The sequence below is a fragment of the Oryzias latipes genome, chromosome 10 (assembly GCF_002234675.1).
Source record: "Oryzias latipes chromosome 10, ASM223467v1".
NCBI classification, from domain to species: Eukaryota; Metazoa; Chordata; class Actinopteri; order Beloniformes; family Adrianichthyidae; genus Oryzias; species Oryzias latipes.
In genome coordinates this window covers 5,625,034-5,695,827 of record NC_019868.2, presented here as the reverse complement: position 1 = coordinate 5,695,827, position 70,794 = coordinate 5,625,034, and the positions used below count along the sequence as shown (strand labels likewise).

Here is a 70,794-nt window from a genome sequence, read left to right as displayed (position 1 = left end):
AACTTTATTGTAATTGTTAAGTTTAATTTAAAAACAATAGCAGTAAGTTAAATAATCTCTGAATACTAGCTAGTCTGACAATAAGCCTGTCTAAAGAGGAACGTTTTCAGTCTAACTTTGAATGTAGAAACTGAGTCGGCCTCTCTTACATGAGCTGGGAGTTTATTCCATAAGACAGGGCCTTGGTGGCTAAACGCTCTACCTCCAACCGTACTTTTACTAATTCTAGGAACCACAAGCAGTCCTGCATTTTGCGAGCAAAGTGTTCTCATTGGATAGTAAGGGACTATGAGGTCCTTAATATAGGACGGGGCCATACCATGTGAGGCCTTATAGGTTAGCAGGAGGATTTTGAACTTGATTCTTGAATCAACTGGGAACACAGGAGTGATGTGATCTCTTTTGCTAGTTCCTGCTAACAATTTAGCTGCTGCATTTTGGACAAGCTAAAGACTTCTTAAGGAACTCTTAGGACACGTTGCTAACAAAGAGTTTTTAGGGTGATGAATCATCACCACGGTGATGCGGTTATCGTCACACCCCTAACTACAACCTGTCGCCTATAAATACAATGTGCATGAACATTTTGATGCTATGGGCTCACAGAGTGGTCTATGCCCTTGATATTTTGTATTGGCCACCTGTGTTGCCTATTTTACGCCACAGACACCTTTAAGGGCAGTTGTGACTCAGGCTGCTGGTGAAGCTGGGATTGTTGTGGGAGTATTTTGAACACTTATCCACGTCACAATGTGAGAACCAGCTCGTTTTCATGAATTGGGAGGGGCTGGTGCTTAGAATGAAGGTTTTTATTGGAATACTCAGAAATGCACGAATGGATCAAAATACTGCTTTGGGGTTGCTTTATAGAGAAGAATCAGAAGCAATATACGAAATATGAGGCGAAGAAACTCAAGCTATGGATCTTATCTTGCTTGTCCCAATGCTTTTCTTTTGGTCATAAATCTACCTTGAAGGATTTTTTTCATCTCTCCCATAAACCCTGTTATTGTGTTTTTGAATCTAACTAAAATTGTCTTCTTATTGTGATTTGCTTGACGTTAACTGTATCACTCGATCTACCTGACCTGCCTGAACTATGTGATGAATCTTTGTGTGGGTGCTGAGATTTGGCCTCAAAGAAATGGAGTGTTTGCATATTAACTTACTTTGGTGAATGTCTGTGCCATTAGTCGTTAAACCCCACCACAGTCTCACAAGAAAGTATTAGAGGTTATGGCCAAGGCAGATTATGGGGAGATATGGAAGAATCATGGATCCGTTCTGTTCTGTGGTGTTGGGTGACTGTAGAGTACTAAAACACAGCACATATAAATTCACTTTCAGAAAAACAGCTGCTGACTCAGCGCCTCTAGCTGTCCTTTACTCTGAGTTTGCAATGGTTTGTCTAAATGTTAAAGCAAAATGTGATGCTTTTTTTGAAGTAAAAACAGAACTTGTGGGTCAGGGTTTGGTGACAGAACTGGCACTTTCCAAATCTCAAAAATTCTTCCAGTCAAAGAAAACAAATTACAAAGTGGCTTGACACGCTTGGCACATGTTTTACAGTCTTTGGGAAAAACTAAGCCCAACTTTTTACTCTAACCTTACTTGGATTTCAAAAAGATTTCTGCTAGAATATTTGTGTTTAATGAAAAAAAACAACTCTGGTAAAAGATCCACGGTAACCATAATCCCACACTTCAAAACTGACAAGCTAATCGTTCGGTTGCACAGAGAAACAGTTTGTGACAAATTTTAAACAGCATTAGTCAGAGCGTCTCCAACATTTTTCAAAACATTTGCTTGCAGTCTCGATTTTCTTATGAGAGTGACAGTGCCTCATTGTCTGCCACAGCGTTGAGGTTTTTGGTTTTCTAAAGGCTTGTTCACACCGGGATGAATTTCGCGCGTGATATTCGCCGACGTTTAACGCCTGGTGACTAAACAAAGGGCACCAATGTGAGTGTGCACACGCAAAAAACGCCACGCGTAAAAGCGTCATTTTTTTTAAAAACGCCTCGGGTTCGTTTTTTTGGTTTGACGTGCCGCGTCAAAAACTATACGACCAAGGAGAATGGCGCTTTTGCACACGTGTCTGGAGCTTCTGAAGTTACAGTAAAAAAACAACTTGGGGACGCTCAAACACAAAACTGTCTTGCTTAGCACACATACGTCACGGCGAAGAAGATATACGCCATGTAGCGTCTACACTGCCACGAAGAAATAAGACGAAGAAGATGCACTCACTGACGGACATTCTAAAATATCCCCGAAAACGCTCATGATACATTTTCAGCTCTTGTACCAGTCGATAAAACTCCCCATGTTCTTCTCTTCTCGTAACTATGGGATGTACCCAAAATCGACGTCTTTCATCATTCAACAGAACAATAATTTCTTCATCGCTGGAACTGGAGCTAGAGCTACTGATGCTTGAAATATTCATGTTTTCTTTGTATTATTCTGACAAGCGTGTAAATACTTGCTCTCTTCTTCTGAGTGAAAAGCGACTTTAAGAAGCGTAAAGTTGCGCAGCGCCACTTTGTGTACAGGGGGTATTTCAGTAAATCTCGGCGAAAATCGCCTGGGTGTGAACACAAAAAACGTGTTGAAAAACGCTGGCGAATAACGTGTGCCGATATTCGTCCCGGTGTGTACGGGCCTTAAGACCTTATCTGGTTTCTCTGCTGTGGCTCTTCCTTGTTGGGTTCCTTTCAGTCCCCTCATTTTGCAGTAGAGAAGCACACAGCTGCCCACACGTATGTTAAATGTTATTCATATTTAACGACCCTTCTCTCTGTTTTCAGGTTTGAGACTGGATTTAAAATGTCATGGCTCTAACCTTTCTGCTGCAGATTCCTTGGTGTTTATCACTCACACTATCATGTTGGTACACTCTAGAGATGTCCAAATATTTTAGTCTGATTGTCTTCAATAAGGTCTATGAAAGTCCAGCATTACTGATTGGATGCAAAACAAAAATTTTGAGCGCACGCTCAGGGTTGCTACCCCGTATGAACTAATGGGATTCCTAATTTTATGCTTCATTGAATGGAATTTTTTTTTGACTAAAATCATCATTAGGTCAGTTAAGTAAGGGTTAATGGCCGACGAAGTGTGCGTTATTACTTTTTAACGCACGCCGTGGAAGCCTGAACCGGTTGCTTCCGCGAAATGCGTTAAAAAGTAATAACGCACACTTCAAAGGCCATTAACCCGCTTAAACCATGGTCACTTACAAAAGCAATACATATCAACCAGTTTTTAGTCCTTAATTCTCGTTTTTTTCTGATTTGGATCGCTTTGATGCGCCGCATCACGTAACACACAGTCTGCGTCGCGCCGCATCACCGCTGCAGTCAAGATTCGGCGATATATATATGCTGATCGCCCCGATGGGTTGAATAAAGCATCAGTTCAGAGAGAAAGTTCACCTCTTACTGCTTGTTTTTGTCCAAATGAAGAAGCAAAAGGTTGTTTAAAAGAAGCCGGCGCAGTCATACAAAACATTTAAGCTAGGTGACCGGAACTTCTTTTTTCACCGTGCGGTTATCAGGTTTTAATGCACATCCAGCAGCCAATCAGAATTGAGTATTCACCCGGACCATGGTATAAAGAATGTAGTATTAGTGTTCCTTAACCCTTTAATCCTTAAACATCATAGATGTCGCCTTCAACCTTTAAATAACACACGCTCTTTGTGTCCTGTAACTCCTCGACTGTTTACACAATCGACGTGAATCCGCTGATTCTGACAGGGAGAAAAGCAGTTTTTCACATGAACTTTGTGCTGATATGCAACACATTAAAAGTGTTGCATAACGGCACAAAACCCCTTTTTCTTGTGACAGGATCAGTTGATTTACATTGACTGCGGCTGAAGAGGTGTTGTAGTCGAAAGGATGTTAACTCTTGAGCTTAAGCTGCGGTTTTAAATGGTTACCAGCAGTGCCGTCACCAGTGACACCTTAGTAACCCACGCGCTTCGAGTTCATACACAATTAACGCTTTTGATTGTGTAAAGGGTTGAAGAGTTTAGGAATGTTTTAGCTCAGAGATTAAGGGATCAACAAATCTAAGAAAGTCATATTATCAAAGCAAATAGTTAACTAATAATTTTGAGTAGTGGATAAATGATTTCTTATAGTAAAAATAGGTAGAGCTTGTAAATAGTCTTTTTTAGGTTCCTCTACATAGAACTGATGACAAGGAATTAGCTTCAGTGATTTTAGAAGTTCTTTTTACAGTTTCTGCCAGTAAATCTTCTCTTTTTTGTGAATTTATTGAATAATTTCCCCCCCTGTGGCCTCTCTCTCCTCAGCTCCTCCTGCTGCCTTTGCAGTCCCTCTGTCTCATTTTCTCTTTTCTTCAAACCCACTGTAGTGATATCCTGTCGTGTTTTCTCCATCATGCACTCCTCCCACCCTGTGGCGAGGCGGTGAACCCCCGGCCGGAGGTATAAAGTGCATGATTTAAGGGACCCCTTTGCGTAGAGAAGGGCTTAAATAAGAGATCAGTTTTCCAGCACACTGACTGGCCTTTCGCTACAGTGCAGATCTCATTCTGAAAGACTGCCTTGAAATGCAGCAGCACTAGTCATAACAGAGTGTGGTCCAAGTTTGTCAAGTTGCTAAAGTGCCAAAATGTGTTTTCACGGGAGAGTAAGTGAGTGATAAAGCTGGCTTGGCTTTCTCCACATGTTCTGTGATGTGTGGCTGGAGGAGCTCGGCTGCACCGACGCATTGTAAAGCTGCTCTTTGGGAGAAAAACATGTCATTTGCACTCACTTTACATCCCATTAGCCACACCGACATGCATGAACATAGAAATCTAAAGAGTTATCTGAACTATGTGCTGGGACAAAGCTGCAGCTTGGAATAATCTGGAGACGCCATATATTCATGTTTGAATTGTCTTGTTTAACGGCTTAGTGTGGCACACATCCATTAGGAAAAGTTTGAAAAGGTTTTTAACTTGTGACCCTAAAACCTTTCTGCATTGGCGTTGCAAAAAACGTGGAATTTTTTTAGCACTGCAGCAAAATGGAAGAACCTGAAACCGTGTGTTTGAAACGTTGTGGTTGCAACCTGATTTATTTGAGTTGGCCTGATTAGGAAAACTACTTCAGCCTCATTGAAGAGACGGGTCTGTGCTTTTAAACTGCAAATAGTTGTAAGACAGCAAAAGAAAGAACAATTGTGGAATCTAGTTCTGTACTTTTTTCTCAGCCTTTAGCGGTTTTAAAACATTCTAAAGATGTGGACACTTATTGTATTTAAACATGTTTCGTAAAAAACATCAATTCATTTTAAACCAGATATGTACTTGTTTATTCCTGGTTTGTGTATTTTCAGTAAAACACAATAGTTTATAAAACCTCTGAGGAGAACTCAACCTTTACTTCAAATTGTGTTGTGTCAGAAATCATTTGTGAAGTTATTTGGGGTTTTAAGCATTAGACTTGTTGGTAAAAAAAAAAAAAACATTGACTGTTCATGAGAAGTGGACTGAGTGACCTCTCCCCCTTGCGTGCCAAACAGGAAGTACGCGCTGGTTCCAAGAATCCAAAATCCCATAGAATTCTATAAAGAAACAAACAGCTGTTACTCAGTCAATCCATTGGTCAGAGGGCAGCAGTGGCTAAGGCGGTTGAGCAGGTTGTCCAATGATCGAAGGCTCAGCGGTTCGATCCCCGCTCCCACCAGCCAACTGTCGTTGTGTCCTTGGGCAAGACACTTCACCCTCCCTGCCTCCAGTGTGGCTCCACTGGTGTGTGAATGTGTATAAATGTCCCGGTGATGGTCAGAGGGGCCGTAGGCGCGAACTGGCAGCCACGACTCTGTCAGTCTGCCCCAGGGCAGCTGTCGCTACAACAGTAGTTACCATCACCAAGTATGAATGAGGGGTGAATGAATAATGGACACACTGTAAGCGCTTTGAGCGTCTGGAAAAGCGCAGAAAAAACTAATCCATTATTATAATTATTAACAACCAGTTTTGCTCTATCTTTTTTTAACATGTCCTCGCTTATTCAACTTATAAACTGGCCAATCAGATGCCTCAGTAAAAGTTTGCAGTACCTTCTGGCCCTACTGGTCGAACGTTATAAACATTCGATTGATAGATTTCTGACCAATCACTGCTCACTGACCACGTCTGGTTCCAACATGGTGGCATCTGTATCGCGGAAAAATGGCGACTGAATCATTTTTTTCATTTTGCTGGAGCTTTAAGTAAGCCATTTCCTATGATTATGTCCCTATCACTCAGTCCAGTTCTCTTATACAGTCAACGAGAAAAGATCTCTGATTAACAGATTGGTCACTTAGAAATATCAAAAACCTGGAATTTTTCCAACAAAAACGGCAAATGAAATATTAAAGCCACATTGACAAGTGTTGCACATAAGGAAATCTGAAAATAATTATTCATACTGAACAAAACACCTGAAGTGGAAATCTCCTGATTTCCAATTGACTAAACTTTTATCAAAGTGATACAGACAAAAGTCCTGTTTTATGTTGATGATATCATAAAAGGGGGAATCTCATAGAAACCAAACACCTTCATTGTTGTAATTTTTATAAAGTGAAATCCACTCCATGCTTTTTTAGTTTCAAACCACAAAAACAAAATGCTGAATTATTGGAATGCATCAAATAAACAATACAGCCTCATATTAAGTTTTAATATAAAGTCAATTGATTGAAGACTTGTGTTTCCGTCAAAGAATCTACGTAGCCTCCACTCTTGTTCATTCATTGATTTTTTTTTTAAAACCAGTGCTCTGGAAGACGGTTTTCCATCTGAACCAAACCTCTCTCAGACATAAGTCTCAGTCCATAAACTTCACTGCTGGATGCAAACTATAATCTCTGTCTCAGTGTCATAAGAAAGCACAAACAGCTGTGAAATTACTGCAGCAAAAACATACGTTGATGTACAGTTAGTCTGACATGTACAGGAACTGTCCGAGTACTTCAAGTCTATTGTTTCTTGTTTGCGTTTTCTTTTGCTTTTGTGTTGATCGTGACTTCATGACATGTCGCCAGGTAGTCTGTGGATTCAAACAAGATCATTCTAACTTATTCTGACTCTTTGTATTGTATGTCAAATTGAAAATAACTTGTCAATATTTTCTTTCATTGATTTTCTGTCAATGATGCTAACTCTGAGTGTCAGATATAAATATTTGCCGCAGACTTGCTGACTCCACAATGCAGGATGAAATCACAGCACCAATCTGACCTGCTGCTTTATTAGTTACACCACGTTTTCTAGGAATTGTCCAAGATCCTCCATAAATTGCTGTTATGTAACTGGAGGATTGCAGTTTGAAAAAGAAAAGTTTTTCCTTTAACAACAATGTGGTAAAACAATCAGTTTTTCAATTTGTGTCTTTAAAGACTCCCTGGACTCTGCGTCTACATTAAGATTAAAAGCAGATTATCCCTTTAGTCTGCACTAAACTGTAAGCTAAAAGTTTTCCCTCTGTCTTTGAAAAGTCTTTAAACCTTTGTTTTTTAATCTTTCCGTGATCATAGTCAGTGCTGATATTAAGATAAAGCTTTAATTAAAATAAAAGGGAAAATATTAGTTTTTACTTTTTCTTTAACATGTATGAAGAAGACATGCAATGACATGACTGACGCACTTCTCTGACATAAACCACAGCTATTGAAAATCCTGAACGATTTGTTACGGACTGTTTGACGATGATAAATTGGTTTTTTAAAAGGGTTTTTTTGCATTTTTTGCAGCAAACGGTAATGTTGGAGGTTCAGTGCAGACCCCGTCTTTAGTCATTTCCTGTGACTGCAGCCCACAAGAGGTACCCAATGACAGAAGAGCAAAAAGATGGATCATGTGATTATTTATTTGGATTTTTGAATTTAATAAAAATACCTGAAAGAAGCTTTTATGTGAAAGGGAAAAAAAAGATGAACTAGATGGAGTGTTTTGTGAAGTATTCTTAAAGGCCCGTACACACCGGGACGAATATTCGGTAGCCGTTATTCGCCAGCGTTTTTCGCCACGTTTTTTGTGTTCACACCCAGGCGATTTTCGCTGATGATGAGCCGAGCGAACATGCAATTTCATTCCCTGACATTAGATGGCGCTTAATGTAAAACAGAAATTCCCCTGTACACAAGGTGGCGCTGCGCAACTTTCGCTTCTTAAAGTCGCTTTTCACTCAGAAGAAGAGAGCAAGTATTTACGCGCTTGTCAGAATAATACAAAGAAAACATGAATATTTCAAGCACCAGTAGCTCCAGCTAGACGCCGGAAAAGACGTCGATTTTGGGTACATCCCATAGTTATGAGAAGAGAAGAACATGGGGAGTTTTATCGACTGGTACAAGAGCTGAAAATGTATCATGAGCGTTTTCGGGGATATTTTAGAATGTCCGTCAGTGAGTGCATCTTCTTCGTCTTATTTCTTCGCGGCAGTGTAGACGCTACTTGGCGTCTATCTTCTTCGCTGGTATGTGTGCTCAGCAAGACAGTTTTGTGTTTGAGCGCCCCCAAGTTGTGTTTTACTGTAACTTCAGAAGCTCCAGACACGTGTGCAAAAGCGCCATTCTCCTTGGTCGTATAGTTTTTGACACGGTGCGTCAAACCAAAAAAACAAACCCGAGGCGCTTTTACGCGTGGCGTTTTTCACGCTCACACTCACATTGGTGCCCTTTGTTTAGTCACGAGGCGTTAAACGTCGGCGAATATTCGTCCCGGTGTGTACGGGCCTTAAGGCTGATAAAAGTTGCACACACTTACATTGCCCTAATGCCCCGCTGTTGTCACTGACTCCTTACTGATCCTCACTCACAGTGTGTGCAGGTGATGCATAGGATGCCCACACAAAATATGGTCTGATTGTCTCATTTCATAATTTCTAACACTGAGGCAGCACGCAAGGAATCCTCAAAGAGCACAGAAGTGTGCACTTTCTATGTGAACAGCAATAAATGGCTGCTTGAGCAGTCCGCAGGATTAAAGGTTGATGGAAAACACGAAAAACCCAAATGACACACCTGCGTCTCACCTACTTCACCCCCTTGTATTTTGTATAAGTGTTAGCCATGACCTATTGCTTGCGACTCGTAGAAAAAAATGTGCAGGAACGTTTTCGCTCTACAGATTCTCGATGTGGTCTACGACCTTGATATTTTGTGCGGTACACTCACAGTCAGCCCGTGTCCACACCTGTAAGGGCAGTTGTGCCTAAGGCCTAAAGCACAGAGGATAAAAAGGTGATGATTCGGGCTAGTTTATGTAGCCATAGAGTTATAACAAAGAGTTCTACAAAAGAATGAGAGGTCATCTATTCAACAGACAAAAGCTAGCGGAAAGTGGGTCATGGAGTAGAACTCGGGTCAGAAATGCAGCTGCAAATCCTAGTCAGAATGAGATCAAACAAAGAGGGTCTGGGTGTTGCTTGGATACAGTCTCAAAACACACATCAACTCAACCGAAATGCAAGGATGGAACCTCAAGTGAGCACAAACAAGGTCCGGATAAGATTCTGCAGGGAGTTAATTTCAGTATCATAATTTAAAGAATACCGTTTCATACAAATGCAAGGCTTCAAGTAACTTTCTAAAAGTCAAGATTGGAAATCCTCTATGTTGTAAACTGTAGCTCCAGAATAGAAATTTTACTCAATGAATTATGGAAAACCACAAAGGGATTGATCAAAGATTATTTTTTACGTTTTTCTGTCATCACTGTAGGAAACTAAGAGAAACAAATGCGTAACCACTAAAGGAAGTCCCCAGAATGGAAAAAGCAGAGCTCTGTACTCTACTGTGTATTGTTGTGGGAATGTTGTTGAATGACAGAGGGAGGCAGAAATATGTTAGAAGTTTGTCCAGCTGTCAGAGCTTTGAGAAACACGAATTTGAAAGGGAAGACAGACAGGGATGTTGTATTCACATTATAAACCTTTCATTGTTGAAACACAAAAATATCTTTACCTGGTGCTACAGTAATTTTTTAGATTTACTTTTAAAACACAAAATAAAAGCATCCCTCCAGAGGGACTTTGTATGTCATTCTCTACCTCACCGTGCTTTATTATTTATTTTCAGGCAGTCGTATTAACCCACCGAGAAGTAGCTCAGTGGGTTTAGCAGCTGTCTGCCAGTCAGTTGGCTGAGATATTTCCAGGCCCGGCAGTTATTGCTATAGTGTCCTTGGGCAAGACTCTCAACGCTTGCAGTTGAAGTTGCTTAGGATACAAGAATCTGCTAGGTGCTGTGTAATGGAATACTTCTGCCTTCCTCTAAAGTGCCTCTCCATAATTAGTGCCGACAGTTTGTTCCACTGAATTTGTGAAGTAGGGCCGTCTGTGATGAACAGTCCGAAAAAGAAGCATTTTGTTCTCTTTGACTATTTCTCCTAAAAGTCTTCATTGTTTCAGCTAGAAAATTAAATGGATAGAAGTCTTCCAATTGCTATATTTACAGATTTTTTTCGTTTTTGCTTGGTTAATAAAAGCTATTTGTAGGCATGATTATACTTTGAGCACAAAAGGATTGCACAATAATTTGAGTACAAAATCACCTACTTTGTAAATACATGCAAATGACAAAAACCGCAAAGCAAAAACCTGTATTCCTGAAAAAGTTAGGATGAAAACTATTTGCCAAAAATTTGCACTTTTTTTGTAAACTTTTGAATTAAAAGTTAAAACGAATTACAAGTGGAAAAAAAAAATTCTGAGTAAATATAAGGTTTTACATCTCATTTTATTAAAAACATTAATAGCAGAAACTGAAATATGCAGTTTGAAAAGCATCAGCAGAACTGAAATTCGGCATTTACGTTGAAAAAACACAGAAACTAATAACCTGTTTATAAATAAGATAATATTTACTAAAAATAGTATAACTGATGGATTAACTAATAAACTTTGTCATGCAAAGTAATACATAAAAGTAGTTGTTTACTTTTTAAAATAGGTTTAGTTAATAGTTAATTTCCCTTAATCATGCATTAACTTGCATTGAGTGACCCTTATTGTTAAGTGTTATCGTAGAATAAGGAACCCCCTCTGAATTTTAATAATAAAAACCTTGAATGTTGTGTTTGCAATCGGAACTTATAAAATAAAGTTCAAAGGGAATTTTTAAATTCTCCTTAAAATAGCTTGTACTGAGACTAACAAACTCATTGAAGCTTTAGGTGGAATCAATGCTGCATGTTTGTGTTCAGTTAATGGCGGAGCAGCTGAATGTTTCTGCTCAGGGCTTCAACATGAGAACAAACAGACGAGGAGACAGATGACATCATCACTGAAGAATTACAACATTATTGTGCATTTCTTCTATGGAAAGGAACATTTCAAGCTGTGAAAATATCAGATTAACGAAGCAGTTTACAATAGGAGAAATTCTTTTAAAGCATTTTGCCTCCATGGTAGCTGCTTTAAGGCCCGTACACACCGGGACGAATATTCGCCAGGCGTTATTCGCCAGCGTTTTTCGCCACGTTGTTTGTGTTCACACCCAGGCGATTTTCGCTGACGATGAGCCGAGCGAACATGCAATTTCATTCCCTGACATTAGATGGCGCTTAATGCAAACAGAAATACTCCTGAACACAAGGTGGCGCTGCGCAACTTTACGCTTCTTAAAGTCGCTTTTCCCTCAGAAGAAGAGAGCAAGTATTTACGCGCTTGTCAGAATCAGACAAAGAAAACATGAATATTTCCAGCACCAGTAGCTCCAACTGGTGCTTGGTTCAGGGATATTTAAGAATGTCCGTCATTATTTCTTCGCGGCAGTGTAGACGCTACTTGGCGTCTATCTTCTTCGCTGGTATGTGTGCTCAGCAAGGCAGTTTCGTGTTTGAGCGCCCCCAAGTTGTGTTTTACTGTAACTTCAGAAGCTCCAGACAAATGTGCAAAAGCGCCATTCTCATTGGTCGAATAGATTTCGACGTGAGGCGTCAAAAAAAAAAAAGAACCCGAGGGTTGTTTTTTTTGACGCTTTGACGCGTGGCGTTTTTTCGCGTCGGTGTGCACACTCTCATTGGTGCCCTTTGTTTAGTCACGAGGCGTAAATGTCGGCGAAAATCGCCGGCGAAATTCGTCCCGGTGTGAACGGGCCTTTAGGCTTCAGTTAGCCACTTATATGGTTCTGTACTGGCATCAATGACAGAGTGATACGTTTAGTTTCAATGTTTTATAATCTTGTTAGTCTTCATCCTGTGCTGGTTAAATGGTTAAATTATTGACCAAACCCTTTGTGTTTTTCTGAAACAATAGAGAATGACTATGATCTCAGGGGGTAGATATAGTTAGTAAGATCTCATTTAAAAATAAACTGCGTTTCTGTTAAAAGTGTAAAGCTGTGGAATTGCTGTTCAAGCAAACTCATGAGATTTTACTCCATTTCAGGCTTTAGAAAACAGTTTAAAAATCAGCCATCGATAAATACTCGACAGAAAACAGACTGTTTTTAATGTACCAGTCGATCTTTGTTCCAATACTCACCTATGGTCATGAGCTCTGGGTCATGACTGAAAGATCGAGGTCTCGGATACAAGCGGCTGAAACAAGCTTCCCTCTGTTAGGGGGCTGGGGTGAGGATCCCGGAGTAGAGCCCCTGCTCCTCCACATTGAGAGGAGCCAGTTCAGGTGGCTCGGGCATCTGGTCTTGATGCCTCCCTGGGGAGGATTGCCGGGCATGTCCCATAGAGCAAAGGCCCCTTGGAAGACCCAGGAAACTCTGATAAGACTGCCTCTCCCGGCTGGCCTAGGAACACATCAGGGTCCCCCAGAGGAGCTGGAGGAAGTGGCCGGGGAGAGGGAAGTCTGGGCAACTTTACTTAGACTGCTGCCCTGGGAGACCCAGGCCTGGATAAGTGGATGAAGATGGGTGGACTTTTACTGTTTAAAAATTTGGATAATCTTTGTTCAAAGTTGAACATAAGTTTTTCTTTTTTTTATGGGTTTACCAACATTAGTTAGGGTAGATGTAGCCTACACATTTGAGGAAAATATTTTCTATATAGTGATGATTATGTACAACTGTTCTATACATACACTTTACACCATTTATTATGGGATGATGCAAACTGTTTCACCAGATTAATTAATCTATCTAAAAAGACTGACTCCATCTTGACATAATCCATATCAACAAGAGTAGTTTGTGTGAAAATGAGCACATCATGGGCATGTTGTTTAATTTAGTGTCTCTGCAACAAACGAGAACTCAAAGGAAACAGATTAACATGGAATCCATGCATTTGAGCAGCAGTGAGCTGTCATGCTGAACTCTTTCAATATTCATCGTTGTGTTCTTTATAAATGGGTTTTGTGGACTAGATGTTTTTGCACTTAAAGGGAAGTTGTTCATGCAATCCAAACTTTTTTGGAAACACATTTGCTTCAAAATGGTTTTAACAAACCAGTTTCACTTCGTTCTCTGGCAGATTCTTTTGATTAAATAAGATTTGAGGACTCAGGAACCCCCTCTGAATGACTTGTCAAGTCATGGATGACTTTTGCAGTGCAGAAGAAGGATTTTTATGTCCAACTGCTTTTTGGTTCTTATTTTACCAGGAATTACTGAACGATTTCTGCAGACTTTAGGGTCATGTCACTCGCTTGGCACACTGGAGGATGATGTCAGCCTCAAGGTGTAGTAAAAAGTTGAAAGAGTCAATGATAGAAGCAGTTTAGAAGATTTCAACCTAGCAGAAGTGCAACAACACTTAAGGAGATGAAATCATAAACCCCCTGGTGACATGTAGAAGTTGGCTGTTTGGTCTGACTGATGAAACCTTCGTCTAAAACTTGATTGCACTGCATTCTAAACCCCTTTAACCCCAGAGATGTCATCGGCGACCCCTAGATAACACCAGTTCTTTGACGTTCTGGATCTCTTTAACCATTCACACAATCACTGCAAATCAGCTGATTCTGATGTGGAAAATCATTTTTGCTCCGATAGGCAACACATTGACGTAAAGTGTTGCTTATCTGTGGAATTCCCCTTTTTCCGCAAGAGGACATTGGAAAAAAACACATATTGACATTACAGTTGAACTCTGGGTTAGTTATTTATTTAGATAAAAGACTTTAGGTTAAACTCTATAAACATCTTATTTTTTAACAATATTGCAAAATGTGTCAGAGTTGGTACAACTCAAACAGTGCTTGGAGTAGCACTTACATTGAGTGTGACCACCTCTGATTATTCCTTTATGTTTAGTGTTTTTTTTATTCATCATATAGAATCAGGTATCATCTTCAAATATCTTTTGAAGATGATACCTATCATTTTAGCATAAATGCTAGAGTACACTGGAGTGTGAGGATTTAGCATTTTAGTTTGTTTCTTTAGTGATGTTTTTGGTCATGTGTTGAGTTGTCCCCTTGTCAGTCACTTCACATTCATGTTAATTATCATCCACAGCTGATTTCATTTCTATGAGTCGTCCTCAGATTATCTAAGTGCTGTCCCACCCCACCAGTTCTTGACAGAAGTGAAGGTTCAGAGTCTCCCTAGTTAATTTAAAACAATAGCTTATCTGAGTCTTTTTTTTTAAACTTTATCTATACAAGAGACATCTGTGGAGAGGTAACTCTCCTTTCCCTTTTTTAATGACATTCTGTTCCCAATCACACCTTCACATTCACACCAGGGAGCTGCCCGGTAAACCACAGATCAACCTGTGGCCACTGTTCCCTTTCTCTGGACAGACTCGGGTCAGTGATGATGACGATAACACAGCTGGATTTCTGTCCCACCCAGATTTGATCCCAGCAGTAAACCAGTGAACCTTCAGCTGAAGGGCCACACAACTGATCAGTAGAGCACCACTCTTCTACATTTTTTCTTCTTTTTCTTTTTAGCTTCTTCCTTTGGGGGTCACTGCAATGAATCATCTGCCTCAGTCTAACCCTCCTCTCCGGATCCTCCTCACACTTCATCCATGAACCTCCTCTTTGGTCATCCTCTAGACTTCTTTTTTGGTATCCTTTCACCAACATCCTCCATGTCCCTCGTCTGAATGGGTCCAAACCATCTCAATCTGCTTTCCTGCCTTTATCTCCAAAACATCTACAATGATCTGTTCCTCTGGTGGACTGATTCCTGATTCCATCCATCCTCATCACTCCCAAAGAGAACCTCAACATCTTCATCTCTGCTACCTCCAGCTCTGCTGTCTCTGCATCAGTCTCTAAACCAACAACATGGCTGCTCTCACCACTGTCTTCCACACTTTCCTTTCATTCTTGATGACACCCTTTTGTCCCACATCACACCTGATACCTTCTTTCATTTGGGCCAACCTGCTTGCATATGCCTCTTCACCTTTTTTCTAAAGTCTTTTTTTCTAAACTGTTGATTTTAATTACTTAAAAGTGGTTAAAAAAAATAATAAAATAATAGTAGCAGAGAATACAATTGTTATTGGCATGAGTCTAGGGGAAAAGGACACCATAGCTATAAATTTTTAGTAACATATAGGGAGTCTTTTTAAGAAAAATATAGCAAGAGTGCTCAGATTTGCATCGTTGTATCTGAACAAACCACATAACCTCTGGAACACTGTTATTTGGTCAGATTAGACAGGAGTGGAGATGTCTGACCAAAATGAATACCTCCACGTTTGGTGAAAACAAAACTCTGAATATCAGCATAAACAGCTCATATCAGGTACGAGTGTAAACCAGGAGCTCCATAAATCATTGTAATCTAGACATCAAAGTCTGACAGCTGAGGCAAAGTCTCAGCTGAAGAAAAGAAAGGTGTTAAGGCAGTCCTGTCAAAGTTCAGACCTCTGGACCAGTGACGTTCTGCGGTTGGACCAATTTGCCAACAAATTTCTGGAAGAATAAATGGAAAGAAGGTTTTGTTTAAGCAGAACAAAGTTGTGAAGCCATGACTACCAAAGCATCCACATCATTATTGTATCATTATTACAAATGACTTAATTTACCGGGGCTGCACAGCGGTTTAGTGGTTTGCACTCTGGTAAAAATCCCAGCTTGCTCCTCTCTGTACGGAGTGTGCATGGTCTTCTTGTGCATGCATGTTTATGTTTTCAACATACTCCAGTTTCCCCCCACAGTCTAAAGACATTCATAATAGGTCAATTGGTGACTGTGAGTGTGTGTGTCTATGTCTCTTTGTAGTCCTGCAATAAACTGAAAAACTGTCCTGGATGTTCCCCACTGTCACCCAAAGAATAGGAATAGGTTCCAGCACCCCTGTGACCCCAATTGGGACTGAGCATGTTTGGAAACATTGAATGTACTGAAAAAGATTCTGCTTTTTTGGTTGTATTTTAGATGAGCCTTTTTTGTGGTGTAGAATGTAATCACCTTATATTCACCTCTCCAACTCTTAACTCTTGTACTATCTTAGATGACCCCACCCTTACATTGACGTGTTATCCCTACCATGACAAAGGTGGATAAAGGTGGAAAGATTTCATGGAATCCATGGACACCAGTGAAGATCACAAATCATTGAAGAAAAAAGCTTCAAATGACCCAACTCCCAATGTTAAAGTGCCTAGGATAGCACAAGGGTTAAATATGGGAAAGACTAAAGAGTTTCAGTGGATTTAAAGGAGAATACTGTAGACCTGTACAAGATCAGAATGGACTACTGAACCATCAGCAAGAAGATGGAGGTTAAGGTGACAACTGTTGATTCAATTGGGACAAAATACAACATTAGCATCAATTCATCTGTAGGTCTGAGACTCCAAACCAGATCTGACCCGGTGGGGTTTCCATGATCATGACAACAGTGAGAAGTCGGCCTAAGACAACACGGCAGGAGTTAGTTGATTATCTTAAAGCAGCTGGAACCACAGTCACCAAGAAAACCATTGGGAAAACTTTATTCTGCAGAGGTTTCACATCTTACAGAGCTTGCAAAGTCCCCCTGTTTAAGAAGGTGCTCCCTCACCGTTCACTTTCATGATGTAGAGAGGGATTGGGAGAAGGCGCTGTGGTCAGATGAAACCAAAATTGGTAGAAATGCTGCCTATGACCACAAGAACACCATCCCCACTGTCAAGCATGGAGGTGGAAGCATCATGCTTTAGGGGTGTTTTTCTGCACAGAGCTTCTTCACCATGTGGATGGGAGGAGACATGTACCTCGTGTACATCAAATATTGAGTGAGAACATTCTTCTCTCATTAAGCTTAAAATGGATCCCGGATGAGTCTTTGAACAGGATAATGACCCAATACATTCAGCAAAGTAGTGGTCCAGCCAGTCTCTGGACCTCATTCCTATGGAAAATGGAGAGAGCTGAAGCTCAGAGTTGCTTAGCAGCAGCTACCAAATCTTAGTGATTTAAGATTTCACATAAACAACATCCCCATCTCTGCCTATTTCCATCAACGTAACATACAACGTCTCCGGCCCACCCTCACTCCTCAGTCCACTGCTGTACTTGAACACAGCCTCCTTACTTCCCGCCTGAACTACTGTTAACTCTCACTCTCCCACAAAAAATCCTCCATAAACTTCAACTGGTTCATAATTCAGCTGCTTGTCACACTTGCTAAACTAAACAGACTAAACTAAACTGGGCATCCCTGCCCTTAAACCCTCCTTCAGGGTAAGGAAAAAACTTGGATGGATGGATTCTGGAAAAAAGAAGAAACCTCAGGGGTGTCCACATGAAGGAGGGATCCTCCCCCAGGATGGACAGGCGATTACCAGAACTCTTAGAGAAGAATTAACTTATCTAACTCTACAACTACATGTTTAAATAGTCCAGCAGATCTGGCTTCATCCAGATGGAATTGGGGGACGGCTGGGAGCACGAGACGAGCCGAAGACAGGATCCACAACCATGTGTAGGAGCAGGGACGAGGTAAACGTCCCGGAAAAGAGGGACAGGGGGACAATAGATGAATCACACTTCACCTAACAGAGACATGAAGAAATAAATGCTAAATAAATTATCAAGAACAGAGGAGAGGAGAAGTGCACCATACTTTCCCCAGCTTCTGGTAAATTTTAATCTTAGGGTTGAGGTAAGGGCTAGACTTAAAAAAAAAAAAACACAGCTTCACTAGCTCCCCATCCCATACCACATTCGATAAAAAATCTTGCTCTGCACATACAAAACCTTTCACAACCTTGCACCTCCATATCTCTCTGACCCTCATTTCGCTACACCCGCTACATCCGCTCCTCCTCCTCTATCCAGTTGTCTGTCCCTTCCACCCGTCTTGTCACCAGCTTTGGAACTCACTCCCGGCTGACCTCCATAACAATCCCACATTTTAAATCAAAACTAAAAACTCATCTCTTCCAAATGGACTTTTCACTGTAACAATAACTTTACCATGTTTTAGATATTTTTATTAAATGTGTATGTATTTATATTGTTGATGTTTTAACTGTTTTGTATTTTATATATTGTATATATGTTGTACGGTGACCTTGAGGGCTCAGAAAATAAAATGTATTATCATTCTTATTCTTTCACTGTGTTTATTATATTAAGTTTATTTTGGCGGTTCCGGTTCCGGGTTATACAGCAGGACGCGTGGCGTGCCTCTCTGCGAATACAACTATCTTCAAATTACTTAAAAAGTTGATTTTTCTCCAAAAAAGAGAGCTGACCATGCCCCCGAAGAAACCCCAGGAATATGAAGAGCTCAAAAAGACTCTTGACATTATTCAAGAAACGCTGAAAAGTTTTATGGATCAAGTGTCGGCTAAGCTAACACCGCTCTGGGAGATGATGGAAGAGTTCCGAAGATTTCGGGCTCAAAACGAGCAGCGAGAAAACCGGGTCGAGATTCTGGAGAAAAGACTGGACGATGTGGAACAGCAAGTAAGGATGAATAATGTCATTCTCACTGGAGTACCAATCAAGCCTCGAGCGAAGCTGAATGCAGCAGGAGCCAGCACTGCTAATGCTAGCGCTAGCGTAGCTAGCAGTTCTAATACGGAGTTCGGTGCAGCGTCGCTGGAACAGCAAATACTTTCATTTCTCACATCTAAAGGGATTTCCCTGGATCTCAATACCATCGAGACCTGCCACCTGCTCCCAAGGAGAAAGGAGACGGATAAACCAGCGATCCTCATCAGGTTTGTGAATCACAAACACAAGCTAGCTTTGATGAACCAAAGGAAACAACTGAAAGGTTCGGCTGTTTATCTGAACGACCATCTGACCAGAAGGAATGCTGAAATCTCAAAACATGCACGGCTTCTCAGGAAGCGTAAGCAGATTGAGAACACTTGGGTTAAAGGCTGCAGGATTTACGTCAAACCGCTCGGTCCAGAGGACCGGTCCAAGGTTCTGGTCGTGAACACCATGAAGGACTTTGAGAAGTGCTTGATTACGGTTGTCTGAAACAACGTGGAGTAATAAACCAAAGAGCCAAATAATTTCAAGAAATATGACACCTGGAATCATCACTTTCTCTGTATGCCTGACGTAACCTGAATAGCAGCAGAGTTCTGACCTGCAGACAACTTGACCTCAACTTTCACCGCAGCTGATATCAGCTGAAGAAGGATATGGACCTGAATCTAATGTCTGCAGACATAACATGGAAGAAAACTATTAACTGTTTAAACCAAGAAAATCGGCTGTTATCAGTAAAAGAAGAAATGCCAACCTTGGACAATTCGACAGTTTATGGACCCTTTTTATTTTTCCCCCACAGCATTACTTTATTATATAAAAAAATAAAATAAAAATATAAAAAAAACATATATATAAAAAGAGTAAAACAAATGATTAATCACTTTTGAAAATTGTTAAATTGATTGACTTTTGATGATATTACTTCACTAGCTCCTAAAATTGATAAATTGATTCAAAAATCTTTCCTAATGTAACATAATTTTGCACATGTTTTTAACTTTTGATACTTGATGAAATTTTGCTATGAAAATTCCTGAAACAGTGTTGTGTCAATTTTACTGATATAGTATTATGTTTTAACATAATTTGCATATATTTCAGATGCTGCATTTGCCATGTTGATATCTAAAATAGTTATTTTTGACGTAGTACTTAAGTAATTCATCTTTGGCATGTGCTTTATTGATACCTTATGATTATTAATTATGTCTGATAAAACCTAGGTACCGGATATTGATAAATCATGTAATAAAATGGTTATAGTATAACGGGGAGGGATTATATAAGTTTGCTTCCTTCCACTCCCTTTCAAGCAATATTTATTAATTATGTCTAATTATCCTAAGTTTGATTAGTTACCGTATGAATGTATAACTGATGATTATATTGTTTTTGTGTATTATTTCTATTTGATTGCTTGAAATAAACCATTTCAAATCAAAAAATCAAATCAAAAAGTTTATTTTGTCCCACTTTGGTCCTGCATCCTCAAATAACACATATTTAAGTTTTATTTTAAAATGCACATTCACATCCACCGTCCTCTTGGCGCAAAGAATCTACGAAAAAAGCCATCAAAACAAGGCAAAATGTAACACTCAAAGAAACACAACGGCACATGCAGAGTGTGTAAAGGGAGAGCTCAGCTACTGTGTAATAGAAACTGGGATTTCAATTGCCAAAGTCTGCAGTTCAGCCTTTTATTTACTTAGTACTCTCTGGAAACATATGAAGCCTCTCAAAGTGCTCATCTCATTTAAGTAGTCTAAAAAGCTGCTTCTGGGTGGATTTAAAGCAGCCAAGCAATGACACTTGACGTTGGCGCTTTCTGTGAGCACATGGCCTGAAACGTTTTGTTCTTCAAACAGAGCAGGCCTCTTCTGCAGATGGTTAAGTGTTTCTTGGAAATACACTGGTTTAAATTGAACAACATGGCAAATGTAATATCTAAGCTAAGTCAAATGGAATTGGGGTCAGTGGGTGTATCCCTGAAATAGATTTACCCAGGGAAAAAAATGACAAAACCATTAAATACTATAGAAGTATGGGCTATGATACAAACAGAAAAAGAAGTTATGTTTTATCTTTGTGTACCTTTGCATACCTGAACTCACTGCAGTACAGTATATAAATGTACTGTTGTAGAAAGGCTTGTTCAATTCAATGCAATTTTATTCAATTCAATTCAATTTTTAGTCCAAATTCACAACAACAGTCATCTCGATGGGCTTCTTATAAATAATTGAAAAAGTGAAACATAAAATCAAAAGGATCATGAATACATAGAATTCAATAGGAAAATACTAAATTGAACTAACTAAACAGACTAAACTAAACTGGACATCCCTGCCCTTAGACCCTCCTTCATGTTAAGGAAAAACTCCTAAAAAAACTGATTCCGGAAAACACGAAGAAACCTCAGGGGTGTCCACATGAAGGAGGGATCCTCCCCCACAACGGACAGGCGATTACCAGAACTCTTAGAGAAGAATTAACTTATCTAACTCTACAACTACATATTTAAAGTACAGCAGACGAGCTTCATTCAGACGTAGTTATGGGGACAGTCAGGGGCGCGAGTTGAGCCGGAGACAGGATCCACAGCCAGGTCCAGAAGCAGTAGTAGAGGCGAGCAAATGACGAGGTACACAGTCAGGTACAGGAGCACGGATGAGCCAACTGTGGGAAAAGAGGGACAGCACCTGAATTGCACTGCATCAAACAGAGGGAACTAAATGATGAATAATGATCAAGAATAGAGAAGAGAAGGAGAGTAAAAGTAGATGAGAATAGAGGACAAACCCCAGTGCACCATAGTTACCCCAGCTTCAAACTTCTAGCAGCTACTAACAACTAATTGTTATTGTTACGTTTAACTTAAACAAATTAACATTAAGTTAAATAATCTCTGAATAATAGCTAGTCTGACAATAAGCCTGTCCAAAGAGGAATGTTTTCAGTCTAACTTTGAATGTAGAAACTGAATCGGCCTCTCTTACATGAGCTGGGAGTTTATTCCATAAAACAGGGGCTTGGTGGCTAAACGCTCTACCTCCAACCGTACTTTTACTAATTCTAGGAACCACAAGCAGTCCTGCATTTTGCGAGCGAAGTGTTCTTATCGGATGGTAAGGGACTATGAGGTCTTTGATAGAGGATGGGGCCATTCCAAGTGAGGCCTTATAATTTAGCAGGAGGATTTTGAACTTGATTCTAGAATCAACTGGGAGCCAATGAAGTGAAACTAACACAGGAGTGATGTGATCTCTTCTGCTAGTTCCTGCTAACAATCTAGCTGCTGCATTTTGGACAAGCTGTAGACTTCTTAAGTAATCAGTAATTAAGTTATCCAGTACAGTAATCCAGCCTAGATGTAACAAATGCATGGATGAGTTTTTCAGCATCACTCTTAGAAAGTATATTTCTGATCTTAGCAATATTCCGCAGGTGAAAAAAGGCAGTTCTACACGCCTGAGATATGTGAGCCTTAAATGACAAATCCTGGTCAAATAAAACCCCAAGGTTTCTAACTGTGGAATTGGGGGCTATACTTATGCCGTCAAAGGAGACTATTTGAGCAGACAGAGCATCTCTGAGGTTTTTAGGACCTACTATAATGACCTCTGTTTTTTCTGGGTTCATGAGGAGGTAATTAATTATCATCCAGGTCTTGATGTCTCTGATGTAGGCCTTCAGTTTCTCTATATTGTCATTCTGGTCAGGTTTAATGGATAAATACAACTGCGTGTCGTTGGCATAACAATGAAAATGAATCCTGTGTTTCCTGATTATGTTTCCTAGGGGTAGCATATAAAGCGTGAACAGGATGGGTCCTAAAACTGAGCCCTGCGGGACTCCATAGTTAACTCCAGTGCACTGAGAAGAATGTCCGTTTACATTAAAGAACTGGTACCTATCAGAAAAATAGGATTTAAACCACTGGAGAGCAGATCCTCTGATCCCTATGTCATGCTATAACCTTTGGAGTAAAATACCGTGGTCAATAGTGTCAAAGGCTGCACTGAGGTCTAAGAGGACCAGAATAGAAAGTAGTCCCTTTTCTGAGGCCAATAACAAGTCATTAGAGACTCGAACTAGTGCAGTTTCCGTGCTGTGGTGAGGTCTAAACCCCGACTGAAAGTCTTCAAAGTGGCTGTTGTCCTGTAGGTGGCAGTAAAGCTGCTTAACTACAACTCTTTCTAGGATTTTAGAAATAAAGGGGAGGTTTGATATTGGTCTATAGTTGGCCAAGATGCTAGGATCCAAACTGGGCTTTGTCAGAAGAGGTTTAACAACTGCATATTTAAAAGACTGTGGCACGTAACCCATTGCCAGAGAGGTATTTATTATCATTAATATGGAATCATTAATTAGGGGGAAGGTTTCTTTAAAAAGTCTAGTGGGAATTGGGTCTAACAGACAAGTTGAGGATTTGGAGGATTTGGTTGCATCTGCTTTGCACCGTTACGTAGAACACGTACCTCAACAGCATTCATTCAAACCGTACATGTTACATTTGAGCAGCTATGAAGCTGTTGTGTTAATCCCGACCTACAGCGTTGTTCTTATTGCATCTTTGCTTGTTAAGATTTTGTTCAACACACATATTAATAATACTGTGGTCCCTCGTTTATCGCAGGAAGAACGTTGTGAAAACAACTCGTGATCGGTAAAATCTGCAAAGAAAGAAAATATGTTTTTAAGGCAGTAGAACCCCTCATTGCACTCTCAAAGTTCAAACCTTAAAAAACAAGTCTAGTATTATTGAATGAAAACAAAGATCTGATCGCGATCGAAGATTTATGTAACTGGCAATGTGAGTGCCTTCTCTTCTGTACAGGAGACATGCCACGGAGGAGATTGAATTGCATGACCTACAGCCAATCAGGACACAGAACACAATGTACTGGAAAGAGAAGCATGTAAGAATGCACTCAAAAAAAGTCAGTGGGAATCTGAAAGGTTAACACGATGTAGAAAGGGAACACTGTATTCTGACTTTTTCAGAATTTTGTGCATTCTAACTTACGTTTTTTTCATTAGTTCATTTAATTTAATTCCTGTTATGCCTTTCGTAAACAGTGCTTTCCTGCCTTTGCCCAACAGCAGTTTGGATAGGCTCCGGCAACTCTGTAACGCCAAAATGACTTAAAGGGCCTATATTGTGTTTTTCTTAAGCCTTTCAGAGTAAACTATATCCACAAATATGATGATATATTACCTTTGGCTCACTAAAGAATATTTTTTAATAAAATATTTATTATTTTCACAGCTCATTTTCCTACCCAGAAGTAAGCTGCCTCGATCTCTGAGGCTCCGCCTTCCTCTCTGTTTGGGCGCCACTCATGAAATCAAATAAAGCAGTGTTTCTGTCTCAAAAAGTATAAGTTGTGACTTCTGTACAAACTAACAGAGACTTTACTGGTGTCAGAGACTTTCTGGTGTTATGAATTGGTTTTATTTAGGAAAAATCAGTGAACCGTGTTATTCACCTGCGTACATGAACACCTCAGACCCTTGTGGGCTGGAAAAAAAGCCACAAAAGACAGATCAGGCAAAAGGTAAAAACACCACCAGAACTAAACAAAATTAATGGTGGGATTAATAAACCTGGTTGGAAAAAAGCCTGTAGTGAAATATATAATTTAAGGACTGTTCTTTTTATCTCTGTCTACAGTTTTTCAAGTATATTTATACTTCCTTCACCTTTTTCCTCTTTTTTTCCACTATATCCAATGAAGACCATAAATTCAAAGGCAAAAACACAATTTTAATGTTATTTCAGAGTCTTTACGATAATCTCTCACACTTTTCCCTGATCAAAAACATGAAATGTCGGATAAAATATTTAAAATCTTACAGAGAAACCACCCTTTTTTTTGTAAACATTTTTAAAATACAAAAGGATAAAGTGTCATAGTATAACTAGCCTGTAGGAATTTCTGCTTTTCCAGCTGGAAACAAAATGAAGCAGTTGCCACAGAAGCTCAAGGAGTTGGCACCTCTCTGGCAGCGGTTAACAAGCACGTGCCTGGTGTTTAGTAAGCAGCAGACATTTTTCTTGGCAGAGTAGAACAAGGCTGTAAAAGTATATGTGGACCCTCAATATGGTGGACCACCCTCCCCACCTCCACTGAAACCAGCGCTAATGGAAACCCAGGCTGGAGGGGGGATCTCAGGTGGTTGCCTCACATTGTCGCTGATGTATTCCACCCCCATCTTTGTGTTTTGGTTGGATCGTGCCGAATTGAGAGGCAAACGAGACAGAAAGCAGCTGAGAGAAATCGTTGGGGGAGCAAACCACAAAGGGGTGAGGGGAAATGTGAGAAGAGCTGAGCAAGTGAAAGAGGAGACTGAAAGAGGATGTGTGAAAGTCCACCTTTCTCCTCCATTTCCACCAGTTATTCTGGTCAAACTGTCCCACAAACTCATGCACGCCTGCAATTCTAGGAAAATACTCTATTTTCTACAGAGCGAATTCCCACCACAGAATTTACCTTTCAATAGTTATCCATCTGGATGTTAACAAAAGAAGTTCTTTTCATTGAATCAAATTGAAACAGAAGGTCAGAGATACAATGGCTGAAAATGCTCCAAAAAAGGGTTTTCTTTTGCAAATCCTTTGCCCCTATATGAAGAAGTTGTATTCTACATTTCAATTGAGTGTAATTTTGTTTATTAAGATTTTTTTTAGTACTTGGTTGAGTTTGACCAAGATTATGGACATTAGACAGCATCGCCCAATGGGTCGACACTCAGTGGGACACTAAAAAAGATGGGGCAGAGTGTGATTCCAGGTAAAGTTTGAAATCCTTTATCTAGATCTAAATTTGCCTTGTGCCAGAAGGAGACATCTAAAAAAGTTCAATGATGCACAGTTTAACTACTTTTTCATAGCAGTTTTATTTTCATTCTTTTGTAGCTTTGGCACAAATCTTCAGTTTTTTCTTTTTTTTCCCACCATCAATCGATTGATTTAAATGCAGAACACTCATCCAAGATGGAACAGACATATTTTTCCTTGAACTATAGCGGCAGTGGCGCAGTTCCTGTCCTTGATCGCAAGATCACAGATCGGTCCTCACTATGCACATCAATTTATCTTTGAGCAAGAGGCTGAACCCTAAATAGTGAATGTGACAGTGAAGCACTTTGGAGCTATGAACAGTGCTATGTAGGTACACACCAACTACCAAGACGAAGCGACTGTGTAAGGAAATCCTCACACTTTGAAACGGATAGCTTCTTTCATCCTATGGATAATACATAACACTTTTACATTAAGTTTTTGTCACATTGAAATAAATACATAAATAAAAGAATTTGAACAAGCGTTTTAGTCTGAGAGGATTCCATTTCTGATCCCCCAAAAAATGGATTAAAAGCATAAGCATCCTGGTGTTGCCTGCAAAGATTTAACAAAAGGCCTCATTGTTGGTTCCGTGTTGTTTTTCTAAGTTGCAGTAATTTACTGTTTGAGTTTCGTCATAAAGTTAAATTTTCACAGTTAGCCCGTTAACACTGGATGCCACCGGCGATGTCTAAATGACACACGTTCTTTGAGCTATCGTGACTCTGACCACTGACGTGATCAACGTACATCAAACGGTTTCTGAGGCAGAGCAAAGTGGCCTGGCATACTGGCTTTGCGACAGAATCAGTCGATTTGTGTTGATTCCGTTAACACCTCACAACTGTAAACTTTTGTATATCAGCAAAAACTTCCTTTTTGCTGCTTCAGAATCTGCTGAAATTGCGTTAAGAGTTGAAGAAAAAAAATGTCAACACTGGAGCTAAAGTGTGAAAGGGTTAAACTTTCCTCATCAGCAATCCTAGTCGTCAGACTCCATGTCTCTGTGTTGAACCAACATCTTAACAACGGTGTCATTAGATCAGACTCCCTCCTCACCAGAACCACCGTCTGATCCAGATCTTCTGCTCCTCAGTTGACCCTGGTTGGGGGACATGACCTGGAAGTGTTGGCTTTCTTGTTTTGACTGACAAGTGCAACCTCCTCCTGAATTTGACATCCCAGCTCAACTTTCAACGCTATTGTTGGTGATTGTGGTTGAAAACCAGTTGGTTTTTTCCCCCCCTCCCCTGAGAAGCTTGACAGAAATGTTACGGTCCCTGAGCATCTGGCTGGATCTGCTGCATTTGCCTGGTTTGTGGGCAGCATTGATGAATGTCAAGCCTCCAACATCAAGGGCTAGATTCTATTTTAACAGAAAACCCTAATACCTTAAGATCCTTGTATGAAACCTTTACCAGTATTTTGAAAGGAAAGCTTAGAGTTGAGCCTGAAGTTTGACAGCTTACAGGCTCCAGTTTATTGTTTTTAATGAGGTTAGAAATCCTCATGTTTCAAATGCAGAAAGACATCACAGAACAATGGATTAAATCTGCAATACACAGTCTGAGTGTGTTAAAAACACCCCTAAAGACAATGAAGGGCTACTGTCTGGAACAGCGGCCCACAACCAGAACAATTTTTTTATTATTTTCCGGTTTGCCTAACTTTTGAGGTTAAGGTTTATCTTCATCTTTTGGAAAATATCTGCTGCTTTAAACTGTATTTGTACTCTAGATTTTGTGTTGGAAGCATTAAATTGTGAAATAAATTTTCCTTTAACCCATAACGCTGAAAATGGGAGTTAAAATATCAGACGCCAACTTAAGGTGTGATGAAAAAAGAACCATTCACTAAAACTAGTATTTTCTAAATATACTGTATTTTCAAGATTATAAACTCGATTATAGGACGCAACTTCAGTTTTAGGGTTTTGAGGCACGGGCACATTAATACATCTCAATAAACATGCATGCTATTGTGTGTTTCAAAAAAGGCAGCAGGAGCAAAACTGAGTTTTTGTTTATTTTTTCAATCATCAATCAGAATCCAAAAATCCATCAAAGTCCTCATCTACTGTATCTAAAATGAACAGCTGGGCTAATTTTCTATCACAAACGCCAGGTTCCCTTTCGTCATTATCAGAGTGTGTGTCGTTGCCGTGCGGCTTTTGAGAAAGCTGGAAGAACAGTGCAAGCAGACACGTTAGCCCAAGCATCTACAATCCATTCACAAAACAATGGCGGAACTCGCCCGACGCTGACTCCCAGTAAAAGGAGCGGAAGATGGACAGCTTTTCATTGTAATCTGCTGGAAGTTTCTGCATCACTGTAGTCCTTACCCGGATGGAAAGATGGCCCCGTTTCATAAAACGAAAGCACCATGACGGACCTTCCAGAATTTGGTCAGTTTTCATCTCCTCTGCAAGCGTTACTGCCTTCAGTTGAATGGTGACTGTAGAGACGCTTCTCCCAGCTGTTCTCTGATCGTTAATCCATGGCTCGAGTCTTCCAACTCGGGCCACCTCGCCTTGTTTTCGCAGAAACACAGCTGCATCATCTTGACTGTCGGAGTTCATTTTCCGGCTTCCTCCACTTGTGAACCATGGATTCATTAGTCTAAAATTCTCTGGCAGCCGCTCGATTCCTGTGTTCCTCCGCGTAGCTGATAGCTTGCAGTTTAAACTGTGCTTCATAAGCGTGTCTCTTTGCAGGTGGCATTTTCAGGGTCACCAAAACGATGTTGTTCTGCATAATTCACATACCTGCACTTCTGTACTATTTGGGGGGTGTCTTCTTTCACATCCTCACTTCCCTCCTTACCGTTCTCATGCAGTCCTCTCCTACGTCCTCTTTACCGAAGTCACACAACAACACATTAGCAACACATACATTTTGGAGAAAATTTACGACTTAGTGCGCCTTATGGTCATGAATGTACAGTAATAAATATGAATCCATCATTTGAGCAATCTCATAACATTAGACAACAGATTCCTGAATATTTGCATTATTAATATTATGGTCTGTGAAAACAACTGTCACAATAATCCATATTTGGAGTAAAGACTCCTGGTTTTTGGCTGTTCAATGCAGATTTCTTTTATTTCGAAGTCAAAGGCTCTTTTTCTGTTTTCCTTACTTAATTCAATTCAATTCAATTCAATTTTATTTGTATAGCCCAAAATCACAACAACAGTCGTCTCGATGGGCTTCGAAGTAAAACATGAAATCAAAAGGATCACGAATACATAGAGTTCAATAGAAAAATACTAAAATGAACTAACAAACTGACTAAGCTATACTGGCATCCCTGCCCTTAGACCCCCCCTTCGCGGTAAGGAAAAACTCCCAAAAAAAACGGATTCCGGAAAAAACGAAGAAACCTCAGGGGTGCCCACATGAAGGAGGGATCCTCCCCCAGGACGGACAGGCGATTTACCAGAACTCTTAGAGAAGAATTAACTTATCTAAATCTACAACTACATATATAAAAGTCCAGTAGACGAGCTTCATCCAGCCGTGGTTGGGGGGACAGTCAAAGGCGCGAGTCGAGCCGGAGACAGGAACCACAGCCAGGTGTAGGAGCAGGAGCAGAGGCGAGGTAAACGGTCAGGTACAGAGCAGAGACGAGCCAGAGATGAGCCAGAGGCAGGATCCACAGCCAGGTGTAGGAGCAGGAGCAGAGGCGAGGTAAACGGTCAGGTACAGAGCAGAGACGAGCCAGAGATGAGCCAGAGGCAGGATCCACAGCCAGGAGCAGGAGCAAAGGCGAGGTAAACGGTCAGGAACTGGAGCACGGATGAGCCAACTGGAGTCTGGAAGCACTTACTCTCTTCTGCTAAAAGAAACTTTCCAAATGTGTTTTTTTTTTAGTTAAGTTTGTCATTCGCTTTAAGAAAGTTGTGGATGGATATTCAACACTTGACTGAGTGACATGACGTGCCTCAAGAATGAATCTGATGTGGTGGAGAATCTTGTGGTTTTTCAAAATAAAACTTAATTCAGAATGAAATTAGAAATAAAAGGGGAAAACAATGTAGGCCATGTTTTTTTTCTCTGCAGCTCGGTGGTTGGGGACCGCTGGTCTAGAGGATATTATGAAGGCTGGAAGTCCTGAACAGAGAGGAACCTCTGCCTCAAACTTCCTGCAAAAATTTGTAACCAGGGTTTAAGAAAATGATTTTTCTGCTCCTAAAAAAAAGAGAATAACTTAAAAAATTAGCGTTCCTGACAAAGTATTTAACAACCTTTTACACAGTGTGGCTGAAAGCATAGATCTTATTTTTATCACAGGGGTTAAAAGAAAGATGAGGTTGATCCATGTAATTTAACACAAAGAATGGCCAAAACTGGGTTTTTGCAGCGTTAACACCTTTATAGATTTCTAAAAGAACGTTCTTATGAATATCTGAAAAAAAAAAAAACACTTGCAAGCAATCTTTAAAAAAACTATTTTCTCTTAGGGCGCTTCGTGATGTCTCTAAGACCCCTTGTGGTCTCATTAAGCCAAGGCTCTGTGGATGGTTCAAAGCTTTTCTGCCAAAATTATGCTAACTGATGCAAAGCATTCAAGCAGGTAGAATTGAAGATATTAACCAGTTCATTGGGATTCCTATCCCTGTAGTTCTCTGAGAAATAGAGCATGGAGTGACAAGAGGCTGCAGAAAACAGGGACACAGCGATGCACACTTAACTCCTCCAGTGGGGGTACTTCATTATCCCAGCAATCACTCATTCTGTTCTATTGCACCTTAAGTAGGCCGCTTTATGCCCAGATGTTATGCTTCTCCAACAAAAGCTAGTTGACCTGGGGAATGTCTGCTCCACTGTTCATTGCTCATCATATTATGATGGCAGGCGTCTTAACAGGACACATCTGCAGTGGGATTTCAAACCACAACTGGAACCCTGACGTTAAACATTACTACACAAAAGCGGCAACAACTACAGCAAGCTCCAGAAATATCAAAGCTGATAGAGGAGCTGAATGGATGTGAAAGTTAAAGTAGTCTGTGTGGTTACCGGGGAACTTGGGAGCTCAGCAGATTCTAGGAACAGCATCTGTGATCAGTGCAAAGATACTGTGCAGGACTCTGGTGGAGGAGCTGAGCTCAGTTCACTCTGAGGGATTTAGGAAATGAGTAGCAGCTGAAACGCCTGCAGTGTTGCACAGTTTGTCTTTCTGGAGATCATGTTGTGAACGTTCACTTACGTAAATGAAGAGGCTTCAATTTAATTAGCTGATATTGTCCACTGGAACAGTAGAGACAAAGAGGTAATAAGGGTGGATTCAGACTGGAAAAGTCTGAATACCGGACAGAGTCTGCTTAATTTGGTCCAGATCAAGTCCTGATCCTTGCATTTGGTCTGTATTCAGACTACCGGCCAGCGGACTATTAAGCTTATAAATAAAACCATGTGACTACGGATCTTGTTAGTCATTGGCCAGGAATTACGAGGGCGGGGGAAAGCATCTTAATGGAAGTCCTATGCTTTGGAATCCATGCCTGGATATTTTATTGATTCAAACTTTATATTTCACTGACTAATTGTAAACGTCTGTATTAACGTCAGGTACAACACTTTTTACTTGGTACTTTGGTACGACGACATGCTGCACGGCGGTTACTGGCAAGAACGCTGCTTAGTGTTTATGACATGTAGATTGTCAGGGAAAACGATGAGATGCAATGTGTCACATTAAAAGTGGTCTAATGAGCGTGCATTTATTCCAACCACATTTCAATGTGTTACTGGGTCTTGTCGACATGGTTGCTACCTTTCTACTCTGTTTACGTCCCGTAATTCCTGGCTACGGTGGCCGTTTTGGTCCAGTTGTTCCGCTCCGAACATGGATCCTTTTCAGACTGAGGAAACCTCTAAGCCACAGAAGGGAAACTCCAGGCCTTCTGCTGGGTAGCTTGGTTGGTAAGGTGGGAAGCTACCATGCAGGAAACCAGGGTTCGATTCCCGGAGGGGAATGAGCAATGGTACTGGGGGCAATTACCATATCAATGGCGAGCAATTACCATCCCCCAGTGAGGGTCCTTAGGCAAGACCCTTTACGCTACCGCCTCCCGAGCACGTTTTGGCTGCAGCTCACCGCTCTCCAAGGGGATGGATCAAATGCGGAGAAAGAATTTCCCTTCGTGGGATAAATACAGTGTATAAAAAACAAAAAAAGAGTCAGTGTCCTGCATCTTTTCTAACCAATCTGCCATTGAAGCTCCTTATTGGCTACACACACCTGATCCAGGTAATCAACAGCAGATGAGGCAGGATTTTTGAAAAACCAGCAGGAGGTCGGCCTGGAATTTGACACCCCTGGTCTAAGCGAACTGAAGCTCAGTCCGCCTGGAAAAAAACCAAGACCACCGTGAAAGATGGGTCCGAGAGCGGTTCCTGGTTCTGGACCAGGGTCCGCTTGGGTGTATTCAGACTAAAAATTTGTTCTGGATTTTGGGGGGGAAACGAACTCTGGTTCACTTTAAGTAAACCAAATGTGTCCAGTCTGAATACACCCTAAGAAATAAAGAGTCATGAATTAAGTCGCAGATATTGTCAGCCGAATATATTTTAGAAAAGTGTCATTTTTTTCCAATTTTAAGCAGTTTGTGCTGTTAGCCCTCTGACTCCGTAGATGTCGCCAGCAAAACCTAGATAACACACACTCTTTGACACACAGTAACCGCTATCCTAGGCATTTTACCATTGGGAGTTGGGTCATCTTTACCCATTAGACAGTGTTCTGAACCTTTTTTCTTCAATGATTTGTGATCTTCACTGGTGTCCATGGATTACATGAAATCTTTCCACCTTTATCCACATTTGTCATGGTAGGGAGAACACGTCAATGTAAGGATGGGGTCATCTAAGATAGCACAAGGGTTAATCAACGTGAATCAGCTGCTTATGGCACAGAGAAAAGCAGCTTTTCACATCAACTTTGAGCTGATATGCAATACATTACTAACACCTCTGTGCTTTTGTCTGTCTTTTAACAACATGTGGTTCCCAGGCTGCCTCCTCAGCTTCAGATGAAGTCATTGCTGCAGGAGCAGAGATGGATGAAAGTGTAAAGTCAGCATGCTGCAAGCAAAGTTCAAAGAAAGAGACTGTGAGAAAGAGTTAGGTGAGTTTCATCTTTATTCATTGACAGGGAGGTTTCTCTTTACTTTTTTCCACACTTTTATTTTAATCCTCAATTGTTTAGTGACCTAAGGTGACCCACTTCGCCTAACGTCTCCTTGGAATCTTTGAATCTAATCTTCTTTGTTTAAATAACATTAGACGCCTATTTGTAGTGTTCACATTGAACTTTTTTAGACCGTTGCTGTTTGTTCTGTAGAGTGATGCATTTTGTTGAGATGCTGGAAATTGCATTTCTGTTTGACCAAAGAAAAGGAATTGAGTTTTTTCAACTTCCATCCATCCATCCATCCATCCATCCATCCATCTTCGGAGGATGGGCTGTATCCCTTTCGGGGTCACAGAACTGCTGGAGCCAACCCTTCTGCTGTGAGTCAGGTAAAGGCGTAGTACACCGCCAACAGGGCTGTTGCTGTGACACATGACATGCTTTCCATTTAGAGACACCAATTAACCTATAAGGCATGACTTTGGACTGTGGGAGAAAGCCAGAGTGCCTGGAGAAAACCTACACATGCACTAGGAGAACATGCAAACTCCACACAGATAAAAACCCAACTGGGATTTGAACCTGGGCCTTCTCACTGTGGGGGAGAAGCTTTAACCATTACAACTCTGTGCTGCCTTTCCTTCAACCTAAGGAAACCAAAACAAGTTGGCTTTTTCTATTGAGTTTTTTTATATATATAAAAATTTCATGTTGTCATTTCCTTTGGTTGTTTTATTGCTAATGTGTTTAGAAATGCATTCACACATCTTTGATTAATCACACGTAGGCCAAACTTAAACCAGGACTTAAAGGAGTTTAGGAGTTGCCTAAATTAAGCGGGGAAAATATGTGAACCCTGTATTTAATGAGTTTTCTAACAGCTACAAACGTTATGTTTAGCTCAACTGAGCTGTTCTGAAAGACTATTATCGTCTAACTGGCATTCATGCAGGTGCTCCTTCCTTTTAGCTGGGTTCATTCTGATGCATGTGGAGCAGGGCTGCTGCTGTGATGGCGCCATCTAGTGGAATGCTTCTCTCCCTCATGAGAAAGGAGGCCAAACTCCAACGCAAAAGTGGGAAATTAGGCATTCACATTCAGTGCAAAGCGTTAATAATTCTGCCACAATTTTCATAGTAAAACTTCAAAGAAAAGCAGCAGAAATGTCACCTTTCCACAGTTTATTTCTTTTTAAAATAATTCATACAAACGCATACAGCCACAAACATATCTTCTTTAGGTTGTCATTTTTTTGACCAAAAATAATGATATTTACTGTAGAATATAGAATATGTATACTGTATATTGCTACGCCTACTACTTAACCATAAGGAGGACCAAGTGAAGAGTCGACTGCGTGTTACTATCAGGGGTGGATTTTCGAGCCGTCGTCTTTCAGCTCTTCCCTCGTTTCAATTCAAACCCACATTTGAAAAGAAGTCAGTGGAAGTTTCACATCAGGAGCGAGCAGAAGATCTGAAGAATAATAAATGCATAAATAAAGTTTTTCAGACAAGTACCCAGTGTTTTTGGATGCACCTGTCAAATGCTCACTGGTGTTTGAGAGAAATGTCCATCCCTGACTGCCACGCCCACAACCCGCCTTAGAGAAAACCAGGTGAGCCACAGGAAACTCTCCTCAACTACTATTCGCTGGTAGAAGGTTTTCCAGAAAGTACAGCCACTCAGCTGACCTGTCAAGTAAAACATGAGGTTTTTCCACTGAATCTATCTTGGTTTTATTCAAAAATGCAGGTAGAACGCCACAAAGCTTACAGGTTTTATTCTTCTTTTTTTTCTTCTGTTTTTGACCAGAAGTCAAGTTAAAACCATTTGACCAAGTATTTGGCTGCAAATGTTGGGTCTTTGTAGTTTTGCTGCGTGGAGTGTACTGGCTGCCATCCCTCCTCCAAAGGCGACGTTTTTAGACACAGATACAACCAACTCACATAGACACAGGCAGGCAGAACACTGTATGTACACATAGACACAGAGGCCACAGGAGGGGGGTAAATGAGACGCTCAGGAAGGACGTGGCCTGAAATGTTACAGGAATCAGCATTCTGACAGGATAAATACAGGTGATGCTTCAGGAAGACCGTAGGACTTCTTGTCTCTTTCTTTTTAAGCCTTTGAATGCTTTTAGGGAATGGGGAAAAAAACCTTTACTGGAACATGGGTGGTCTCTTGGAGATCTTTTAGATCAGTGGTCTCCAACCTTTTCCAGACCGTGGACCAGTTTAATGTCCGATAATATTTTAATATTTTCACGGACGGGTCTACGAGGCTAAAGTTGGTATCTGATTGTTTTTTTTTGTTTCTTAACTTTTGAGGGTAAACTTCGTCTTCATCCTCTGTAAAACATCTGCAGCTGCTGTAAACTTTATTTGTTCTCTAGATTTCCTGTAGGAAGCATTCAAATGTGATATTGATTAACCCATAACGGTCAAAGTGGAAGTTAGACTATCAGACGCCAACTTCAGCCTTGTCAAACTTTAAGGTGCAACGTTTTTTATTTTTAAAACGGTTTATCAAACCGTTATTTTCTAAATAAAATAATAAACATGTATCCACCATTTGAGCATCCTCGTAAGATTAGACAGCCGGTTCCTGAATATTCTGCATTATTATTATGGTTTGTGGGAACAACTGTCACAAGAATCCATGTTTGGAGTAAAGACTCCTGGTTTTTGGCTGTTAGATCCAGATTGCTTTTATTTTGAAGTCAAGGGGCTCTTATTCTGTTAATGAATCATTTCTCCAAAAAAAATGTTGCAAATACATTTGTTTTTTGTTAACTTTGTTAGCTCGGGGGTTTATTTATCGGTGGAAGAAGCCACTTTAAAAAAACTAGTGGATGACTTTTCAACACGTGACCAAGCGACTTGATTTGCATCAAGATGGAGTCGGATATGGTGGAGAGAATCCAGTAGATTTTCAAAATAAAACTTCATTTAGAATCTGATTATAAATAATAGAAAATGCAGGTTGTGTGTTTTTTTTCCTCTGTGGTCCATACCAATTGTCCCACACACTGATACTGGTCTGCAGCCCGGGGATTGGGGAACACTGTTTTAAATAACCTTTTACAGCTTTAAAAAGGCTCTAAGAAGACGAATGGAAGATCTTTGCTAACGCTTTTCCAGCACCGTGTTTCAAGCTGCTGCAAACTCTCAACACATCACTTTGACACAACGAGGAGTCAAGCCGTCCCTGCCGAGCACACATTTATACCACCTCTGCACAGAATCACTTTCCATCCGTTTGGGTCAAACATTTACATTTAAGTCCCAGGAGCAAATCGCCAACAAAACCAAGCATCAGATCCAACTTTATCTCCTACGAAACGTTGCATTCTAATGGCAAACGGGTAGAAAACAAGAAAAGCACTAATTGGCAAGAAGAGATTTATAAAATAAAAAGCAAATTAATAAAAACCCAACTGTGGAAACCTAATTTCCTGAGATGGTGTGCAAAAAGCTGCCTCTTTTTTCTTTTTATGCTTATTTGGAGGTGGGCGGGGCGGGGGGGGGGTCTTGCTAACTTTACCACACATTTAAAAATTGAAGAAAGGGCGGGGTAAAAGGATGTTGTGGTGTTTTCAGTCTGGCTACACAGGTCACCTTTTAGTTTGGACTGGAGCACAAACATCTGGCTTTAAGTCTAAAATCTGTACACAGACGGGTTACATTCATGTCAGAACACACTAGCTTTGCTTGTTCCTTAAACTAATGAAGAGAAAAGAGAAAAACATGAAGCCTGCCCTGCTAACGTTGGACACACTACAGTCTAACACAGCAGAATCGAATCCAGGGTTTTGTTTTCCATCCGGTTTGGGTTTATCTTTGTTTGTTTTTTTTGTAGTTTGGACTCTGGCAGGAAAAGGCTCAGCATGTTGTTAGCAAGTCATCCTGCATTTGCAGAACAGTTGAGAATCCGATCTGAAAGTGTCTGATGACGGCTTCTCGTCCGGGAAGCTGCTGCTGTGACAGCCGCCGCTGCATCAGCCCCTTCCTGCCAACATGGAGGCTACAGCTGGTCGTTTGGATGCTGCTCTCTGTCGCCCTCTGGTGGCTTTACTATGTTCTGTCCTGGAGACGGCGCATGAGGAGGGTGCGTGACGGCCGGCGGAAGGGTGTGTGCGATCGGCACTGCGCTCGGCACGATGCCCTCAACTGAAGGGGGGAGCCCACCGGCTGGCAAACTGACCACTCCTGGTGGATACCTGCAGGGGAGAGATACATACTGAACTACACACAGGAGAATGTAAACAGGTGATAGTGTCCCCTCATTTCTTGCAAGAGTTATGTTCTATCATCTTAATTCCAGAGGTTGGATCATAGATGTGTCAAGGCTACACACTTTCTACACTTTTCTCAGACAGACATGAACATTTCAACGCATTTCTCTCTCGTTTAAACTCTCAAAGGTTAGACCTTCATAGAAAAACGAGTCCATGGTCATAGAATGAAAACAAAGATCTGATCACAATTGAAGATTTATGTACATGTATGAACATAGCCTGTAAAGGGGACACAGCATGGAGGAGATTGATTGACCAAGTCCTCAGCCAATCAGTAAGCAGAACATTGTCCAACGTTTCGATGAAATGCTTTTGAAGTTGCACAGAAAAACATCCATGAAACAGCGAGACCACGAAAAGTGGACCTCAATCTAGTGAGGGAACAAACTTAAAATGTTTGATGGCTGTAGGTATTAAAGGGCCTATATCATTCTTTTCTTGAGCCTTTCAGAGTATCCATATATAAGATAATTTGTTACCTTTTGGCACACTGAAGGACAATTATTTTATTAAATGTGCATATCGCCCATAAAGAGAAAGCATTTTAGCCGATCACTGCTAGTTCCACTGAGAAAGTGGGTGTATCCATTAGCCTGGGGGCGGTGCTGACAGCGCAGACTTCCTGGAAGGGGCGGTTCTCACCCATCTACGTCACAATGTGAGAACCCACATGTTTTCGGAGCTGGTGCACAGAGCAGGTTTTTGGAGGAATTTAGGGTTTTGGGGTTGTTCTTTTGGGATGAACGAACATTATAATGCACTTAAAAGCTTCTAATTTTTTCAAAGTTTGATTTGGCATGATATAGGCACTTTAAAACACTACAGCACAGAAAAAAAAAACAAATTTAAAGTAAAACCAAGTGCTCACCTGTAAGCCCCATTGAGCTCAGGATGGACTGCGGCTGGGTCCACTCCTGCCCAGTGGTTGTTCTGGGACAGAAACTCCTTATTCACACAGTTCTTTAGACTATCTGGGATACGACCTGAAAAACCAAAGAGATGGAACAAAAAAAATGGGTTAAAAGGCAGATAACGTATCATCTGTCAAAAAAAGGGAATAATTAAGTCTTTGTTGTGGCAGTCAGAGGGGAGAAGTGGCTGGTACTACATCTTCAATCGGCTGTACTTTGTTTTTCGTGGAACAGCGACCCATTTTAGAAGAGATGCAAATAGACAGGATTAAACAGGCCATGTCGAAACACCACTGGAACAAGAACAGGAATAAGAGATGATAGGAGACTGTAAAAGTGGGGGAGAAAAGGGGAAATGTTCTTAAGAAGGTTGTGAAAAAACTTCAAATCTCTCTTCTGCAAGAGGGGATTAAGAGGTTATTTTCTGTTGGCGGGATACCTAAAAATATCCCTCATTTTAGCATGGCTTAACATTTTCCAGTGGAGGTCATGCTTTCAGTCAGCATGTCCTTTTCTACCGGCTAGAAATGACTGGAGTGTGGCATAAGTACTCCATACAGCAGCACTCATACATCAAACAAATACTTCACAATACACTTATCACACACACATAACAACACAACGCTCCATCCCTTAAGATGGCCGCACCTTTAAAAGGCCCAGACAACCGAAAAAACCCTGTACGGGTCAACCCCTCGCATGGGACCAAGGCATTAGCTTCTTACCCGAGCACTTTAACATGTAACTAGTGTAGCCAGACAAAAAGATTGCCAACTTTTAAGTTCTATCTTAGTGCACAACACCTCAGTGTGTGCTTGTGTGTATGCTCCACCTGTCACAGCCCTTCGGATCTCCCTGGCCGCCTCTTCTCGCATCTCCAGTGACGCCTGCTCACTGTACCAAGCGGCGTGTGGCGTGCAGATCAGGTTGGGAGCATCCTTCAGTGGACCCTGACTGAAACTGTTGCACATACAGAAAGAGAAAGAAGAAAATAAATCAAGTACTGAAGAATGTTTCTGTAAAAAGTATTACAAACATTATCTTTACATTGAAATCTTAAATATATTAGAACACCAAACTAAGGCTACATTCACACCGCAGACTGAACGACCCAATTCTGATTTTTTTGTCCCTATGCGGCCTGTATCTGATCTTTTCATGACAGTCTGAACGACACAGATCCGATCTTTTCAAATGTGACCCAGGCCACTTGGGTATGTGGTCCTGAATTCGATACGTATCCGATCTTTTGAAATGCAACCGCCCTCTGAAGGGCCAGGCCGCATGAATCCGACCAGTACGTCATTGATCCGCTACAAAGGTCATAATTCTGAAGTTGAAGTAGGCGAAAACATAATCATCAACCATGGGGGACGATGCTGCTGAGACCAGTCAGTGGAAGGGAAGTGAGGTCACCGATTGGATTCATATTTGGGGTGACAGCTCTATTCAGGCCAAACTCAATCGATCTTATCACAGCCGGGCGGTTTTTGAAAACATTTCCAGTGAAATGGCCGAGCGTGGTGTTGAACCTTTCCAGAGATAACTTTTTTTCCCTTTTCCGACCGTGGTCAGAAGCGCGGGGAACAGAAGGCGGATCCTCCTTTGGGTTTCACTTCCCCGTTCGGACCCTCAGATTCTCCAGGGCGGGTTAATAAAGAGTCAATAGCATTTATTCTGGGGGAAAACTATTTTATTTTTATCTCCTTCCTTCGTAACACACAGCATGAATGCGCGCCCCCAACACACTTCCGCTGCCCCCCCAAACACACACCTACACCCACACACTCCCTCCGGCGCTCTACGCCCTCTCTCCTCTCTCTTATTACACACACAGTGGGTACAGACGATCCTGGCTCCAATGCTTGTGCTGGCTCCTTCGTAAAAACAAATGTAATAATGCAAAAAGAGCTCCGCTGTTGACAACACTGTTGTTGACATCTATTGTTAACGTTAGCTACTTCCACAAACAACGAGTTAAATACTCCGTTAAATACTCTTCTGCGCATGCCGGTCACTTCTGGGTCATTTCACGGTCACACAGGAGATCACAAAAGTTCACTTTTAATTGGAAATGTGAACGGCCTTGCAAAAAAATCGGATTTTTTCAAAATATCAGGATTGAGCATTAAGCCCTGCAGTGAATGTAAGCTAAAATAGCTTGTTTTGGGTGTTGAAGTGCTCTATTTTCTAATTCAAGGAAACTTTCCCGTCGTGTCCAGACTGAAGAAGTTCAGGAGTGTTTTTGTTGTTATGATTTACGGAGTCAAACAGTAAGAAGAAGCTTCAGAAGCTTGCTGGTTGCTCTAAAGCACCAATAGAATTAAAGATAAACTGTCCCACTAGTGTTTTGTTACTCTGTCTGTTTGTGCATGACCTTCCTTTGTTTTGGAAGTCCCATCCTCCTGAAATCAGTGAGCTGTTGGATGAAGCAGGAATGTTACCTGAATGGTTCTGTCTCGTGAACATCCAGAGCAGCTCCTCGTATCCTCCCCTCCTTCAGGGCCTGAGCCAGAGCCTTCTCATCCACCAGACCCCCCCTGGCTGTGTTCACCAGGAAGGCTCCCTGACGCATCTGTAGCACACACAGTCACACGTGTTGTCCTGTTCTGTCAGCCCGCCTCTCTTCACATTGTCGCCTTTGGCGAGGTCGGAAATGTTTAAAGGCTAAAATCCTTTGAGGTGAAGAAGATGGATGGATGTTGCTTCATCACACACAGTGCAGAGCCTCATCCATCTACGTGTCAGAGCTGCACTTTGCCAAGCATCCGCCTCGTCAGGATTTATGACCCTGGAATGCGCGGGCTGATGATATAAATCGACTCGGCATGATTGCAGCTCCACGGCCAAGTGTGTTTGTGCAGGGCTGGCCCAGTGTACCTGCTTGATGGTAAAGTCGTTGATCAGATGGTGGTTGTGCTCATTGAGGCTGCAGTGCAGAGAGACACAGTCAGAGTGGAAAAGTAAATCCTGGGGGAAAATGCATGGAGGAGACAGTCAGTTCCACTGCATGTCAGTTCATTTCTCTCAGAAGAAAACGTCAGACTTTTTTTTTTCGGTAGAATAGATTTTCATTTCTACAAAGCGTTGCAAAAATGATAGTCAGATAAGAAGACGTTCCTGTTGACATGAGCGCTGAGTGGCTGAGGTTCTGAGTTCTAGGTGGTTGCTGCCAAGGCAGACAGTCCTAATACACTCCAAAACGGTTTACCTTTCTAACAAACTAAAACACAGTTATAGGTCAAGAAAGGTTTTTAGTATTTATGAAAAAAAGTAAAGGACAAAACTGAAAATTTTAATATTGGACCAGTGGTGGGTAAAGTGCGGCCCGTTAAACCATTTAATCTGGTCCACCAAACTGTATAAATTATATTGATAATCCTTTTTAATGTTTTCTTTTCCATGTAATTATGGTGTCTTCCTATAGATTGTACACTTTTAGATGCAGAAAGTTCATCTGCATTCATGTTGCATTGTTGTTTGTGTGTTTTCCACATCAGAAAGGCATTTTTCTGATCATTCCAACACCACATGAATTTCTCTAAGTTTATGTTTTTTTCGCTGAGGGACATCTACCAATTGTTGGAATTGACACTATTTACTTCTCTTATATGGTGGATTCCTAAATCCTCTCACAAATTTGCACCTGGTTCCTTCTTTCTATTACATTTTGGACCTTCCTGTGGCCCACGAGTCAAAAAGTTTGCCCACCCCCAGTATTGGACCCTACAAATGAACACAACAGGATCGTGGTCTTATTTGGCAGATGCCTGTCAGATCCTGGCGTCTATTAGCGCCTCACTTGGCATCTTCTAACTGCCCTCAGGCTTTGTTGTGTTGCCAGTTAACCCATTTTGAAAAACGTCAGGGTCCTTTGACGTCATGACGACCATAATGCCAAAACGCAGAGAACCTAACTGGCACAAAAGGAGCCAAGATTTAGTTTAATCTGTTTTTATTTTATTTTATTTTAGTTATTGTTTATTCAAAACAAAATGTCAAACCCTCATGTTAAAAAAACATTGACAAAGTCTATTTTTATATAAGAGCTTTTATGGCCTCTGGACTAAAAAAGCCACTCATGATGCTATGTCCTTCATCCAGTAACATCCACAATCTAATAATGAGGTTAGAACATAGATTTCTCGACACGTTTTGCTGATTAAATCTTTTAATCTTTACAGGTGTAAAGGAGCTTTCACTTTCCTCCTCAAAAAGGGAGTTCAGCAGCAACATGGAGTCTATTTTAGAGACATTTCCTACAATAGCAAAGCTAATGCTTTTTTTAAATGTATTTATTTATTCGATACAAGGACAGTAGATATTAATAAATAATTCTATCAATATGCCAGATTTAGCCAAAGGGCTATTTTTCATCTTCAGTCCCTAGGTAGATGTTAAATGCTACGACCATCTGCGCCATGTTTCCCAAGAATAGACCCACTGAAGTTTTAAAAGTTCCGGACACTTGCAATCATTACGAGCGTTCTCCAAAATCAATCCAACATTTAACCAGCAGCACATAAACAGTGGAGCAAAAAATGATTTAGTCAGCCACCAATTGTGCAAATTCTCCCACTCTCATTCACTCTGTAAATTTCATTAGAGACATACCTCAATTATGAGAGACAAAAAACAAATCCAGAAAATCACATTGTCTGATTTTTACAGAATTTATTTGTAAATGATGGTGGAAAAGAAGAATTTGATCACTTAACAAACAAGATATCTGGTTCTCACAGAGTAGTAACTTCTTATGTAAGATGATCCTCTGTCCTCCACTAGTTACCTGTATCAATGACACCAGTCTGAACTGGTTCTCTCTATAAAAGAAACCTATCCACAACTTCAAACAGTCACACTCTAAGCCCCACTATGGCCAAGACCAAAGAGCTGTCTAAGGACACCAATAACCAAATTGTTGACCTGTATCAGGCTGGGAAGACAGAATCTGCAATAGGTGAGCAGCTTGGTGTGAATAAATCAACTGTGGGAGAAATTATTAGGAAATGGAAGACATTCAAGACCACTGAGAATGTCCCTTCATCTGGGGCTCTCCGCAAGATCTCACCCAGTGGGGTCAAAATGATCACAAGAAGAATCCCAGAACCTCACGGGGGACCTAGTGAGTGACCTGCAGAGAGCTGGGACCAAAATAACACCACCAGGGACTCAAACCCTGCAGTGCCAGACATGTCCTCCTGCTAAAGCCAGTACATGTGCAGGCCCGTCTAAAGTTTGCTACAGAGCATTTGGATGATCCAGAAGAGAATCGGGAGAATGTCCTATGGTCAGATGAAACCAATATATAACTTTTTGGTAAGAGCTCTACTCATCGTGTTTGGAGGAAAAAAGAATGCAGTGACATCCAAACAACACCATCCTTAGTGTAAAGCATGAGGGTGGAAACATCATGCTTTGGGGTTGTTTCTCAGCGAAGGGACCAGGACGACTGATGCGTGGAAAGAAAGAATGAATGCCATGTATCTTTAGATGTTGAGTGTAAACCTCCTTCCATCATTAAGGACATTGAAGATGACACATGGTTGGGTCTTTAAGCATGACAACAATCCCAAACACACCGCTCGGGTAATGAAGGAGTGACTTCGTATAAAGCATTTCAAGGTCTTGAAGTGGCCTATCCAGTCTCCAGATCTCAACCCCATAGACGATCTTTGGAGGGAGTTGAAAGTCTGTGTTACTCAGGGACAGCCCTAAAAAATCACTGCTCTAGAGGAGATCTGCATGGCGGAATGGGCCAAAATACCAGCAACAGTTTGTGAAAACCTTATAAAGACTTACAGAAAAAAATTGACTGCTGTCATTGCCAACAAAAATCAGACAGGCATTTTTTTAAACTTTTTTTTCCTGATTTTGTCTCTCATAGTTGAGGTTTACCTATGATGAAAAATACAGGCCTTTCTAATCCTCTTAATTGGGACAACTTGCACTATTGGTGGCTGTACATACTTTGTTTTTTTGCCCCACTGTGTTCTAGGATATTTGAGAATCACATGTGGATTAAATGTGATTGTACCCCAATGTGTGACAGCTTACCTGTAGGGTGGTGACCCTCTGTAGCCCCAGAGATCTTTCTACCCCATCAGCCAAATAAGGGTCATAAAAAATCACATTAAAGCCAAACACTTTGGCTCGCAGCGCTACAGCCTGGCCCACCCGACCTGGAATCACAAGATAGAACCACAGACGGGGAATTACACACAGAATCATTTTAATACTAAAAGCAATATGCATTATGATTTAAATAGAAATATATTCACATTCCGTTCATCACTCTGTCTCTTTTGAGTCCTCCACAAATGTCAGAATTATTTTCACAAACATGGCAGGAAACTGCACTAAGCCTGTGTTTCATCTTTTTCTATTTTAACTGGAAGGGAAACAAATTCTTGTCTAAACCTGATAAACACCAGCATGGAAACTAAAGTTCAACAGAATAAGGTATGTACAATATTGCCAAGGATTTTAAATTATATTTAAAGCACCTTTCTTGACATTCAAGGTTGAACATAAAACAGAAAAGCCTCTGAAGAACAATCAATAAAGCAGATTATTCAAATATGAATAGCTGATCAGGTATTCACCTCAAGCATTAGTCACAACTGCCCCTACAGGTGGATATTGGCTGTGTGTAGGTGAAAAATGGACGAACGTGTTCAGGGCCCACAGGTATCAAAATCAAAGATCAACAGGTAGAGCGAAAAAGTTCATGCACGCTATTTTCTACCAGCATGCTGTGATCGTAGTGAGCACCTACAAAACACAGACGGGTGAAGTAGGGGAGACACAGGCACATTGTGTGGATTTTTCATTTTTTTAACCCCAGCAGCCTCTGCACTGCGCAAGAAGCCAGTTAGTGCTGAGCAAGTGCTAAGTGCCCACTCCTGACTATTAGAAATGAGGAAATTAGACAATCAGAGTGTAGTTTCTGCAGACGTCTACAGACACTTTAATACCACGTGCACAACTCCTCCAAGCATTATTTGTGTGCAGTCAGTAGGGAGCCAGTACATGCACCTGACTAATGACTGGAGTGTGGCGTAAGGGCTCCACACGACAGCATCATATGTGCGTCAGAAGTGCGTGTCACCAACATTATTCCAACAGATACTTTACAACAGCGGTTCCCCGGGCCGCGGACCAGTACCGGTCAGTGGGTCATTTGGTAGCGGGCCGTACAGAAAATACAAAATAACATACATTACTTCCATTTTATTTATTTCAGAATCTGAAAGATGTTTTATTTTGAAAAATCACCAGCTTCTCTGTTACATCCGTCTATGTCACTCTTGACGCAGGTCAAGGCGCTCTTCTCGGTCACGTGATAGGATACCGCTAAAATAAAACCCAGGATCTAGCAAAATGAGTAAAAAACAAACGTCTTTAGAAAGTTTCTTTGCCAAGGGGAAAAGGCCCAGCCAGGAGACAAAAGAGGAGCCTTCCACTTCCAACAAAAGAAAGCTACATTTAATAGACAGTACTTCTTTTTTGCACCATGAGTGTGGGAGGGGGAGAGGATGATGACACCTGTGGGATGTACTATGTCATGCCTGTCAAAATATAAGCTCAGAGTCTGTCTTGTCATGTCTCCGTTCCTCCTTCATGGAAGCGTTGCTATAATAATCATCCACCACATCATAAAAACCGGTCCGTGAAAACTTTGTATGAGGTCATACCGGTCCGCAGGGTTAATTAGGTTGGGGATCACTGCTTTACGATACACTTACCACACACCCCTTGAGCGAGCTGTTTGATCCTCAAGGAAACTGCAAGACACACCTGGCCCCTTACAATCCGGCATATCCTGTCTACAACCCTCTACGGGCCCAGACAACCCAAAAACCTGCAGCACCTGTATGGGTCAACTCCCTGTTCGGATGCTTGTGACTAAGTTGTGAAAGCTTAAACAGGTGTGTTCAGCCACTCCAGCATGAGCGCTTTTCCTCACCAAGTCCTATGAGTCCCAGGGTCTCTCCTCGGATCCTCGCCGCTCCCGATGCCACCTCTCGAATCTGCTCCACGCTCTGCACGCGCGTGCCCTCCCGCAGAGCCTGCCCATGAACGACATTCAATTATCACCTCTGGGTCGCAGAGAGGTGCCAAAAGCCCGGTAAATGAACACGACCCAGCTCTAGCTCCTGTCAGAACAGTGCACTTCTAAAGCACCAGCAGCATCCTCTCAGATGCTGCCGGCACGTTACAAAACAAGTCTTTAGAATGATTTTGGGAACAATTCATTTTACTGTACCTTCTACACTTTACATCAACGTCTTTCAAAAACAGCCACATTCTAAAGAAAATGAAATGTTTCAATTTTGCTGATATGTCAGTTAACAACGACCAGATTTTATTTAGACGTAAAAAAAAATCAAAGCTCTGACCAGCATTTAAATCAGTTCAGACAAATAGTACATTCAGGGTTTGTTTGTTTTCATCAGAGGTCACAAACCTGGTGCAGCCAGGTGGTACGGCGGTACAAGGTGAGGATGTGACACAGAGTGGAGTCTGCGGTCTCCTCCACTGAAGCTGCTGGCATGTTGCATACTGCTATGCCTGTCGGAGCAGACAACAGGTTTGGAAAAGCTGTCAGAACATTTTGGAGAGAGCACAGTTTGATAAACTGGGGTTTTGGTGCCGCTTTGGATGCGAAATCTGCCGTTTTTACAACTAAAATTGTCTTGGAACAGCAGAGGAGAATGCCAAAAAAATATGGATAATTTGATATTTTACCAATTTAAATCACTTAACTGAATGTGACTGAGGCTGTTAGACTGAAGTCTTTTAAGTTACCAAAAGTTTTTACCATTTTTACCACTCATTTTCTGAACCTGCTGAATCCTGTTGTGGGTCACTGGAGCTAAACCAGGTACTGCTGGGTGAAAGTGGAGAACTCCCTGAACAGGTCACCAACTTCTTGCAGGGTCACACACTCTCACCTAGGGAAAATTTAGACCAGGGGTCTCAAACTCGCGGCCCACAGGCTATTTGGGGCCCCCAAGATGATATTTTGCGACCCCCGCCTTGATATAAAAGTTTAATGTTAGTGCGTCCGCCAGTTTGTATGAATGACACCTTTTCAGTGTTGTGTGCGGAGCTGACCAACCAACCAATCACAGTGGGGTATATGACTCAGGGGGCGTAACATTGACCGGGTTTGAAAGCAGGGGAACATTTATTGCAGGACACTTGACAGCCCCCTCCCCGGACCACATTAAGGAGTTCCTTACTTTCCTTTTTAGAAAGTGTCTATTCGCATGTAATTTATTAAATACATGCAGTCTGTGCTGAACTTTTCTCTGGGCCGCACAGACCTGGGGGAGGGTTAAGGTTATGGTTATGGTTAAGCGCGCAGCGACGTATCAACGCCGACCAAACGGTTCTCGTGCGCGGCCGTGACTGCAGCACACTGCTCAGCTGAGGAGAATAAATGCCACAAACCTACATGCGTGACAGCTAACGGGGCTTTAACATTAAACACGTGCGACCAACAACAAGATTTAGTCGTAGACACACTAAAAATGCATAGGGAAGATGCAACGATAGATGTGTTTGAGATGAACAGGCGCCGCGCCTGGATCATTAAGGGGGGGGTGACAGAGAAGCTGCAGCGAGACGAAGGAGAACAGGAAGTTGGAGTTGTCCTTAACATTCAATTTAGTTTTAATATGCCTCTCCCCCTTAGTATGATCTGTGTTGTTATATCTTTATAATTATTTTAATGTTTTGTAATGTTATGTAGCCTTTTTTAATCAACAGGTATTTTTACTGATTTTAATTGATCACTCAACTACAAAAACCGTCAGGACATGTTTCCCATAATGCATTGTTTTGTAGTCATCAGGGCAGCTATTCAGTCAGCACAGTACTAAATTTCCAGCTGTGTTCACGTAGGTTGGCCCCTTGCTTCCGCCCCTTTCTCATGATATTTTTGTGATGATTGACAGGTGATATTGGAGCAAAAATATACGTCTCACACCAGGTGATCTGCACAGCGTTGTGTCCACCTGGGTGATCTCAAACACGCTGATTGTGCATCTTGGCTGCTCTTATTTGGTGTCGCCAACGTAAATTTCAATCAGTTTTTGAGCTTTTCTCTGATCTCAGGTATCTGTATCAATTGTTCTGATCTCCGGTGAACAGCGCCCGTTCTTTTACTGACCACAGTTTGAATTCAACTATGAAAATATAGGAGTGGCTGACCGGCTGCTCTACAATAACTTGTGACCAGGGTTTGAATGTGCAAAAAGTCATAAGAAAGAAAATCCAAAAATGGTTACTGAATTTTGTTTCTCCTTTACTGATTTGTGGTTTAAAGAGTATAAACTTTGAAAAAAAAACCATTCAACACAGACTCAAAATTGGGAGCACTTCCTCTCTGACTTCTCCACCTTAAATTTCAATAAGTCCAAGTCCAGTCCAGATATACTGACAATCATCTTCATCCACACTGAGGGTCTCAGCTGTTTGGGAGGAAGTGCTGTCAAGTGTCCAGCAGTGAGAAGACAAGAGAAGCCGTGTTCAGAAGAACCATTGATAGACTTACAGAACTGTAGAATTGGAGTCTTCTTTAGTGTTTAATAGTTATAATTCAACAGTGTTAACTGAACGGTGTTAATAAGGACGTTTAAATCAGAAGACAGCAGATATAGAAGACTAAATAAACAGAAATGTATTACTGATTTATTTACTTATTGATTTTTTTATTTACGTATTTTATTTTATTTGAATGAGAGTTTTATAAGTACATTTTGTGCAGAAAACATGTGCGCGCTGAAGTTGCGGCCCAGCCTGAGCTAGACCCTGCCTTCAGTGGCCCCCAGGTAAATTGAGTTTGAGACCCCTGATTTAGAGGCATCCATTAACCTATGAAACATGCTTTTGGACTGTGGGAAGAAGCCAGAGGCACCAGAGGAAACCCATGCATGCACAGGGAAAACATGCAAATGCCTCACAGAAAGGTCCAAGTCAGGATTCGAACCAGGACCTTCTTGCTGTGAGGCAAGAGTAATAATTATGATAATAATAATGGATTAGATGTAATCTGTGCTTTTCCAGACTCTCAAAGTTCTTACATTGTGTCCATTATTCATTCATACTTGGTTATGATATCTACTGATGTAGCCACAGCTGCCCTGGGGCAGACTGACAGAGGCGTGGCTGCCAGTTCGCACCAACGGCCCCTCTGACCATCACCGGGACAGTGGAGCCACACTGGAGGTGTGGGGATCGAACCGCCGACCAGCTCAACCTGAGCCACTGCCGTGCTAACCACCACATCACTGTGCAGCTACCTAATAGAACCCATCATCATAAAGTAGATAGTTGTGATTCTGTTTTTAGATTTTACAGTTCTGGTTTTGTGCTCACCAAGTTCTCCAGCAGACTTGATGTCTATGTTGTCGTAGCCGCTGCCGATGCGGACGATGATCCGCAGAGCTTTGAACTTCTCGAGGTCTTCTTTCATCAGAGTGATGGTGTGGTACATCAGAGCTCCCACAGCTTCATTAAGGACCTGAAAACGCGAAGCAAAGCTTTTGGTGTGTACAGTACCTATATGTGGAGTAAGCATTTCAGAGAAGACCAAGTCTTTCTTGGCATGTTGTACAAGATATCCCAAAGTCTTAATCAAATCTAAAGTAATGAGGTGAAGCGCTTGTCAGTCATCCCCTCTTAATGAGTTCTTGGTTAGGTTGTATTGATCCTCTTCTAATGAATCCACCCCAGCTTATTTTGGGTGTGAGGCTACAGAAGCCCTTTTAACGCCACTGTGCTTTGACTGATCAATGAAGAGCCTGGGAGAGCAGGAGATGGAGGGAAAGCCGTCTGTCTCTTCCACACTGTGGCCCACTGAGCGCGCTCACAAAGACTGGCAGACATCCAGTACAAGTTGTATCGCTGCCAGACATACAAACCCATTTAGTCTCCTTATTGCCTCCAGCAAGGTTTGGAGCATGACCCACATTTGAAGTTTCCTCTTTGTTCCCTTCATAGTCTTCATTATTGACTTTATTGTAGGAGGTATTGCTGCCTTTGTTCTTTCTTTTTAAAACACAATTTAATTGTTGTTATTACCCAAACCCCACCTGAATATGATCTGAATAACAGTTGCCCAACAATAATCACTAATTAATATTTAAGAATATACATTTACCTGCGAGTTACATGTAAGGACCGACAATAAAAAGAAGTGGATGTTCATGATTTTTTTTTAAATCCAATCAAATAAATGTAAGGGATAATACCCGACCGGTATCCCTTTATTATAAAATAATGGACAGTGCGGAGGCGTAGACGGTCCTTCTCATTGGACGGTTGCTTCCATGAAGTCCCTTCATTTCTGATAACGGACACCTCAAAAAGCACCACTTTTACCATGGTCTCTTATGAAAGAAAGACATATTAAACCCATTATTAGTACTCTAGTCTTGTTTTTTTTGTTTAGGTTTACAGAGTTTTTCACATGAAGCAAACTATTTGATAACTATATCCACCTATGTTCCAAGTGTTATTCCAGTTAACCTTCCAACTGGCATTTGTCCTGCGCAATAATATAGAACATTCAAGTTATGTAAACTTATCTTTTAGGTTTCCATTACCACTTTTTAATGGACACCTTGCAGCCAATCAGAATCGAGTATTCACCTCAAGCATGGTGTAAAACATTCTAAACAGGAGCAAGCTAGTTTCAGTAAAGAAGGTGGCGATGCTAAGTGAAAAGGCAGGAAGCAGAACGGGGATCCACAGAGGAAAAACAGAAGGATGGAGACGGTATGGAAGGAGACTTTTCAACAGAGCTTTGTGTGAGATAACTTGTCTTTTAGTTTTATAATAAATCCTGACTCTGAAGACGGCTGATCTGGAATTCCGATTGCCTAAAAAGGCAACGTGCAGGTCTCCTGAGCAGAATCAACCCGTCCACCTGCTTCAGCGTGGCTGGAACTTGAGGTGTAGAGTCTCAGAAGCACCCGGAGGTTTGTCTTTACACTCTTCAAAAATACAACCTTTTGCATTTTATTGTGGCAGTTCTACATGTTGGTTATCCCCAACTGCTTTTCCCAGATCTCCCAGATGTCTGTTTGATTTATTTTCTAAAACCTAACAGTTCCTAGGTTTACTGAATCAATAAATGTAAATGGCATGAAGTTCGGTACCTTCTCGTGGATCTCCTGAGTGGACTGAGCGTCACAGAAGGCCACAGTTGCTACGTCTTTCAGGATGGGCATCTCCACCGTGCAGTCACGCCCATCTAGTAGTGCCACCAAAGGTCGTGGGTGCATGGGCCCGTTCATGATGGGGGGCCTGATCCCTGCAGACAACATGAAAACAGCTGTTTAAAAGAGGGTTATGTCTACGTGCCGGGAAAGGTGGGAATTCCTCTGCTCAGGAGAGTTGTCAGTCCGATTTCTAAATCTGCTATTGATGACGTTCATATAAGAAGACAAGAAGGCAGGAAGTTAAAAATGTTTGATGAGACCAGTGCTGTTATCAGGGAAGGCCAACCGTTAGAAAAGAAAACCTCTTTTCCTTTCTTTATATACATATATTAAATAATTACAAGAAGAACAGAAGGTTTTCACAGGTGCTTTGTGTAAAATGATTTCTGATGAGACTGTCAGGATGACCCCATTAGTGATTCATTCATTCATGTGAGGTTAAGTTAATTAAGTTTTCTGAATTGTCTATTTTCTCTGCAATTTGCTTGAATCTCTCTGCTAATCCCCCTGCCGGTCTTTGTTCCATCACCAGCACACAATCTTAATCCTAAAGTATCTAAGGAACAGCCACATGTAAATAGAAAGAAGAGTGGAATTCTCAAGCCGTTTTGGCAGCACTGCACACACGCTGGAATTCAGATTTATGTCTGCTTCTGCAGATTCTGCTGACTCGGCCCATCAGTCACTCTTCCCTTTTCTCCTCTGAGATGTGGAGCCTGTCGTCTCAGAGGAGCAACCTCCTCAGTCATGTCACTGGAAACGCAAATCTTCGGGGAATTCAGCGACATTAGGCAGCTGGAAGCAGTTAAAAATTAAAATTCCCGCTGAGGCAGCTCACGCTTACGACGCAGTTTTAGGACCAGTTTACAAACAACTTTTTTTTTTTTTTAGTACCGACTTTAAAGTGGTAAATTTACAAGAAAAAAAGTCATCAATTAACAAGAAAAAACACCAAAGTTGTCTGTTTATTGGAGCCTAGCTTGAAGATGAAAGATGTGGAGCCTTTTATGAAGTTTTAGGTTTTAAAAGCAGAGAAATTCAGAACCTTTTGGGGACTCAAAATCAGATTATTGTCAGTGGAGCCGTCTTTCCGGGGTTTGGTGTCGGTAAAGCAGAGTTTCATATGTAAAAGAAGGAGCTCAGAGACATGTTTGGGTGTAGAGGAGCCCTGCTTTATATTCCTTTTCATTCACACACCCAGACGTCCATTTGTCACCTTACGTCATGTAACTGTCATGCGCAGAACAACAGAGCAGAAGGAAAACAGCGTTACATTCATCCCCTCCTCCAAATGAAATGTCTTGTTTCAACATAAAACAATAAAGATGAGTGAAAATAGTCTGTTATAATAACATGATAAGGTTGAAAATGCCAAAAAGTGCTCCTCCTCAGACGGAGGCGTCACACAGACTTAGAGATCTTGATTTCATGGAGGAAGAAAGGATTGAAGTGGACAGCTGCCTGCAGGGAAACCGATTTCTTCATAAACAGCTGCAGAGATCCTGCAAACCACCCATCAATGAATAAAACATGAATGAATCGTAAATCAAACAAATGATCTTCCAACCATTTGGAACGTTATCAATAAACATTCAGCTCTGCCGTTGAACTAAGTTTAGTCGCTCTGCTCTGCTGCTGCGTGACGTTCACTTGCTGCTCTGTATGCCCACTTCCACTTTTATCTCGCAAATTTACCAGATTTAAAGTCGTACATTTACGATTTTTTTGGGGGTGGCCCTAAAATGTCGTCGAACAAGCTTACACGATTGACATGACAAGGAATGGATACATAAACATGAAATGATGGAAAATCAATTGAAACAATTGAATCGTTGTGGCTAACTGTACATTTCTCTGAAAGTAAAATGACATTCAGCTCTTGACTGAAGTTGATTGAAGCTTCAGTCCAAAACTTTGCTTGTTTGCAGAATGTGAATGAGGGGCGCACAGAGCACCGCCGTGCATGCGCAAAACCTGGGAAATTCAGAAAACAATTGTTTTTCTTTATTTTTTGAATAGCAAAAAAATGTTGGTGTTAATGTAGCACAAAAACATGACGTTCTTTGTTGTTGTTTCTCTTTCGGCTTTTCCCATCAGGGGTCGCCACAGCGAACGAGTCGCATGGTAAACTTGGTAATGTTTTACGCCAGATGCCCTTCCTGACGCAACCCTTTCAAAGCAACCGGGCTTGGTACCGGCACAGAAGTAGAGAAGGGAACAGGGAGCAGCCTGGAACATGACGTTCTTTAGAGAGAGAAAAAACTCCTTCATCCTCATCTGATGTACATGTTAGACCCTTAAATGAGAATCTTTTGATCACCAGTGATTTTTTTCTTTTCATGTTCTAACATTTTTATTCCACAGTGTATGAACACAAGTGGAAATAACACACAGTGGTCACGCGTGTATCATGGTTTGCGGGCTGCACCCCTACAAGACGTGCAGCAACAGAAAACGAACATTCAGGTTTTGAGAACTGAAACAAGACATCAGTGTTGGCCTCAAATGTGTGAACACAATAAGACTTGTTTAGTTTTGCTGCATCAAGCTGCCCGCCTTGTGGATCATCATTATTCCATCCCTTTGGTGTGAACAAACTCTGAGAAACTTGACAAATAAAAAAAACATATTTTTCTGATAGAGCCATCAGTCTCACACTCCAGCAGAAATGAGCATTCCAGCCCATACAAATGACTTCTATCACGACATGCCTGCTTTGACATAGAAATCAACTGTTTTAATGTGCTTGAAATTGAAATTTCTTTAAATAGATTCATTTTTCTGTGTTCCCTGTTAAATGATTAACTTTATACACTGTAAGTGACTAAAACACTTGTGTCTACGTCCCTTGAGAATGTCGTTTCTGTGATCCAGGAACTAGAACAGAGAATAAATAAAAAAGAAGACACTGAGTACATTCTGAACTGGTGTTTTACAGCTGCTGCAAAAAGCAAGGCAGCCCAGCAGTCCCTCTGTGTATTCCCTCCCCATCATTGCTGTCAGATTAGTGCGTGAAACCAGATCTAATGAAGCAGCCTTGCATCTCCGTAACACCATCATAATCTCAGTCAAAGCGCCTCATGCAGCACGCTGAAATATTAGCTTTAGGCTGTAGGCGTAGATACCAAACCTGTGATCCGTGGTAGAGAAACTGGAGTTCAGCAGCAGCAACAACTCTTCATTTAACCTTTATATCAACACTGACTCATGTTTTGTCTTCAAATACCACAAAAATAAACAAGATTTTAGTTTAATAGAAGAACATGTGATTTATAAAAGAATTGCACTATACCAAGTGTTGGGTTCTTCTCAGTCCAGATGTCTGAGCAGCAAATTTTGTTTGTGGAGCGAAACCCAGATTCCCAGATTTCTCCTGCAAATGCTCCGAGAGACTGAAGGAGGAAATAGCTGTCATTCCAGCAGCATGACCTTGAGAGGAGCATCTCTGCTGACTGCTTCATCCCCTTCATGCCTTTTTCCAAAGATCATTTCATTCCACATCACTGCTCATTTTCCCATCACAGTAATACAGTCATTTAATCCTTTATCCTACTAAATGAATGCCCGGAATTCTATTTTTTTTTTTTTTTTTTTTTTGCGCCTTCTCTTGTCAGGCCCTTCTCCCTCCCCCTTTATTTGAAATAATCCTACACTTGCTTGGCCCCTGTGGCTGGGAGTTGGAATAGTTGGAATCAGATTCATTTTTTAATCAGATTCCAAAGCTGTTTTTTAAAAAAAATCTTTTGAGGGTGTCAAATTTCATTTGTCTACAAGACGTAAAGATTGATACCAGATGAAGGTAAAGATTTACTGGATCATTACTAGACTCCCTCCAGCAATGCACTCAAGGGAGAAGCTTCACCTGACCGCTGCTGTTTAAAGTGTCAATCAACAAAACCAGGCATTTTCAGTCTCTCTGGGAGCACATGTACGTTTATCCTGCCTAACGGGTTTACTATGACGAGGCAGGGGTTCGTTTTATGCTGCCCCAGTCAATTCTTAGATAAGATTTAATTGCTGTAAGTCACTGGTAGGTTGGTGTCCCACTAGTAGCATAGACTAAAGAGTATTTCCTCTAAAGCTACCAGTTTCCTAAACACATGTAGCCTATGGGGTTTACACTGGACAAGCAGGGAGGGACTTCCTCTTGTTCTTTTTCTACTGTTTACTAACGAATATCCACCACCTCCAGTTGAAAGAGGCTTGATGCAAAATGTTGAAGCGGTGCAAGACCTGCTTTTCTTTCACAGCACTTTTCAGATGTATGAAAGACTTGGTGTCGTACAATTCTGGACACAAACCACCAATATTCATTTCTCCACCTTACATTGACGTGTTCTCCCTACCATGACAAAGGTGGATAAAGGTGGAAAGATTTCATGTAATCCATGGACACCAGTGAAGATCACAAATCATTGAAGAAAAAAGGTTCAGAGCACTGTCTAGTGGGTCTAGATGACCCAACTCCCAACGTTAAAGTGCCTAGGATAGCACATGGGTTAAAGGAACGCCATTTAAACATCCCTACCAAATCCAAGACCCTAATTGATCAAAGCTCAACTGGTTTAACTTTCAAAGTTGCGTTCAATGGACGCATGTTTTGTAGCTATGTATGGACATGAGGGTTTTGAACGGAGAAGGCAGAAATGCAGGTTTATATAGACTTTTCATTGGAGGTGGCCGCTCGAACGTTTAAGCAGGAATGAAAGCTCACCTGAGCTCCACCTGTAAGCAGCACCTGAAAAGGTTTGCCTTGGTTTGCAAGGAACCCCTGGTGTGGTTCTTCATGTGTAAACAGTACAAAATAAAAGGTGGGACAGAGAGTGGATCAAGTATGATCTGCTGTATGATGTATGATGTACATGTTCTGCATTGTTGATGCAGGGCCATCCATCCAAAAGAAAAAAAAAAAAAAAAAGAGTCTATCAAGCTACTTTGAGTCAGTTTATTGTAAAACCCACGACACCTGTGTCTGTCAGAGCACAGAAAGTGCTCCAGGGCTGCAAATTAGTGGCTGACAATACCGTGGAAACAGTCGGTAAATGATAAGCAGTCAGCTTTTTATGGGACTGCTGTTTTGATTTGTGGCTTTAATTTGCAGGCTGAACGTCTGAACAGGGTCAGTTATGTTTCTGCAAGCAGCACGTGACTGTTCTAGCAGGGCTATGATTGCAAAAAGGGAAGACATGGTTCTGCAGCGCATACCCCAAAACAGTTAACTGAAAACATGTTCTATTGGTCTGGGAAGGAGCCTTTATCCTTTTACGAGAACGCAACAAGAACTAAAACATTTCAGCCACAACTTCTTTGGTGAACTTTATTTTTAGTGTTTGTGTATTTCTAAAAAGCGTTTCACTCTTTTTAGACTAAAAAACAGTAAATAGTAAATGTGTCTTTACATGTCCATCCATGAGCTGGTGGACATATATTATATTACCAAAAGTATTGGCTCATCCAGCCAAATAAGCTGAATCAGGTGTCCTAATCACTTGTTCTGGCCACAGGTGTATAAAATCAAGAACTCATGCCTGCATACTGTTTTTACAAACATTTGTGAAAGAATGGGTCGCTATCAGGAGCTCAGTGAATTCCAGTGTGGAACTGTCATTGTACGCTGCCTGTGCAACAATTTCAGATGTGAAATTTCCTCATTCCTGAATATTCCCCAGTCAACTGTCAGCTCTATCAGAACAAAATGGAAGAGTTTGGGAACAACAGCAACTCAGCCACCAAGTGGTAGACCACGTAAACTGACGGAGTGGGTTCAGTGGATGCTGAAGTGCATAGGTCAAAAAGGTCGCCCACTTTCTGCACAGTCATTTGCTACAGAGCTCTAAACTTCATGTGACCTTCAGATTAGCCCAAGTACAGTACACAGAGGGCTTCATATAATGGGTTTCAATGGGCCAAGCAGCTGCATCCAAGCCACACATCACCAAGTGCAAAGCGTCGGATTCAGTGGTGTAAAGCACGCCGCCTCTGGACTCTAGAGCAGTTGAGACGCCTTTTCTAGAGGGATGAATCCCGCTTTTCCATCTGGCAATCTGATGGATGAATCTGGCTTTGGAGGTTTGCCAAGAGGAATATACATTTGGAACAGCATTGTGCCGAGTGAAACATTTGGTGGAGGAGGAATTATGGTGTGGGCTTGTTTTTCAGGACTTGGCTCCTTAGTTCCAATGAAAGGAACTCCAAATGCTTCAGGAAACCAAAACATTTTGGAAAATTCCATGCTCCCAAGAGTTTGGAGTGGCCCCTTCTTCTTCCAACATGACTGTGCACCAGAGCATAAAGCCAGGTCCATACAGACATGGATGACAGAGTCTGGTGTAGATGAACTTGACTGACCTGCACAGAGTCCTGACCTGAACCTCATAAAACAACTTTGGGCGGAATTAGAGTGGAGGCTGAGAGCCAGGCCTTCTCCACACTTCTCAGTGTGTGACCTCACCAATGACCTTTTGGAAGAATAGAAACGCAATCATACTGAACTCTATGGGTTAGGAATGTGAAGGTACTCCATTTCATATGTGAGTCAGATAAGCCAATACTTTTGGTAAAATAGTGTAAATAGTCCATACTATAATGTGCCATCATGGAAACACTTCTTCTGAATAGAGTTGTAAGTGAATGTTTAAGGACAAAGATTTCTGACTATATGAAAGCATTTTCAGCTGGATCTTCTCAGAACACTAAAGAACCCTACAAAACCCAGTAGAGTAAAGTAAAGTAGAAAGCCTTTTAATTTCCATTATACACAGTATAATGACATTAAAAAAAACAGTTCCCTTAGAAGTGCACCCACCCAGACAGACAAAAAAAAAAAAGACTTGAATCAAGTGAATCTCAGTGCAAAGCTAGTGTTGAATAAATGAAAACTCTGGAGAAAAGCCCCTTAGAACCTCACAGAACCTGCAGAATCTGAACCATGAAAACAAATGTATTTGAAAAAGCTGCAGATTTCACTTTCATCACTAATTCTGGACAGAAATACACGAGACGTTTAGTGCTGTTTCACCAAACTCTGCTCTGTGTTTGCCATTATCAGCTTCATGCCATTCTTGGAATTTTTTTCCTCTGATTTTTGAAAACCAAACAGGGCAGCTGTGTTGTCTTCAGATATCAATTACTTATACTGCAGTTGTAAACATTCTGGCAGTAGCAGCTGTTTTTAAACCTTTCTGTCAAATTATCAGAATTCTAGAAATGACGATTTTTCTGCCAGCTGGTCTGAAAGTGAATCCATCAGATGACACACCCGCGTTCCAGCTGCCGTCTTCATTTGTTTGCGACGACAAGCTGGAAAGATGGACTCCTACAATCTTCTGCGATAGGATGAAACAAGGCGGCGATCCTGCGGCGCTGAATTATCATCCATCTCAACGGCTCTGGTGACACGTCGACAAGGTGGGGGTTTACAGCCCCACGTTATCGTCTGTCTCCCCCTCCTGCTCTATTGTTGCTGTATTTTTAGATCCCTTCTCTGATTTCAGTTCGGCCTCTTCAGGCTCCCTTCATCTGTCTTTCAATTTCCTCTCTGCTGTCCACCTCCAGCAACGTCAGTGTTTTATTAGAGCCGCTTGATGTCAGGTGAGCACAGAATACAAGCTACTTTCAAATATACCTTATTGATAAAGGAAATTGCACTTTAAGAGATGTAGAATGTTTGGTTTTGAAACCTTACATCAGAAAACTAATCAAATGCATTTATTCCCTTCTAAAAACACGTTTTAGATTTTTTGTAAAGGTGTCTGCAAAAGCTGCAACAGCAACTCAGCTGTGAAGCTTTCTGCAAATGCATATCCCACTGCATGCATATTATGTAATATATCTGTTTACACACTTTCAGCAGCCCTGACATCTGCACCTGTTGCTGATTTGATGGTCTGGGTTCTCTTTTTCACTTTTACTCTCGAACTTTCCATGTTCCCCTCTTGCTATGGCTTTTATTTCATGACATCAACAACAACAGAAAAGCCTCAACAAACCCTATGGATGTCTGCTCATACGCACAAATTCCTGCTCTGGCAGACACACAAACAGTCCTTCGTTTACCGGCTGTCTCAGAGAGGCACTTCAGGTTTTTCTGCCTTTGTTCCCAATACACTCTGTACCAACAGTGAAGAGAGAACAGGCGTTTGGGAGCTGCAGGCTTCAGTTAGCTAGCCTAAAGGTCGCTGACTTTATTCAGAAATCCAAGCAGAGAAATGAGGAACATAGTTTAGAAAGTACATAGTGGCCTGTTCAGACATTTCACTGTAAGTCTTATTGATAAACCAATTCTAGCTCAGAACCATTTTTGTCTCACTGTCAAACAGAAATTCCTACACTGTTATTTGTAAAGTTAAAGCCATCATTTCTCTATGAAAAAGCAGTTACCATTCAGTTTGAAGATCGTTCTGTGTTTGGATCTGTCACAAAGGTTTACAAACTGGATCATTGACCTTTGGGATAATCTGTAAATCTCTTTAAAAAAGGGCTCAGTTTAAATGGGTCTTCTTTTTGGAAAAACAAAAAAAGTATCCTGTTATTATTAAGCTATAGAGCAGCTCTAGTGTCTGGATGCACCCTGCTTCTGATTACCAACATCAAAATGTTAAGGCTCAAAGTCATACTCTGATCATCTTTAGATCTAATGTAAAAGCGTTCCCAGTGGTCTTTTAATTATGATTATGTTGTTTTTAGCCCAGATCAAAAACCTGTGTGGTTTTCTGGGACGTAGTTTCTGCAGAGCAGCAGTAGTTCATTAAAGGTTCACCTCTAAAATGTGTCTACGACCGTTGGCGCCACCAACTTATAGCTACTGGTACTTATAGCCCCTCACACCCCCAACCTAACATTACTGGTGCAACAGAAACTAAGACATCCACGGATCTATTTGTCTGCAGGTGGATGCATTAGAGTGGAGCGGAGCAGGGAGCTTATGGCCCACTGAATGTAGCACCTACTACAAGCTTTTTTAAATTGGTCTTTTTCATCTGCTCCTGATTCACCACAAATCTGAATCAAGAAATACTCAGAAATGAAATTTTAAGCCTCAGTTTTTCTTCACATTTGTCCTCCATGATCAAATAAATGCTACAAAAACACGTCTATGAAGACTCTCATTCATCCAGGGTTGATTCCATCATAACAGTAGGTTTAGGGGCTGTCATCTGGACTTAGTTTTAATTCAGAATTGACAAAGCCTCTTGGATAAGAGGTGAAACGTCTTCGAACCTTAAAACTAAGTCCAAATGACAGCCCCAAAACCTACTACTATGCTACAAGAACACGTTAAAAACACCAACAAAAAAAACATTTTTATCAGACTGGGTCTTTAAGAAAAAAGTCATTCTCACATTTTTAATATAACTCAGTTTACTGACAAAGTGCCAACACACAACCGAGGTTGTTTCAAGAATCTACACAAAAAAACGTTAAGTCACGACATTGAGCAGTTGTTCCAATCCAAGTTATTCCAAACATTCCAGACCCTGATAATCCCATTTGTTCCAGATCAGTCCAACAAGTATAAAAATAATGGCCAATACATTTATGTTACAAAGCACTTAAAAGGTGTTGGTTGTAATCCCCGTATTGGGGAAGCAAAGGGGGGGCAACATTGGGAGTGAAACTCTAAGATGAAACCAGCTGAGATCAGACTCAAAATCTCTGATGGATTCCAAACTCTGGCATTATAAAGACAAATGAGATCAACTGTTTCCACCGAGGTATTGGTAGAAGCAAACAAACAATTACAATCCTTCGGAGAGAAGACGACAGGAACAGGCACATCTTGCAGCCGTTGTCGTTCAGAAGATGAATCCAGTGTCATCCGTTCAAACCGGAACAACAGCCGGGTTTTGTTTTAGCACCGTTTGAATGTTTATGTACTTCAGTAATGTCAGAACTAACCCGACGCCCGCAGGAGTCTCAGTGCTTCTGACTGTTAGATGTGATTCTCTTTGTTCCTTCGAGCTCCAAAGGAAAGAGGCTTCAAATAGAAGACCTCTGAGGTGTCTCTGAACCCCTGGGTGTTCTCAAAAGACGCAGCCTGTTGATCTTTCAAATCTCTGCTCTGGTCTGTGGGAAACGTGGGTCCTGCAGATTCACAGGCTCACCCGTGGAATTCTTCTTCGTTTTTTTGGGTAAATAATTGTTTCTCCTCACACCCTCCTGCTGCGGCCGCACCTTCACTTTTCTTTTTTTTCCTTCTCTTCCCTACCTTCATCCCCTTTTTTTCTAGAATGGTCTTTTCCAGCGACTCACACAAGATGCATTTATCTCTACAGCTTTGGGTGTGTGTGTGTGTGTGTGTGGTTCCACTTGTGTCGGTGTGTGTGTGTGTATGTGTGTGTGTGTGTGTGTGTGTGTGTGTGTGTGTGTGTGTGTATGTGTGTGTGTGTGTGTGTGTGTCCGCCTGCCAATCCTGAGTCTCTACTTCTGCCATTCTGCTTCCTTGAAGCAGAATGGCAGAGAAATATGTGTCACGTCCTTCATCCTACCCTCGCGGCAGAGCAAGAATCTATTTCTGCCGGTGCAAATGGAGGTGCTCGGGCAGCCTTCCCTCGATTTTTCTTTTCTTTTTCTTTTCTTTTTTTGCCTTCACGCACACACACTCGAGCGTGCAGGCACACCGAGGGGCTTTTGAGAAAACGTTTCTTCTGGCGCCATCAAGAAGAAGACAAAAAGAATTTAGAGAAGAAGGAAGAGACGGAAAAGAGCGTAGAGGAAGAGAAAGAAGGGGGAGGGGAGAATAAAGGTACAATAATGTGCACAGCATTAACACACACACACACACACACACACACACACGCACACGCGTAAAGGGAGGGGGCTGGTTGTTTACCTAGAGGCATGCCTTTATTGAGGAGATGTGAGCTTCCCATGGTGTGATCCCCGGCCGGCCGCTTCGCAGACCTTCACGCTGCACGCATGAACAGGAATCCAGTCAGCATATGGCGGCGGTGGCCAGCTCCCCTCAGTCCTTCTCCTCCCAGCCCCTCAGTGACAAGCATACACATGTGCTCCCCCTCTTTCTCTCACTCCCCCCCCCTCCGTCCCCTCTGCGTGCTGTCTCTTTTTTCCCCCCTCCCTCCCCTCTCTGCTCCCTTCCGCGACTTCCTTCCCCTTCCGTGGCGCTGATTAACCTGTCTGCTTCCCGTTCGCCGCTGCCCCCAAAAACCAGAAAATGTCTGCATGCAGGGACTGAGAGAGCTGCCACATTCGCTGAGACTTGGGAGGGCGTGGAAAGGAGACGGCGGGAGGGAGGGAGACTCTCACTCTGAACGTTTTTGCGTGTGTGTGTGTGTGTGTGTGTGTGTGTGTGTGTGTGTGTGTGTGTGTGTGTGTGTGTGTGTGTGTGTGTGTGTGTGTGTGCGAAACAGAGCAGGAATGGGAGGGGCCAAAGCTGGCCAAATTTCATCTTTTGTTTCCTGAAAGACGCCAACGAGATGTCCTGAGGCCGATGCAGTTACAAAGCTGCAGGTAAAGGAGAAGAAGAACTCCAACAACTGGGAATATTGGTACATTCCAATAGTCTGGATCTTTACAGAAATAAATAAAAAACACAAAAGAGTGACTGTGTCTTTCCTCAAAGACATTTTGGTTTTTTCCTAATAAAGATTAATTTTGTCAAAATGGAAAATGAAATGATCCATTTTACTGTTTTAAGACCCACTCTGATGAAAACTGCGTTTTTTAACATGTTGTTTGGCATTTTTCTGATGATTCATTTTTTTGTGGATTTTGAAATATTTTGTTTGAGCCCCATAAGAGATTTTCAATTTTGGGCTTTTTCCTGCTATGATTTCACCATGTTTGAGGGATCATCAATCCCTATGTCAGGAATTCATGTAACCCTTGTGCTATCCTAGGCACTTTACTATTGGGAGTTGGGTCATCTAGACCCACTACAGTGCTCTGAACCTTTTTTTCTTCAATGATTTGTGATCTTCACTGGTGTCCATGGATTACATGAAATCTTTCCACCTTTATCCACCTTTGTCATGGTAGGGAGAACACGTCAATGTAAGGGTGGGGTCATCTAAGATAGCACAAGGTGTGTGCAGGTTTTGGGGAGTTTTGAGCATGTGGTGGGGGTGAAATATCGCTCTGAAAACAGAGCAGAACTTCATCATGCATTGATATTTATCTGCACACTAAGTCACCGTGACTCGATGTGCCAATGGGTTGGTGAGTATTTACTGTCACAATGAAGGTCACTGTATGATCCACTCCCATGAGGCTAAAAAACAAAAAGCGTCAAAGCTGGAGGCACATTCCTTCACCTGACAAGAGGAACAGTGTTCAATCCCACATCCGTCTGTACATGTCTGATGTGTCTCTAGTAAAAGAAAAAAAGAGGATTGATGATGTTTCTGTGTCAGGCTTCTTAATTTGGTATGTTGTTAACAATTAGATCAATTAAAAAAGTTGATTACACGTCAACAAGGGAAAATTTGGATAATATTCTGCTTCACTAAAGAAATTATTGTTTCAAATAGTCATCATGAGGGATTTTTACGACTAATTTCATATTAAGTTTTAGAAACAAATCCAACATCCTCAAAAGCTACCTGATAATTTTGATATTTGTGTCCTATATCAAAACACGTAAAAACAGAACCTTTGTTAGTACTTTTTTCACTAATCTGGCAGTGTCAGAAGTCAGAACTCTGCCTCCCCCCTCTGGTCACAACCCCAGTGCACACTTCCTGGATGCCGCACACCTGACTCTTATTCATTCATCAACCACAGCATACCTAAGCTCTGCACTGAGCTGAACTCAGGTAGAAGTACTATTTGTGCTACTCTGCCTTCTTTACATTTGGATCTGATCTTCTGTTTCCTGATCCTGTTTCTGACTCTGTTTGCCTGCTGTGACTCTCGCCTGGATCCTGACTACCCGTGTCTCTCCTCTGATGATCTTATGCCTGTTATTTACCCCTGCCTGTCTGACCCTGATTTAGCTTTATGGCCTTTTAGCTGAGCTAATAAACCTACTGCACGTGGATCCAGCCGTCTGCCTGTTCTTGTGACAGGCAGAGTGTAATCTAACAGTTGATGGGTATTTAGCAGCTACAGTATTTTATCAATTAAACAGGCTTGTTTAACAAATACATGGTATAAAAATATCAGTCATTGAATGGTCAATGAGCCTGTAAAGTGAAAACTTTCATGCACGCTTTTCTTCTTCAGGGATGCTGTGGGCAACAGGACATAGTGAACAAATAACACCCAGTTTTAAGAGCCCTTGCACGCTCTGGTGCACAGCCTTGCTGTTAGAAAAGAGGAAATTAGAGTGTAGTTTGTGTGAACATCCTGCACAGGTTGCGTATCACCTGCGCAACCTGTGCGTGCACAGTCAGCAAGGAGTCAGTACACACACCTTACGACACGTGTCAAACTCAAGGCCCAGGGGCCAAATGTGGCCCTCCATGTGATTTTATGTGGCCCGCGAGAGCATAAAAGTTTTTAATTTCTTAAAATAAAAATAAAAAAATAGTTTGTATTTATTCATATCTAGGGGGAATTGGACTTGAAATATCGGATTGGGCAACTAAACATAAGAACTTAAACACTGTCCATATAACCTAACCTGAAAGAATCAAATTTAAAATAATTTATGCTAGAGTAACAACCAAACATTTGTTTTCTATGCAACTGTAATTGTCACTTTAAAAATAATAATAAATAATGAGTTATTCAACATAAATTAGTAGTTAGTTATTTTTCATTACATTTAGTTACATGTATAAGTTACATCCGGCCCTTTGAGGAAAGCCGCTAAAGTGATGTGGCCCTCGGTGAAAATGAGTTTGACACCCCTGCCTTACGACAATGGTACGTTCCATAAGACACATCTGCTCTCCCTTTAAAGATGCATCCACTCCTCTGCAAAACTTCCACGCGTCCAAAAAACCTGCAGCACCCGTACGCTTCAACCCTCATGGAGGTGCATGTGACCAAAGGCTTATTTACATCCAGAAAGTAGCAGGGGCTCTTAGATCAGAGGATCTTGGTTCGAACACATCATGAAGGCCAAAACTGGGCCTTTATGGTACTTCTTTGTAAAGTGTTCAACACTGAGAGAAACCTCCGGTCTCAGTTCTTTCTTGTTCTCATATGTATTTTTCGCTGTATTAAAATTCCTTATTTGCTGTAAAACATTGGATGTATCTTAATACCACAAAAATGACACAAAGAGCGAATCAGTAGTGGATGACAATTTGGTTATTTAATTCGATATTTTTTAACATCAAGCCTGCCCTTTGCAGTGAAAATGGTATATTTAACATGCTCTTGTAGCATTTTTCCTGATGATGGACATATTTTCTAATGAACTACTGCCACTCTGCAGAAACTATGTCCTAGAAAACAGCATAATCATATTTAAAAGACCACTGGGAACATTTTTAAAATAGATCAAAAGATGATTGGAGTGGGTCTTTAAATTAATCACAAACCTTCCTTTTTTTCTGGAATTAGTCAGTGGTAGCCGTGAGTGTGTCATTCATTCCAATTCATGAAAAATAACTTCCTATTTCCTACAAAAGACTGCACACTGAAGCTTCGGCTTTACTGATTTCATGTAGAAGGTGTCAAATATCAAAAATGCGGAAACGTTTCTCCTTATCTTTGGTTTAAGATTCTGGGTTTTCTAAAGATTGAAAAGGAGGGGAGTTTATGTTTAATCTGAGGGGGAAGTTGGCAGGAAATAGTTTCTCATTACTGGTTTTTAACCACCACCTTGATCATCACAGGCAGTTTGGGGTTTCTGAAGTGTTATTCCCTTTCCTTGTCTTTCCCCCCGCTCCTTATTTTACTGCTCTCAGTCTGATTCACGCTCCAACACCTTCACCCCACCTCCATGCCTTTTCAGGCCTCTTGTTTTTCCATCACGTGCTTTGCCATCATGAATCTCCTGCCTCCTACTCTCGGCTCTGTGGAGTCACTGCAGCGTGTCTAATGGTTTGGCTCACTCTCGGCAGATCCACCAAGCGGAGGCCAGACGAGCTGCAGCCTCGGCTGAATCCCCCCGACCGCCGGCCTGATCAAGACTGACAGCCAACTAGACCGTGAGCTATCACCAACACACGGACACACAAGCCCCTGCAAGGATGCACGCCTGCACAACTGCGGGCGCAGCGGATGCACGCTCAGACAAGCAGCTGCTCCCAGAACACGTTTGTTACGGGTTACACTTCAGATGCACCAACACATAATGCAAAGAGCTGCTGTCACACGCAAGACAGGCAATGCATGAGACGCCCTGCACTGACTGTGATTGACTGTATGCAGATCCAAACTCAACCCTGATCTAACCCCAACAGGACTGGCAAAGTGAGCTTCATAACTGTAAGCTCAGTAGTTTCAGCAGAAAAGGCATGGATGTATGAAAAACACACTCGGCTGAACATACTGCAGCAAAAACCCATCGTGTGGAACAGGCTCACACATAACTGGGTTTACTGATGCTGACACGGAAGTGCGGAACAATAAAGATGCCACTACAGAACAGAAACTGCAGAGCACGGCTGGGATATCTACAGCAGGCAGAGGAACATCCGCCAGGCGTGAAGAATCTATCTATCTCATGTACAAGAGGCAGGGAGAGAAAAGAGAGAAGAGCGGAGCAGACAGGAAGAAAGGGAGGAGGGCAATAAACGATTAGCTAAGACAAACGACTGGAGGAAAGTTAAGAAATAAAGACAAAGCATCATCAGCGTGAGCAGATGTGAGATGAATTATTCAGTCTTGCTTTAATTCTAGTCTCTACTCCGGTTCACTGTTTGTCAGGAATGCTGTTAAGAATTATGCTACTGTACATTTTGTGCCATTTACTCTTGTTGCTAGAAATAGGTTAGCGTTTAGGAGAGTAGAAGAACACAAATAACTACACATCTGGTTTATATGCATCAGAAATGAGTCACGAACTCAGGAACTGAGTCAAAGAAAAATGAGTTTCGTCAAAGTGAAAGTAAATGGGAAGAACATAGATGTTCTGAATGCATAAAGAAACTCCAAGGATTTCAGCTATAAAAAAGCTGAAAGGGAGAAAGTCTCAACATGCCAAAAAAGACGCTATTAAGATATTTGAGTAAGAACATGGAGAGAATAACTAAATAGGAATATTAAATGTATAACCAGTGAATATCTATTGTCTATTCTGAAGATTAAAAAAATCCAGGTTCTTCATATGAAGTCAATTAGGGTTATTAGATTCCAAACAGGAAGTACGCGCTGGTTCCAAGAAGCCAAAATCCCATAGACTTCTATGGAGAAATAAACAGCTGTTACTCAGTCATTCTATTGGTCAGAATAACCATACTTGCTCTGATACATTTTTTTAACATGTTCTTTATAATCCTCTTGTTTTTTTCCTGTAGTTTAAATTACTCAAGTTATAACCTGATCAATCAGCATGCAGTCTCACATTGAACATTTAAACAGTTGATTGACAGATTCTCACGAGCCCGCTAAGGGTAGAGGTGTGGACTTCCAACAAGCTCACTGCTGATTGGCAAGAATGGTTGCCATAGAAACAGTGACTCAGACTGATTTGGACCAATAGGAGCTGGTCGATATGGCAAAAAATAAAATCTCTAATTCTTTCATTCTATGTTTGATATTTTTTTACTCTCAATGTTTTTGCTTACTTTAACACAAATTAACACAAAACACAAACAAGTAATGGAGTAAATTTATCAAAAACTAATTTTATTCTAAGGTGTCCTTTGGAAATTGGCTCTGACACAAAGTTCAACTAAATCCAAGCTGTGAAAATGTTTGCAGATCAATGCAGCAGATGTTTTGGGAGCTACCGCTAGCTTGAGCTTTTCAGAAAGAGAAATACTAGAACGCACTCGACAGAGCATTTTTGGTAGCAACAGCCTTGAAACAGATTTTGCTGTTTGTGGTTTGATGCTCCATTTTACAAAGAAAAACGATATCATAGGTGTTATTTTAAAACGTGATGTTACGTTAAATGCAAACAGCGAGGAACTCACAACATCATGAAAACATCAGAAAACAACAACTGTTTTTTTTCTATAGAACTCCTGTTTTGATTTCTAATCAATCTTTGCTCTCTGCTTTTATCGTTTTCACACCGTCTATTAAATGTTTGATTTTCAATCCCAAAGGAGTTTTTTCTGTTTTCCTTCTGAAAAACGCCCCCATGAAAAGAGGGGTTTCCGTCAGTCACCTGTAGTCTGAACCAGCTGGAAAATCCAATAATAAGCTATTGAGAAAACAAGGACAGATTTACTAAAGGGGAGCAGATTGCCAGAAAAAGCACTTTTTCCTAATTCTGCCTCCAGTTGATTCATTTTCAAATTATCATGTTTTGGATTCTTGCCATTGACCGTAAAGACGCAGCGCTCTCACGATGAGGGGGGGCTTTTTTCAGCTCAACGCCGGCTCTGTAATGTTACAAAGACACTTTAATAAAGTTCCATACAAAGTGCCTCTTATTGTGTTTATAAAATTGAGTTTTTATAAATGAATTAATTTTGTCGCATTTATCCGCCACGTCTTAAAGTTTAGTCTGACTTTAAACCGGTCTGTGATCACATGAAGACACACGGAACAGCCCGTTAGCATGATAACATGTAGCATCATCAGTGTGTAACGACACCGCTGTCTCTAAATCAACGCTTTTTATGAAACTATCTCTTGCTGCTGTAAGTCCAACAGGTTCATCCGCCAGTTTTGTTTGGATCTTGGTAAACATTTTCAAATGCTACCCTGCCATCTTAAACTAAAGCTACACAGAGGCAACTAGCACAAGTTATGGGCTGGAGGGGCGCTTCTTGCGGCGCGTGCGCTGGTATTTATTTTTTTCAGCCTCGTGGAAGAAGCTCCTCTTTTCTTGCTGTTGTTTTCACATCTGCACTTAGCGAGAAACCAGCGGACTGACTTTACTCTGAACAACAGAAGCGCAAGAGACGAGAGAGCTGGGAAAATAAAATCTCCATTTTCCCAAAAATACATGGGTCATCTGAAACAACAAAAGTGAATTAATCGATTAAATCAATTAGTCAATTGCTCCTCACTGACAATGTCTGGCTCCAACATGGCAGTGTCCGTATGGCGAAAAAATGGAAACCGAATTGACTTCATTTAGTTGAAGCTAGAAGTAATACTACAAGGATTACTACAATACTACAGTCACTTTATTTTTCTCTTTCTATAGTCACTTCTTTTTGTCTTTTCATTGTCACTTTATTTTTTTCGTCTTATTGTTTTTTATTTTGTAATTTCAAGTTAGATTCCCTGTTTAGACTGGAGCTTGAGAGAAACGGAATTTCAATTTATATGTATGTGAAAACGTTATAGATATTGACAATAAAGTTTACTTTGACTTGAAGTAAATCATTTTCTGTGAATGATGTCACACTCACTCAGTCCAGTTCTCATATTCAGTCTGTGCTTATGACATTGTAAGCCTCGATTTTCTTTGTTTTAGTCCAACTTTTGGTTTAGATTTTCTTAAGTGTTTCACTTCTGCTTAGACTTTTCAAAGTTAAGGCAGACTAATGTCAGCAAATCCTTATCAGGGTTTTGCTTGAAACAAAATGAACCGGAATTGGGTGAAAAGTGCAAAAAAACAACAACTTTAAATTAAAGGTTTGACCACACTTTCATTCATCAGCAAATCAAAGCTCAGAAGGAAAATGGTCGTAAATAGTTTGCTCTGATTGTCTTTACTAAATGCATGAATGAATTGTTAGAAATCTCAACCATCTGCTATAAGCTAAGTGATCAAATCAGGGCCCTGATGCCGTTTTTAAAGTTCAGAAAACACTGCTGAGTGCAACATATCCCTTATTTCTGTATCAAAGTTCACTGAAAATATCTTTAAAAGCCACTTTTGAATAGAGTAGATGCTCAGCTTAATGGTCAGATGAAGTGCAGACACTTTTCAGTCCTGCCAATCACACGAACAAACCAATAGGAAGAGCTCTGGTAACAGTGAGCGTCCCCCTCAGTTAGCTTGGTTAGCTCATCAGATCTTCAGTACAGTGCAATGGGAAGGTGTGCAGACCCACTTAACACGCCGACAGCAAACAGGAAGCCCTGAATACAGCATCCAAACACAGAGGACGAACCTTACATCACCTTTCTCTGTGTCCACTGTTGCACTTTGCTCCAAAGCTGGTGGGCTATACGGCTTTCACCACATAATGGGCCAGCTGTCTTTGACAGCAGCGGAGACGGCCAATCAGCACAGCCCGCTGTGGCCGCTGGCAGCATGTCCACTGCAGCTGGGGAGGGAGCTGAGCTCCCACAGTAAAGGAGCTCTTGTTCAGGAAGATGCATCATGGGAGGAGATGGGTTTGCTTCAAAACATGACGTTTTCTTTTCACTTCTTTTACACACGTTTAGGGTTTTAAGGAAGCCTTTTATGTTCTTAAAATGATCTGCAATTTATATATATTTTAAAGATGAGGGCTATTCAACAATCTAAAAGCTTTTAGGTGACCCTTAGTCTG

General features: G+C 41.3%; 1 protein-coding gene across 2 annotated transcripts; it reads right to left on the bottom strand.

Annotated features, from left to right (window-relative positions):
- Positions 1-34,030: 34,030 nt before the first annotated feature.
- Positions 34,031-62,358, bottom strand: ctbp1 (C-terminal binding protein 1). Of its 2 annotated transcripts, none has more exons than XM_004073016.4 (11): positions 62,145-62,339; positions 51,251-51,405; positions 49,467-49,611; positions 46,549-46,652; positions 46,048-46,150; positions 44,136-44,260; positions 40,959-41,048; positions 40,523-40,653; positions 38,911-39,038; positions 38,036-38,150; positions 34,031-37,089 (listed from the first exon to the last, which is right to left on the bottom strand). In XM_004073016.4, exons 1-11 carry the CDS (start codon positions 62,182-62,184, stop codon positions 36,894-36,896), a joined length of 1,332 nt encoding a protein of 443 aa, XP_004073064.3. In that variant the 5' UTR covers positions 62,185-62,339; the 3' UTR covers positions 34,031-36,893. The 2 variants fall into 2 exon arrangements, with proteins under 2 accessions (XP_004073064.3, XP_011478145.3); XM_011479843.3 differs by having other exon boundaries at positions 36,847-37,114; positions 62,145-62,358.
- Positions 62,359-70,794: the final 8,436 nt, after the last annotated feature.

Bases quoted from the DNA above. Each gene is read 5' to 3' on its own strand.
- ctbp1 (XM_004073016.4), bottom strand. From the start codon at position 62,184: ATGGGAAGCTCACATCTCCTCAATAAAGGCATGCCTCTAG. The intron at 44,261-46,047 runs GTGAGGAAAAGC...TTGTGATTCCAG, and splicing joins CCTGGGACTCATAGGACTTG to GTCGGGTGGGCCAGGCTGTA. The intron at 40,654-40,958 runs GTACACTGGGCC...TGTGTGCTACAG, and splicing joins ACGACTTTACCATCAAGCAG to ATGCGTCAGGGAGCCTTCCT.